We start from the raw sequence: 60,261 nt of genomic DNA on the forward strand, positions 1-60,261 counted from the left end.
CGACCACAAATGCAGGGCTATTTGCATAATATAATAAGTCAACACAATTTGCTCAACACTGAAGAAGTTTCCTAACTCACCAACAGAAAACTGAAAAGAATCTGGAAGCAGTATTAGTTAAGTGACAATATTAAGAAACGAAGTCTTATAAAAATGAAAACAGAAGTGCTGATGGAGTTATTTCACTGTGAGATAAATGTTTACTGAAAATAAAACTGAAGCGCCCTACTTATCACTGTTGAAAAATAAAGCTTTATAACGGATGATCCTGTCTAGTGTTAACCCCTGAAACGGACTTATCTGTAGATCAGTGATGTCAGCGTTTGTGTTATTTGAAAAGATCCCTGTTGGATCCTTGCAGTTAGTCATCTTGAGACAGAGGTGTGTCACTGAGAAGCTATGCAGATGTCACTGCCTGTCACTCATTTTCCATGGCCTGGCTGAGAGGTGCTCGCTGTAACCGTGCTCATCCGTCAGTACATGTTGACACCATTTTAGGAAAATGCTAGAACCATGCTCTTGAAGATAACTTGAGTTTTGAAAGCTTATTCTTCCCCAGCGATTACAGAATCAGCACTCTCATAGAGTCCCCACAAACAGTCGGTGAGGCACAATCGAACAATCATGGCCGAGTTGTGGAGGAGCCTGCAGTGCTGCATCCAGTATTTGAACTTTGGTTTGAGGTACAACTGCTCCACTTCTGACCCAGCTCCCTGCTAACGCACCTGGGAAAGCAGCAGAAAATGACCCCAGTGCCTGGGCCCCTGTCACCCACGAGGGAGAACTGGATGGAGTTCCAGGCTTCTGGCTTTGTCCTGGCCCAGCACCGACAGTCATGGCCATTTGGGGACTGAAATAGCATATGGAAGATCTCTCTCTCTTCCTCTGTTATTCTTTCAAATAAATAAAATAAATCTTAAAAAAAAAAACAATTGTTACTACATTTTGAAAAACATTCCCATGCTTTTCCCCCAAAATCACAAATCCATTCCAAAGCCACATGTATGTCTCATTATTTACATTTATTATTATTAAATCTTCAGTACCTGAAAGATAGGAACACTGATGACACAGAAGGAAATGGGAACCAAGACCAAGCAATCACTGGTGCACACAAAATGATTGACCACTTCCCCGTCCCCTCCCCATTTTTCGATCTCTCCAAAGAGAACACTAGGAGCTCTGATTCTGATACGGATTTGAGTGGATAATATTTCCTTTCTGGGAAAAATTCCTAGGCAGAGGAGGCGATTGTTGGAAGCTTGATGGACAGGGCAGGTATTCTTCATAAGGAGAATTATCCCAGTTTGAAAGTAGACCGTTGACATGGCAGAGGGAGTTTTTATTGAGTGATGTGGAAAGGAAAAGGATGAACTGAAACACACACACACACACACAATGAGCTGTGTCTCTGGCAGCACACAATAAGGAATAGATGCTAATTCCTTATGGGCTGCTTGGCTGCTGTGGCAAACAATGTTATCTCCATTGGACTCCTCTACTTTGTGAACTTTCCTCTCACTTCTCCCTGGAAGTAGGGAGATAAGAAATGCAGAGGAAGAAAGTGAGAACGTTATCTCTGAGAAGCCAATGACAGCTTTATGGGTTTCCAGGTCTGGGCGCCTTTCATGAGCAGTCTTGTGACTGGTAAACACGGGTGTAGACCCACGCTCAGAAATGCCAGTGACTCCGAGCAGAAAACCTGAGAAGCCTTCTTGGGTTGGGCAGAAGGGCTGATTTTCCTGGTTATTTTCTATTTGCCGATGCCTCCAAGCTTGCTTGCATTGGCTTTGCTTGGCTCATCTCTGTTGCTGGTGCTTGTGGCTGGGGAGAGCATCAAGTCCATCAGATGATTCAGGAGTTCTACAGGAGCTTCTCTGGCCTCACTGTCCCCGCTGTCCTCTCGCACGCACAACGCCTCAGCTCCCTGCAGTCCTTCGAGAAAGCCCTCCCGTTGAGGATGGTCACACAGTCCCTGCTCCTTAGGCTGGTGACGTCCACTACAATTTCAAACCTGAGACAGAAAAGAAAAGGTTAATTTAGACGTGGTGTATCTCTAAAATGGACGTTAAGTACCCCAAAAGTATATGCAAGTCTTCCTAGGGTGATAAAATGGTATGACAGTATTTTACAAAGTCCATGGAAAAATGAAACGAAAAGCTAAGTTTACTTGTGTGCAAAAACCTCTTGAAATCCATGCACACTTTTTTTCAGAATACATGTTTTCCACGAACTTTGCAAGGACCCCTGGTGCATACCCAGAATGAGTATAAGTGGAAAGTTGGGGTCATGGAGCTCTTCATTTTCAGCCCCTCAATTACCATATCTATTCTTAGAAGCAGCAGCACAGCCAAAAATAAGAACTACTTCTACCTAACACGAAGACACACCTACTAATCCCAAGTTACTGTATCATTTTACTACCATTTAGGGAGTTATCTACTCTCTCTGTGACTCAGTTTACTTAACTGTAACATATAAATGATTGAATTGAACATGTCCAGTTTCTTGGGAGAGTAAACGCTACATAATTTATACGAAAGAAAGGCATCTATTCAAACATGACTTTAAGTATAATATATTTTGATATCAAAATTACATTTTCCAATTTTTTAAAGGTTTATTTATTTGAGAAGCAGAGTTAGAGAGACAGAGGGAGACAGAGAGAGAGGTCTTTGATCCACTGCTTCACTCCCCAAAAGGCTGGAGCTTGGTTGATCAGAAGCTAGAAGTCAGGAGCTTCTTCCAGGTATCCCACATGGGTGCAGGAGTCCAAGCACTTGGGCCATCTTCCACTGCCTTCCCAGGCTATTAGCAAGGAGCTGGGTCTGAAGAGGAGCAGCTAGGACATGAACTGGCACCCATATGGGATGCTGGTGCAGCAGGCAGAGGCTTAACCTACTACACCACAGCGCCAGCCCCTACATTTTCCTGTTTCAAAGAATACAGTGCATGCCTCTATTTAAATGCTCATATCGTAAGCAAAACTAATGTTTCACGATATTATTCTCAGAGTGCGTTTTTAAAAGATGTGCTCCCTATTTCACTGCACGGAAAGCCAGGAACCCTGAAATCTTAACGTGTGTCTGGTTATTGATAAGTTGTGTGACCCTAGGCAACCACCATTGCAACCTCTGCTCCTGGAATTCATTATATTCCCCCATAAAGTCTTCGTCTTTCTCCTCTCGTTCACAGTGAATCGTAGATTCACACTTCTGAAAACAGCCAGAGCACCGTCCCTGATACTTTACTCACGCCGCACATCTCTCTCCCTTCCCGTTTAATAAGCAGTGCAGGAGTCAAGCTTATATTGCAGTTTTGCTCCTGCAAATGGTCTCCAGGACAAAGCAGATGTTGGATAAATGCTTGCTGTGCCATATGATTGACCTGTATCACTCTATTAATTGCCTTTTCCATAAAATGTTCTGAAGGCTTACAGTTCGAAGTTGAAAGGTGCTCCATCGGTCCACAGCCACGTCTTGCCACTGCTGTTGCGAGAGAGCCCTGTCCAATAAGAGTAGAAAAACTCAGAGTGGCTCTGAGGCATGGCAAATTCCTGTGAAAGGCACACAAAAAAACCTTCAGCTTACAGGTGTTATTTTATATCAGATCTTCAAGAAGGTCAGGGAAGTGTGCATTATGAGAAACTATGCACGCATTTCAAAGCTCTTTATGTAAATTTATCTTTTAATTCTATTTTCCACAAACTATTTGAAGTACCTTTGTATCTATCTATCTATCTATCTATCTATCTACCTACCTACCTACAAAAACACACAAATACATCTAAGTCATATACGTGACAATTCCTTTCCCAGTGTCCATAGTGAAATTTTTAAAAAGTTGTTTCCTTTCTTCTATCCAGTCTCACTCTACCTTCCTAGTATCTCTAAACACAGAAGTTCTCTAAAATTCTGTTTTTAAGTTTTTCCATTCCACCATACTAGGTTCTTTAAGGACATAATCTTTGTTTTAATAATTGTTATAAACAATCCCTCAAGTACTTAATGACACATACTGATTCAATAAGGGATTGCTGGCAATATAAGTGAAACTCTGAAGCAACAGTCGGTAGGCATGTGAAAAGAACTATATTTATAAATACTGTTTTCAGGAAAATGGAGGCCCATGCAAATGAAAAACCCTAAAAATAGATCATATGAAAGTGCCTTAAATATATAAAAACGCATGACATGCATGAAAGAAAAAAATAGCTTTTCCAACAGAATTTCCTACCACTGCTCACAGTAAGTTAATTAAATTACATACTTCAGTCCTCAGTGTGTGCCAGCAGCAGGGGAAGCAAGGAAAACAGGAAAGGTTAGGAGCATTCGTGCAATTTCTTTGACATTTCTTAGAGAAATTGCCTCTCTTTCTGCCTGAACTGATCCATGGAGAAAGGGCAAAAAATATTATTTTAGTAAGTGAGAGACACTGCAGAGGGTCCTTCATACAGGTTTCAGGAAGCAGGGAGGGATTAAGATGTAACTAGATGGATAGTAAGAATTTGTGTAGTAATCTGGGCATTTAATTCAATTAAATATCCTTTATTGACAATCTACTCTACATCAGCACGCCCACTAAATTCTAGAGAAACAGTAAGTCATAGCCATACAGCTTGAAGATGTCAATCCAGAGATAGTAAAAGGACAAGGAATAATCACACCATTTCTATAGTGTACTTTATTTGCGTGGACTTATTCAACATATGTCAATTTCTGGCTTATTCTCAGATGTGCCTTTTTTAAAAAAATTAATTAATTAATTATTTTATTTTTGATAGGCAGAGTGGACAGTGAGAGAGAGAGAGAGAGAGAGAGAGAGACAGAGAGAAAGGTCTTCCTTTTTGCCGTTGGTTCACCCTCCAATGGCTGCCGCAGACGGCGCATCTCGCTGATCCGAAGCCAGGAGCCAGGCACTTCTCCTGGTCTCCCATGCGGGTGCAGGACCCAAGGACTTGGGCCATCCTCCACTGCCTTTCCCGGACCATAGCAGAGAGCTGGCCTGGAAGAGGGGCAACTGGGATAGAATCCGGTGCCCCAACCGGGACTAGAACCCGGGGTGCCGGCGCCGCAAGGCAGAGGATTAGCCTTCTCAGATGTGCCTTTAGCAGTCTACCCTAGACTGTAAATTTCTGGAAGGCAAGAGATGTATTTTTGGATTACAGTAATGATTTAATTAAACATTTTTCAATTAAATGCTTTGTCACCTGCATAAGGTAAGAACAACACTATTTTCATCACCTTGATTCGTCATTCTGAATCAATGTCATTCATTCTGGGGTGGGCATTTGGCTTGACAGCTAAAGACCCCAGTTAGATGCCTGTGTCCCACACTGGAGCACCTGGGTTAAGCCCCAGCTCCAGCTCTGGATTCCAGCTTCCTGCTAATGAAGATCCTGGGAAGCAGTAGTGATGGCTCAAGTGATTGGGTTCCTGTCACCATTGAGGGACAGCTGGATGGAATACCCGGCTCCTGGCTTTGGCCCTGGCTGTGGCCAGCATCTGGGGAGTGAATCAGCAGATGGGAGCTCACTTGTTCTTTGTCTCTCTTTTCAAATAAATACTTATAAATAAAAACATGTTGCTCATCCCTACTTACACCCAAAGAGATAAGAAACTAAGGCCGGCGCCATGGCTTAACAGGCTAATCCTCCGCCTGCGGTGCTGGCACACTGGGTTCTAGTCCCGGTCGGGGCGCCGGATTCTATCCCGGTTGCCCCTCTTCCAGGCCAGCTCTCTGCTATGGCCCGGGAAGGCAGTGGAGGATGGCCCAAGTCCTTGGGTCCTGCATCCGCATGGGAGATCAGGAGAAGCACCTGGCTCCTGGCTTCGGATCAGCGAGATGCGCCGGCCACAGCAGCCATTGGAGAGTGAACCAACGGCAAAAAGGAAGACATTTCTCTCTGTCTCTCTCTCTCACTATCCACTCTACCTGTCAAAAAAAAAAAAAAAAAAAAGAGATAAGAAACTAAGATATTCCCCATTTTTTTCCCCTGAGACAGGCAGTTTGGAGAGGTATTTCTCAGGTTTCTTCTTTTTTATTTATTTTTGACAGGCAGAGTGGACAGTGAGAGAGAGAGAGAGAGAGAGAGAGAGAGAGAGAAAGGTCTTCCTTTACTGTTGGCTCACCCTCCAGTGGCCGCTGCGGCCGGCGCACCGTGCTGATTCAAAGCCGGGAGCCAGGTGCTTCTCCTGGTCTCCCATGCGGGTGCAGGGCTCAAGCACTTGGGCCATCCTCCACTGCACTCCTAGGCCACAGCAGAGAGCTGGCCTGGAAGAGGGGCAACCGGGACAGTATCCGGCACCCCGACCGGGACTAGAACCTGGTGTGCCGGCGCTGCAAGGCGGAGGATTAGCCTATTGAGCCGTGGCGCTGGCCCTATTTCTCAGGTTTCTAAAGAGTAGGGGAGACAGAACTCTTCATGTATTTCAGGGAATCATCTAAAGCAATAGGAATAAGACTGTAGCCCTGACTGTAGTACATGAGAAATTCTGTGGATAAAAGTCCTGACTCCTTAGAATCCTCATGCTAGCTCACCTAAAGGCCGCTCTGTAAGAATTCTCTAGTTATTGCAAAGTGTCAGGATCTTACCAGCACTTCTTGTGTGTTTATCTTCAGCATGGTAGAGTTCTCAGAAAAGCAGAAATATTCGCATCCCTGCCAGCTTCTGCTCTCCTTGTAGAACTGATAGCACCTGTCTCCATGCCACTTCCATTTTTCCGGGCAAGGGCTGCACTGGTGTCCTTCGAAAAAGACCAATTTTGACAAGTCATTTTCTGCCTGGATCTGCTGTTTCCTCTCTTGAAATTATGTGATATTTGATGTCCTAAGACAGAATTAATTCTTTGTTTCCTAGATACTTAATTGCTCAACTAATAACTACAAATGGCTTCTGAATACCTACCATATGATGGGAATTGTAGCTGATACCGAGTATACAGTGAGAATTAAAATGGGCACTAACTGCTCCTATAAAGTATGGAGTCTAATAATAAATGATTGGAATGTCCTCGCCTCTTGTGTGCGCAATTCAGCACACAGAGAGAGTATCCAACCATGTAGAGCTGCTCATACATTCAGAAACTCAAAATGCATTGTGTTCAAAAAACAGTTTCTATAATTGTCTTCCTTAAAATGTTCTTATATAAGGATAAAAATAATTATTAAAAAAATATATACACTGGGGCCAGTGCTATGGCATAGTGAGTGCTAACATCCTATATGGGTGCTGGTTCGAGTCCTGACTGCTCCACTTCTGATCCAGCTCGGTGCTATGGCCTGGGAAAGCAGTAGAAGGTGACCCAAATCCTTGGGCCCCTGCACCCATGTGGGAGACCTGGAAGAAGCTCCTGGCTCCTGGCTTCAGATCCTCACAGCTCCTGCTATTGTGGCCAATTGGGGAGTGAATCAGCAGATGGAAGACTCTCTCTCTCTCTCTCTCTGCCTCTCTTTCTCTCTCTAATTTAATTCTTTCAAATAAATAAGTAAATCTTTTATACACACACACATACTCACACACACCCCAATATGATGTAAGCTCTTTTCTCACAGTAAACCAAAATAAAGCGTGGGAGAAAATTACTGAGACAACTGTGAATGTAGAATGGTGAATTTCCATGTGTCATAAATTACAGTGGACAATCAAGCCAGAGAAGGAAGGGTGCAAGTCGAGGGTGAGGTAGACTACATGGGTGGTGGCTGGACATATAGGTATAGGAATCTGGCCCTGAGAATCATGGTTTTAACACCTATCTGGATACCTGGTCTTAGGCCTCTGAGAGTTAGAGACATGTGAGTTTTTGGTGGGGTGGCAGTTTAATCACATCCATAATAGTTTCTTTATTATAAAAATAATCTTGTGTCAAAATATTTTTTAAAGATGTATCTAATTAGAGAGACAGAGAGAGAGAGAGAGAGAAATAGATCTTTCATGCTCTGGTTCACTCCTTTTATAGCCACAATGGCCAGTGCTGGGCCAGGACAAAGCCATGAGCCAAGAGCTTCATACAGGTCTCCCATGTGGGTGGCAGGGACCCAAACACTTGGACCATCTTCCGATGCTTTTCCTAGGCCATTAGTAGAGAGCTGTGTTGGAAGTGGAGCAGCAGGGACGTGAACTGGTGCCCATATGGGATGCCATTATCATAGATGGAGGGTTAACCTGCTATGAAACAATGCTGGCCCCTACTATCAAAATGTTAACATATTAAAATTGGGACTGGCATTTGGCACAGTGCTTACGATGCCACTTGGGATGCCGGCATCGCATATCTGAGTGTCTGCATTGGAGTTCTGGCTCCTCTTCCAGTTCCAGCATTCTTACTAATACTCTGGGAGATAGTGTGGATGGCTCAAGGAGCTGGATCCCTGTCATCCAGGTGGAAGACCCACAATAAGTTTCTGGCTCTTGGCTTTGACCTGGTCCAGCCGAGGCCATCACATGCCTTGGGGAATGAACGAGTGGATAAAAGATCTTTATTCGTCTGTCTCTTTCAAATAAATAAGCATAAATAAACTTAAAATGTCTTAATAGTAACTCTCCATTCTTGAAATCTGATCCCCTTTACCTTGTCTGCCTTTATCATAGGGTTGATGACTAGCTCCTAAAATACATTTAGGTTGACCAATCATGTTTGCCTTGTTGAGGCCTATAGTTTCCCAGAATTTGAGACTTTTAGTACTAAAACTAGGAAAACTGTAGGAAAACTGTGACACATTGGTCACCTTACTCTATGTTTTAAATATACTTATTGCTACCATTCAAATATAGTAAGTAAAAAGAAAACCTGATGTGTTTTGTACAGTGTCCATCAGTAAACATTCTACAATGCTATAAAAATAATAGCAATACTAGTAGCTAAATGAATGAGTAAATGCTAATTGACTAGGTAGGTGAATGGATGGACAATGGGTAAGAGCAAATAAATGAAAATTAGCAGAATAAAGCCAAGAACTAATATCTAACCAAAAGTATATAATAATTTTTATGAGAAGAAAGAACAGCATTAGTACAATTGCACATAGATTTTATATTTAAACTAAATGTGGTTTATTTGTGTAGCTTCTCTATTTTTATAAAGCTAGATGAAAATTCCAGAAACCATTGGTTTCAGAGAAAACTAGATTATCTTTTTGATGCCATGGCACCCAACAAGAAAAATATACCTATTGGGTTATCAGAAAAATATGAAAAGCAAGAAAACCATGACTATTAAGATCGTGGTCATGTGGGGAAGTCACTTAAAGAAGTGGAAGTGTGTCTACTGAGATTGTTTACTGTGTAATCATGTGGTCATCATGTCTGCTTAGGGTGGGAAGTGGTGGGTGTATGGAAGACTAGCAGACTCTGTCCTTTATTAGAAGTTCTTGAGATCTTTGCATTTACAAGAAATGAATAAAAAGTGAAGACTTGAAAACATATGTGGCTTCCTATACAAGAATGATAAGGAAAGCAAAACAGAGGGCTGATTTGTGTAAAGTAGATCATCATGAAACACACACACACAAACCAAACAGAATAGTAAAGTGCACATACACACAGGCTGAAGTTTCTGGTCTTCTTGGTCATATTTCAATCCAAGTGTGGTTTGCCTACTATTTGCATTGTCATCATCTGTGGTCCTTATTAGAATGTATATTTTTGGTACCCAGCCAAGTTATACTGAATTAAAATATAGAGTTTGGTTCAGGTTATCTGCATTTTTAATTAATCTTTGTAAGGTTCTTAAAATTTGAGAACTGTAGTTACGAGTTTGTTAGCTTATAAATGGGGATATATTTGGAAATAGTTGTGCCATGGTAAATTGAGACATAATCCTATATTGTATGTATCTGTAGTGTTATTTTGCTTATCTCAAGTTAATTGTTTTTATGGTTTCAAGTGTTTCTTTATGCATTATAACAGTCATTACTGGTCATAGTCTTGTCGCCCAAACTTTTTATTGAATTTGCCAGACAACTAGTTAAATAATGCATAGTTCCCAGTTCTATCAATGGGAAACTCAGCTCTATATTGGCAAACATACTGGGGGCAGGGTGATGAGCGCTGGCTTACCTGCAGTTTTGTTATAGAGTTCACGACATAGTTTTACAGCCACATGCAGCAGGGTTTCTGCAAGCTTCCTGTTTTGGGCTTGGAGAGATTGCACCTCTTTTGAGAAGTTCCCCAGTCTTTCCTCCTTGTGAGAGATGCTGTCTTGTTGACTGTTAGAGAGCTGGTAGTACTGAAAAACTAACCCAAGTGACAAGTCAGACAGGAAAGCTTATTTCTTCATTTCTATTTCTAGTTTTCATATGTTGGGGAAGACAAAACAATCTATTGCTTATGATACCAGGTTCTGAGATCTCCTATTGCCTCTATTCAAATACAAACCCTAGAATATATGTAATAATTACATATTTGCTTGGGCAAATTTAATTTCTCTAAATATATTTGAAAATGGAGAGTCATAATAGCAGTTCCGAAGCTCAGAAATAAATTCTCCAAGTATAGTTGTTGCTCAGCAGATATTTTTGTGTAGACTTAAACCATTAGCTGCACTTAAAACCAAAATCCATTTCTGTTGATCACGATATTAAATATTGACAATGTACCATATATTGATATTCATTCACTTTTTAAAATTTTTTATTTATTTAACAGGAAGAGTTACAGACAGAGAGAGAGAGCGAGACAGAGAGAAAGGTCTTCCTTCTACTGGTTCACTCCCCAAATGGCTGCTATGGGCAGCGCTGCGCCGATCCGAAGCCAGGAGCCAGGTGCTTCTTCCTGGTCTCCCACACGGGTACAGGAGCCCAAGCACTTGGGCCATCCTCCACTGCCTTCTCGGGCCACAGCAGAGAGGTGGACTGGAAGAGGGGCAACCGGGACTAGAACCCGGCGCCCATATAGGATGTCAGCGCCGCAGGCAGAGGATTATCCAAGTGAGCCATGGCGCTGGCTCCTATTCATTCACTTATTAACATAGTCATATTATCATGTCTATATTTTATGGATCTGCAATCACAATCAGAGAGAACAAGCAACTCCCTTAATGTCATTTGACCAGAAAATTTCAACACAGGTTTGAACTTCAGGTTTTCAATCTAAATAAAGAAATTCCTCATGATTCATGACAGTTGCTTCATATCCTATGAAGATGATAATTGCAAAACAATAGTTATGCCAAACTGATAGACAAATTTTGGAGTCAGAGAAAAACAAAAAAATATTTTGAATTTTTAAATTAAGATCGCAAACAAAAATGTTTTGGTATTTTGTTTAAAAATCCAATTTTTGACATTAACACAGGCCTTTCTCTGTGACCTTTTACCTGGAATCACCTGCTTCAACTGTTCTGGAAGCATGGCTGTAGGGTCTTATTCACTTTCGTTTTGAAGCTTTTGAACGTATTCTTACTTGGTTGAAATTCAAAGACATATGCATTCTTTCTTTCTTGATTTTCACAAAGATTTGTAAAATAACTTTATAACTTCCTGGCCTTTTTGAAAAACATTGTGCTTAAGGACTGTATTCACTTCCCTGTACTGAGGGTATGGGATATAAAACTCTTCTTGCTCTGAACTAGCCCATTGAGTCATGCAGATTGAGAGCCAAATCTACTGCCCTTGTACTCTTGGAATGAGAGAGGGCTGAAACATTCAGTGATTAAAAAGTGAGGATTTTAAATATTAACATATAAACAGACAAAATCCTTCTTTTTTCAGACACAGTAGTCAAGTTTACTTGGCAAACAATTGATGTATTTTTATAGTTCTTCCACTACTCATCATCTAAAAAGTTGCTAGACACACAGGCTTCAGAATTAACACACAAAAAAACAACCTAGAACAAATGTTTCTGGTCCTAGACACATGTTGGGACCAGGAGCCTCTCCTGGGGCAGAGCAAAGACTTACACACAAGGCCCAGGGCTGCCAGGCCAATCACTAGCACCAAACACAAAGTCAGCAGGGTCAGGGCCACTGGACGCCAGGCTGAGGAGGGAGTCTTGGGCTCTGCAGGGAACAAAAGAGAAAGCAGAGTTTGGCTGTTTCTTCCTCTTGGATCCAAGTCAGCGACAAACAAACAAGAGAGGGAGTTGGTTCTGGACAGGAACAAATTCTGCAGGAGTATGGTCCTCGGGGCCAGATAATGTGCCCTCTGTCCTCAGAAACATGACCATCCGGCTCAATGCCAAGCCTCACTTATCAAAGCTAGATTCTCTCACAAGTCCCACCCATTTCTATCCCCAACACCCGAGTCTTACTTTGCACTGAATCATGTTATGTATTATCTTCATAGGGTTGTTTGTATAACCCTCTGTTTGTCAAAATTCCAATCATGAGACTGATCAAAGTGCACGAAACAAAAGCTGAGAATCCCTGACCCTTCTCAAGGAACAACCAAGGACAACCAAGGATCCACCTCCCCTTGCTTAACTGCAAGCTCCCTTCAGTAACCTTACATACTAACAGCCCGTAGTAGTCATTTGCCTTCCTGGTGCATGGTTAATCTGCAATCCCAAAATAGCTGTCTTTGCTAAAAATCTGCTGAGCTGGGCAGGTATCTGGCCTAGTGATTAAGATATCCATTGGGACACCCACATCCTATATGAGGGTGCCTAGGTTTGATTCCCACTCTGGATCCTGACTCCAGTTTTCTGCTGACACACACCTGGGAAGCAGTGGTGATGGTTCAAGTAGTTGCATCCTTGTCATTGCTCCTGGATTCTGCCCTGTGGCCATTGTGGGCATCTGGGGACTGAATCAGTGGACGGAGATCTTTCTTTCTGTTTCTGTCTCTCTTTCTGCTTCTCTAATAATAATAATAATAATAAAAAATCTGCTGAGCTCTTTCTAACTCCCTGATAAAACTAGAAAGAATGAGCTGCAGCCTAAATTGTAACTGGAACCTTTGTAAAGCAAGGCAGATAACGGAGAGTTACCCTGTGGTTTATTACGGTGCTGAATGCCACACCTCTGATGACCTTTAGGCAGCCACCTTAGAATATGCAATGCATGTAACAGCATGAGCTGTTACCATGCATGATCAAAGGACTTTCCACACCCTTTCCTCTGCATCTATCACGTTCCATTTACTTAGTCTCAGCCATACCCATTCATCTGAACTGTATAAATTCCCAAACCCCTTTGTGAATGGAGAGGTGGATTTGGATTTTGTTGCCACCCTACCTCCATTCTCCTTAAACGCTTGTAGTCAAGCTTCTTTTTCTCAGACGACTCAGCATCTGGGGATTGAGGAGGGTTTTTTTTTTTTTTTGGTTTTATTTATTTGAAAGGCAGAGCAACAGAGACAGAGACAGGGGTAGAAAAAGAAAGAGATCTTTCATATACTGATTCACTTCTCAAACACCCACACAGCCCAGGGCTGGGCCAGATCAGAGAAGGAGCTCAGAACTTAATCCAGGTCTCCTGCATGGGTGGCAGGAAGCTAACTACTGAAGTCATCATCTGCTGCCTCTCAGGGTGCGTGAGAGGAAGCTGGCATTTGGAGGGGAGCTGAGCCCCAACCCCAGGCACTCCAATATGGAATGTGGGTGTTCCGAGCAGCATCTTAACCATCGCACCAATGCCCAACCCAAATTCTCTCATTTATAAGGATGTCATTTTTTCACTCATCTCTCTCCAAAAATAGATTATTAAAAAAAGTCATTGATTTTGCCGTATGAACTTAAATTATCTCAATTTTTACACCATTTAAATAGTAATAGCAAAAATAATTAGGGGCCAGTACTGTGGTGCAGCAGGTTAAGTTGCTGCTTGCGATACCCACATCCCAAATGGGAGCACAGATTCAAGTCCCAGCTGCTCCTCTTCAGGTCCAGCTTCCTGCAAATGCACCTGGGGAAGGTAGTGGAAGATGGCTCAAGTTCTTGGGTCCCTGTCACCCAGGTGGAAGACCCAAATGGAGTTATTTCCTGGTCCTGGCTTCAGCTCGCCCCAGCCCTGGCTGTGGCAGCCAGCAGACTGAAGGTATTTCTCTGTCTCTGACACTCTGCCTTTCAAATCCATAAATCTTAAAAGATAAAAATAATTGAAAACAGTGAGCAACATCCTTTCCTTGTTGCCGTTCTCCCAGGTTTGACTTGCACTTACAGAGGCTGAAGCCTCTGTAAGACACAAGTAGACCCACTGAGGTCACTCTTCAGAATCTGAATGACCGGAGTTATCTCACAGGGAAGACACCCCCTAGCCCCCCACCCCCATCAGGTGCAGGAAGTATCTAGCGTTGTGATGAAAACCAAAGAAAGAAAGAGGGGGCGCTCTTAAACTCTGCTCTCTTGTTGACCTGTGAGTGAGTTTGATTTCAATGAGGAGTCAAGTTCTAAAACAGAATAATTAAAGAAACAAACTTGTTTCTGTCTAACAGGGTCCTCTAAATAATGGAATATAAGCACTGATATGTGTGCTGAACCTTACTTCAAACTGTAAAGATAGTATGAACAGAGAAAACGTGGGTGCAAGCTTTGGTCTGGTGGTTGAGATGCCGATTAGGATGCTGGGCTCCCGACTCCCCCTTCCTGCTGCAAGCACCCCTCAGAGGCAGTGGTGATGGCTCACACAGCTGGGTTCCTGCCAGCGATGCAGGAGGCCTGCATCGAGTTCTCAGCCTCTTTGGCCCAGCCCAGTCCCATTGAACTAGTAGATGGGAGCTCCCTCACTCTTTCTCCCTCTCTCTGGTGGTTTCTGCCTCTCAAATAAAATAATTTTTAAAAAAGCATATTTATTATCCTCTGGAATTTAAAAAAGTTTAAATATCAAAATAGACATTTATTTTAAAATGAAAACCTGGAACTGGTGCTATGGCGCAGTGGGTTGAGCTGTTGCTTGCAAAGCTGGCATTCCATAGAGGAATGCCACTTGAGCCCTGGCTGCTCTGGTTGAATCCAGCTTCACGCTAATACGCTTGGGAAGGCAGTGGGAGATGGCTCAAGTACTTGGCACCTGTCACCCTTGTGCGAGGCCTCGATGAAGCTCCTGGCTTCTGCCTGGTGCAGTGCTGGCTGCGCAGCCTGGGGAGTGTACCGGTGGATGGAAGTCCTCTCTCTCTATCTTGCCTTCTCTCTTTGTAACTGACTTTCAATAAATAAATACAAAAAAATTAAAAAAAAAAAAACCACTTCCAACGGCTTGTTGCACTTCGAATAAAATCCTCTAATAGTCTTTCCTCCTACAACCTCTACTTAGCTCTTTCATCCCGTGTGAACTATTTCCCTCCTCGTTTACTTGCTCTGGTCACAGGAGCCTTCTGTTTACCCCTGATCCTAGTGAGTTTGTCCCTTGTTCACCGTATCTCTCTAGCTGCATGAATGAGGCCTCAGGTCCATTTTTTTCCCAGTTTTTGTTTTAAACAATTATTTATATTTTGAAAGAGAGAGAGAGAAAGACAGAGATCATCCATTTGCTGGTTCACTTCCCAGATGGCTGCAATGGACAGGGATGGGTCAGGCCAAAGCCAGGACCTAGGAGCTTCATCCAGGTCTCCTGCATAGGTGTCAGGGGCCCAGGCACTTGGGCCATCCTCTGCTGCTTTTACCTAGTCCATCATCAGGGAGCTGGATTGAAAGTGAAGAAGCTGGGACATGAACCCATACCTATACGGGATGCTGGCATTGCTGGCGGCGGCTTTACCCCCACGTCACCAAGCTGGCCCCTCAGATCTGTTACTGGCACACTCCCTGCTGTTACTCAGCTTTCAGTTTAAACGGTACCCCCTCTTCTACAATTTTTCTTTAATATAGGATTATTAGGCAACATTATTATGACCTTTAAAAAAAAAAGATTTATTTATTTGAGAGGTAGAATTCCAGACAGAGAGAGGGAGAGACAGACAGAAATGTCATCCATCTGCTGGTTCACTCCCCAAATGGTAGTAATGGCTAGAGCTGAGCTGATTAGATGCCAGGAGCTTTTTCTGGGTCCCCAACATGGATGCAGGGGCCTAGGCACTTGGGCCATCTTCTACTGCTTTCCCAGGCCATAGCAGAGAGCTGGATCAGAAGAGGAGCAGCCGAGATTTGAACTGGTGCTCATATGGGATGCTGGTGCTGCAGGCGGAGGCACCACAGCACTGGCCCCATTTTCCTGACTTTTATTTGCTTATTTCTGCCTGTCTCCTCCCCCTCAAACGTGCCTTCTGTTAACACAGTGAGCTCCTCTGCTTTGTTCACTTGGTTATTACAGTACTGAAAACAGTGCCTAGTACAGAAGGGCTGAATTAATATTGCTATGTGTATATAAAATCAGGAAAAATGAACACTACCAAAACTAGATAATTACAGGGGTCTAGAGAGCTATAAATAGGCTGACTCTCTCTCTCTCTCTTTTTTTTTTTGACAGGCAGAGTGGACAGTGAGAGAGAGAGAGACAGAGAAAGGTCTTCCTTTACCATTGGTTCACCCCACAATGGCCGCTGCGGCCAGCGCACCGGGCAGATCGGAAGCCAGGAGCCAGGTGCTTCTCCTGGTCTCCCATGCGGGTGCAGGGCCCAAGCACTTGGGCCATCCTCCACTGCACTCCCGGGCCACAGCAGAGAGCTGGACTAGAAGAGGAGCAACTGGGACAGATTCTGGCGCCCCAACCGGGACTAGAACCTGAGGTGTCGGCGCCGCAGGCAGAGGATTAGCCTATTGAGCCACGGCTCTGGCCTATAGGCTGACTCTTACAGAATCTATTAACTTTTCAGAAATATTTCTCTTGGCAAAGCCAGGCCTCAGCGGAATACATCTCCCAGCAATACTGGTTTCTACATCCTCAGTGTGTGAGATTCTGTATCATGAACAAATACGGGGCGGATTCCCTTCTTTCTGTTTCCTTCAATTAGCTGGCCTATGTGGTTTGGTCTATATTTTCACAGAAAAGGAAGATTTTCTCATGCCCTTAACAATAAGAATATTTCGGATCAGTAGAACATAAAAGAACAAGATCAGAGGTAAGATACAGGTTAGGGTAACCAACCTCTCCAAAGTCCCGAGTATTTGTAAAGTTCTGTGGAGTCCAAGAAAAGTCAGTGTGTAAATGTTCCTAGGGGCAGGCATATGGCCTGGTGGTTAAATTACCAGGTAGGATGCCTGTGACTCCAGCTAACACAGACCCTGAGAATCAGCAGTGATGGCTCAACTACTTGGGTCCCTGCCACCCAAGTAAGATCCACGGGTTGATTGCCTGGCTCCTGTCTTTGGTACGGTCTAACCCCGGCTATCGTAGGCACTTGGGGAATGAACAAGCAGATGAGAGTGCTCCCGCACTAATCAAATAAATAAATGATTTAAACATTTTTCTCTTGTTTTCAGAGGTATAGTATATATTTGGACCCTTCCATGGTAGTTTAAGATATTAAACATAATATACATCTTACTTATTTCTTTTGGTTTGCGTTTGTCTTACCCCTGTAGAAAGTAAACTCTTTTGTGGAAAATGTTACCATTTGTTTAGCTATACTTTGTAACCCAGCACCTAGACTAGCAGCTGGAATCAGCTTAATGAGCATTAAACGGATGAATGTATGCGTGTATTTTACATAACTGTCCCTGTTAGATGCCTATTCACACTACAAACATCTCAAAGGCATAAATGCTTTTAAGTATTCTATTTCTTTGTGTAATTCATCGTTTCCTAGCCATAATCAGAAATAAGAAGGTAAAAGAGAAAGCTGTTGAAATGAAATGAATCCTTTTTCCCTTTAAAAATCTGCTTTCTTGTACATAACCCTGGGAACAAGTAAGATGTTGGTATTCTGCCCAAAAGACCAAAAAAAAAGAGTGAACTAAAATCCTTACTCTGACCTGAGGGCCTTTAGAGTACATTAGAACATTATTTAGAAATAATAATATTCGCACACACAAAATCTCAAACATGCAATCCTGCTTGAAATGGACTCTAAGGTAGGAAAAAGAAGAAGTATAGTGTGCCTTCTGCTAAAAAATCAGCTTTGAAAATTCCATTCTAAGGAGTGTTCTCTCCCTGATCAAATTTCCACAATTAGAATCTTTGCCTCTCTCACTGCTCCCCTTCTCTCCAACCCCTCCCTATTTTAGAAAAAGACCCAGAGAAACACTACCCATTAGTTTCTACAGGAGGTATGGCTATTTCCTAGGAAACCCAGCTTCCATTAAGAGATGACCATGACCTTGGAAGTTCCATTGTTTGTTTTTCTTTGATTCTCCTTTTCCCTCTAGGTGTTTTCTTCTGCTGATCTAAAGCTCTGGAGTTTTATTCCAAGTGTTCTGAATCACATGGAAGTCTCTAGGGACTATCTCCACCCTGAAATAAGTCAGATTGCCACAAAATTAAAATGCTAGGGAGATGCCTGAGTTTGGCTTTGCTTTGCTGTGGTTTTATTATTTGGAAAAGAACTCCTATGCTGTCTCCTGGGGCATATTTAGAAAAAGGCATGGACAGACCCAGCAATGATGTAAACATCCCTAGGAAGATAAAGATATATATAGAAAACAAACCCTCCTTTCCCGGATCCTCTTACTATAACCACACTACAAAAGGCCACAGTGCCAAGGTCAAGTTGTAAATACAATTCCTTTGTAGTTACTTGAAACTTTGGGGATGAAAAGAGTTGTCTTACTTGATGCCTCATCAGGACTCACAGAAGGAAAACCTTACGCTGTTCCAGGCTCAGGGGTCAACAGAAATTCAACAGAAATGACCACATGTAGCCTATCAGAGTACCTTTGAAATACAGATGATCTGAAAAGCTGAAAAAGACACAGCTTAAATAATTTGCACAGAACCACACTGCAAACTAATGGCAAAGCTGGGATAAAACTGACATGCTCAACGCTAGACTTTGTACATTTCCCTATGAACCAGGAGTCGCAGAGAAATGGGAGCCAAACTGGTGGTGATATTTGCACTGTATTCATAAAAGAGGTTTCTTTTGGTCATAAACCTATTTCAAAGATGTTCTAGCTTCTCTCTCTCTCCAGGCAAATGTGTGCTATCCTTCCTATTGTTTCAAAAGTGTGTCTAAGAACATCCTGGCTCTCTGCAGAATGTCACGGTTTCCAATTCATAATAAGTAGAAACTCAATTATATTTTCCCTCTAGAATAAAATTTAGGTGAGTCAATTTTATATACCAATCAGCAGATTTAATCTGCTGAAATGTAACTCAAAAACAAAATGACCATTAATTAGAACTGTAACATGCCTTGAGTTAATGAGATGAATATCTCCCATGAATTGCCTCATCTATCCTTGTAAATACCCTGTAAGGCAGACATTACTATCCCATTTTATAGGTGGGGAACTAAGGCCCAGAAAGGTTAGATGCCTTATTCAGGAATGCATAGCTACTGCTAATGATAGTTCCTAAGTGTGCTATAAGTACTGTTGTATTTCTGGAAGTGGCCAAATTTTTTTCAAGGGGCAACTATATTTTTCCTTTCCTTGGATAAGAAAATTGAATTACCAAGGTGTTACTTAACTTGCCTAGGGTTGCACAGTTAGTAATGGAGACCAAAATACACATTAAGGGGGCAGCATTGTGCACAGTGTGTTAAACTGCAAGATCCTTGCAAGGCTGGGATCCCACATCAGAGGGCCAGCTGGAGTGCTGGCTGCTCCATTTCTAATCTAGATTCCTGCTAATGTGCCTGGGAAGGCAGAAGAAGATGGCCCCAAGTACTTGGGCAACTGCCACCCAGGTGGGAGACCAGAATGGAGTTCCAGCACGCTGGCTTCAGTTTGGCCCAGACCTGGCTTTTGTGCCCATTTGAGGAATGAATCATCAGATGGAAGATAGAGAGAGTGAGCGAGTGAGCGAGTGCACTAACTCTGCCTTGCAAATAAATAAATCTTAAAAATTGTTGAGTCAATGAAATATGATTTTGCTATGATTCTGAAATGAGGGATACATGCAGTAGTTGAGGAAATAAAACTCAAAAGCTGAGGTGGGGGAATATAGAATTAAATGTTTTGTTATTGGGGCTGGTGCTGTGGTCCAGAGAGTTAATGCCCTGCCCTGAAGTTCCCGTATCCCATGTGGGAGCCAGTTCTAGTCCTGGCTGCTCCACTTCTGATCCAGTTCTCTGGATCAGATCCAGATGGCCTGGGGAAGCAGTAGAAGATGGCCCAAGTCCTTGGGCCCCTGCACCCATGTGGGAGACCTGGAAGAGGCTCCTGGCTCTGGATCAGTGCAGCTCTGGCTGTTGCGGCCATCTGGGGAGTGAATCAGTGGATGGAAGACCTCTCTCTCTGTCTCCATCTCTCTCTGTAACTCTGTTTTTCAAATAAATAAAATAAATCCATAAAACAATGTTTTGTTATTTTTTCTTTGATTCCTAGTTTTAGTACAAAATTTTTCATGTTTTAAAGTAGTTTTTCATATTCTTTTAAGCTAACATTTAGTCACCAGCAGAGATCTTGGCCCGTTAGTGATTTCAGTCTCTCTCCTTACCATATTGTTTGTGCAAAGTTCTCTCCCTACATTTCTTTTCAATCTACAAGTGAGTTAGAAGCTCCCATACCTTAGAAAAGAATTTAAAAGCCTTCACTTGACCCTGTAATCCCTCAGCTATAACAATTTATATCTTCAAAAAGGACAAAAAGAGAAAGTGACTTACATTGTTTAAGACTCATCAGTTCTTTTTAAAGCCACTGCTTTCAAAAGCAACCGATAATCTATTTTTATGCTTCTTGGTGAAACAATTAGACTTAAAACGCTGTAGGATTTGTTGGTGGTTATTTTTCACATGCACAGTCATTACTGCTGAATTTCCCATTACCCTCGAGTGCACTGCCTCTTGATTTCCTAGATATCTCTCCTGCAGGCTCCTGCTTTTCTCCCACTCTGCTGGTCCTTTCTGGGAGCGCTGATGGGAATGGCTTGCTCTTTCTGCCCCTCAGCTGTCCAGATTTCCCAAGATTCTCCCTTTGTCATTCTGTTCTTCTGTTCTTTAGCCATTTCCTTTCACATCCTCTCTTAATGATTTCATATACTTTAGTTTCTATTTCACTTACCTAATTACTTACTTTATTTAATTACTACGTGAATATTTCTCACATATATGTGTAGCTCTGCATTTTTTTTTACAATTTAAAAAATATTTAATTTATTTGAAAGGCAAATTACACAGCGAGATGAAGATACAGAGAGATCATCCATCTGCTGGTTCACTCCCCAAATGGCTATAATGGACGAGGCTAGGCCAGGCTGAAGCCAGGAGCTTCTGGGTCTCTCATGTGGGTGCAGGGGCCCAAACACTTAGGTCATCCTCCACTGCTTTCCTGGGCACATTAGCAGAGAGCCTGATTGGAAATGGAACAGCTGGGACTTGAACCAGTGCCCATATGGAATGTTGGCACTGCAGGTGGCTTAATGCATTATTATCTTTATTTTTTATTTATTTATTTTTGACAGGCAGAGTGGACAGTGAGAGAGAGAGAGACAGAGAAAGGTCTTCCTTTTGCAGTTCGTTCACCCTCCAATGGCCGCCGCGGCTGGCGCATCACGCTGATCCGAAGCCAGGAGCCAGGTGCTTCTCCTGGTCTCCCATGCGGGTGCAGAGCCCAAGGACTTGGGCCATCCTCCACTGCCCTCCGAGGTCACAGCAGAGAGCTGGCCTGGAAGAGGGGCAACCGGGACAGAATCCTGCACCCCGACCAGGACTAGAACCCAGTGTGCCAGCACCGCAGGTGGAGGATTAGCCTATTGAGCCACGGCGTCGGCCCTTACTGCATTATTGCACAATGCCAGCCCCAGCTCTACATTCTTACTCCCAACACATATCTGGCATATCCAGGTGTGTTTGGATAACTCTAAATGCATGGTCCCCCTCCTACAGAACCCTCAAACTCAGATTGAGTTCCTCACCTTTCCTCTTCCTCAGAAAGTTTGCTTCAGTTAATGGCAGCACCATCCACATGATCTGAGATAGAACCTAGCCCATCTACAGTCCATCTCCTTTTCCTCATCTTTTTATATGCAGCCAATCCCTAAATCTTCAAACTCTCCTTGACAACTTTCCTACCTGATCCTTTGTCTTCATTCTCCCTATACTATTTCAGTTCAGATTCTTCTAATACTGTGCCTGCACTAGAGAATAAACCAGCCATCGGTGTCCTGTGCCTTCATTCCGCTCCCTTGTATGCAGCTTGGTTGGTCCTCCCAAAACACAGCATTGATTCTGCTTCTCCCTGCTTATGTTCCTCTTGGACCTCATTTTAACTATTGAGTCAAAACACTGCAGTGTGGCATAAAAAGGCTCTCTACCACTTGCCACATTGACCCTCACCAAGCCTTTCCCCTCCAGCTCCATGCCACCACTAATGTTGCTTACAGTTCTCTAAAAAGTGACTTAAAACCTCCACAACTTTCCTCTCACCCACCTCTCTGCCTGTAGTATCCCCAGCCCCTCAAACAACCCCACTCCTGATTCCATACCCTGTGGACCATTTTAAAGTCAACTCTAGGTCTCAAACGTTCTTTCCCCCTCTACCCCATGAGATAGAAATGGCCAAGCTCCCGTTGGTACCTTTCATACATGTCTACCATAGCACCTTGGTATAACTTGGATGCGAACTGTGTTAGGTTTTGCTTTCTTATTCACAGGGATCACATCATATTTGACATCTGCACTTTGTGATGTGCCTGGTCAATAACACGACCCCAAACATAACTTTGTGAAAATATGTGGGAAGATGTCATTCTTTCATTTTTCCTACTTTCTCAATTGTTTGGCATTGTAACACAAATATGATTATTATATTGATAATAAAAATGTAGAAAACTATATATGATTGTATTAGGTATTTAACAAATAAATAGCTGCCCACTCATGACTGTGATGTGGGGTGAATTGGCAGGCAGCTAGATAGGTCTGCAGGAGCTGGAAGTCTCTGCAAACCTCAGGGGGAATGCTGTGGAAACACAGAATTTAAACTCCGTGTGGAATTTACGGAGGTACCATAAAATTTCCAGGTGGCGCCATGCTGTAGAGGCACCACCCCCTGCCTCACAAAACGGGCCAACAAACTGGGAGGCAAGCACACACTTTCACCAGGGACCACAGCTGGAGGCGCTGTACAGATGCGCTCTCTCCTCTCTCCCCTTCCCCACCCCTGCTTCTCCTTTCCAGCAATGCTCATAACAGGTATTGCTCCATGTGGGGCAACCACGCTCACATGCGCACGTGTGTTTCCTTTCTCATCTTTTGATCAAAATCTGTTTTCACTTTGTACCCTGTATACGTGTCTGCACCTAGTAATTTTATGATGTGTCAGATGAGAACCTGGAGTAAGATTCCTGTCTCCCGTCCATCCCCTTGCCCACAGCAGGTGTGCCATGGCATTATGTTGAATCTAAATTCTCTATATTGTCAAAAAAGTCTCAGCAAAGGTAGAGCAGGTATGCTTTCCTAAGAGATAATCAGATGACTAGAGTGACTTCCTCCAGAGATATGCATCGTCGTGCAAGATGAAAACAAAATATCACACACGCAGGGTGAGATGACTCTTTCCAGATGCCTGCCTCTAAGACACTGTTTGCAATCTCTACTCCTGTTGTTTCAATTTCCATTCTCATAAGAGGCTTCCAGATGTTGCTGCTAGCTAGTCTTTTATCTCACTCCACCTCTCTGTCCACTCTCCAGCCTTGGCAGAAGGGATCTGAACTCGCTGTTCCAGACAGTGTTGCTAATTCTTTGAAAGTTCCTGCATCCAGTCTAAGGCGAAAAAAATGAAGTTATGCTCAAGCCACTGAAACCCACAGTTTCCCAGTACTGACTCCGTAAGAGTTTCTGGAGGAAAACGTGTTTCATCCTATTACACACATCCTGTTCTGTCGAGACTGCTATCTCTACCTTTGTCTCCCAGCTTCACCTCCAGCAGCCTGGAAATCCCCGCCGTCCCCCAACTGTGGAGTTACTGACTGGCTGGTTCAGTTAAAAACAAAATGCCCTAATCAGTGAGTCTCAGGTGGAGCATCATTCAACGCTTGTAATGGAAAGGTCTACTAGGGGAGAGAAAGAAAACCTGAAAGTTACTTGATAAAAGAGCAAGGGGAGAAAACAGTGACAAAGAGTGTGCCCCAATCTACGGAGTGCAGACAGACCGCACACAGCCAGGAAGCAAGGGGCTGTTAAGACCCAGGCACTGAATCCACATGTTTCCGATGCAGACACAAAAATGTCAAACAGAACTCTTTAGGAATTCCCCAGGAACGGGATATTGAAAGGAAACTCATGTTTTTGGAGTGTCTGCTATAGGCCAAGTACCTCGCATTGTTTATCCCCTTGACGAGGCATTAGCTACCTTCTGAGAGAGGCTTCACTTCTCCCTTAACATTAGTTTAACTTAATAAGAGTTAATATGCATAAAGTGCTTAAAACAATGCTGGGCACATAAGAAGCCTTATGTTCATGGTTACTATCATGGATGTCTTATAAATGAAGAACTGACCTCCAAAACTTGAGTAACTTGTTCAGACTCACACAGGTAGAAAGTCTGGTGTCAGAGCTAGAATCTGGTCCTGTGCGTATGACATGGGAGGTCTTTTCACCAGAGCCAAGTTATAGTTTTCTTTTTAAAATAAATTATTTACTTATTTGAAAGGCAGAGAGACAGAGCAAGCTCCCACCCGCTGGTTTAGTTCCTAAATTGCTTGCAACGGCTTGGACTGGGCCATGCTGCAGCTGGGAATTGGGAACTCAGTCCAGGTGTCCCACACGAGTAGCAGGCATTCAATTACTTTAACTGACACCTGCTGCTTTTTAGGGTACACATTAGCAAAGATGGGAATCTGAAGGAGAGCTAGGACTTGAACCCAGGTATTCCAATGTGGGATGTGGGGTCCTAAGTGGCATTTTAACTGCCACTCAAAATGTGCACTCCACATGTCTGCTTTAGGCTGAGTAGCCCAGGAAATAAGGTCTTTCTCTATGTGTATGAATTCTAGAACTGAAAAACCCTAATTACTTTGTCAGATGATGAGTAATTATAAGTGAAATGATAAGAAGGGGCTAAATATAAAATTAAATATTTTGATTCAATCTGCAATGCTCTTCTGAGACCAAGAAAGCAAAAGTGAATAAGAATTGGAGGTAAAAAACTGAATCAGAGACAGCAGACGGTCACATCACAGAACCTCAGAGCTAGAGATGTTAAAAAAGCGTCAATCCCCTTTCATTTCATAGATGACTAAACCAAGCACCTGATTTGGTAAGACCAGCTTCGAGAAGAAGCTTACTTATAGCAAAATGCCAGCGCTGATTTGTCCACTTGGAAATCTCCTTCTAAAGTCATGAGTTCCAAACTAGCAAAAAGGTAGTTTTTCCACCCTGTATTTCCAAATCAAATCACAGATGGAAAATTAACATCTGATTTGGTCTTTACGGAAAGCTGAGAATGGGAAGGGGAGTGCTTGACCTGTACACACATTTCGCCTTGGCATTCGACAAGCCAACACACCCTCCACTGCAAGCCACTCCGCTAGCCATGGAACTTCAGGAAAACAAACAGCTGTGTGTCTGGAGTTTAAATTTCCCAGCGTTCCTGCTGGTATGCTTTGCAGGGAAGCGCTGGGAAGTGCACAGCTACACAGCCCTGCAAGTCAAGGAAACATTTGCTCACTCTCGTGTATATTCCTAGGAGAGGGAGCTCATCTCGCCTGTTGGTCCAGGGCTCTGTTCTACTGGCAATCTGGGAGACACAGTACCTGCCTGCCTGGGCTCTGGCCGTCGGGGTGTAGCAGGGGCTTGAGAATGCAGGCTCATGGTGGCGTCCCAGTCATCATCCAGCATGTCCCTGGTGCTGCTGTACTTGGCCTGCATCCTGATTCCTGCGGCGTGCTCCGCTTGCCCCAAGCTGCCGCCGGGCCGCTGTGAGAGCGTTCAGGAAGCGAGGCGGGAAAGGCATTCCTGAGGTTTTCTGCCGGCAAGCAGCAGAGACAGCCTCTCAGACTCCAGTTCCTGCCGGGAGAGGCCCGGCCCCTCCCCTGAGAACGCGAACACCCAATGCCAAATTGGCCAGGCTGAAGGCAGATAGCGTGTTTTCTGTTTGCGCGTTACTGGGAGGGCTGCTCCTCTCAGCTCGCTTTTGCTTTTCTGTTTGTGCATCTGGTGAAGCTACGGTGCAAGGGAAGCAAGAACTTAGGACAGCACCGGGGATCGCTCAGACCCCGCAGAACGGTACTGAGCGGAGCGACGCATCTCCCAGTTTCTTAGGCATCACACACGCACTGCATCGCTTAGGTTAGGTTTCACCCGTCTGTGCCTCTATGGGAAGAGACTGGACCCAAGGGCTTCGCCTGGACTTTCTCCAAGGTCACAGTGTAAAGCAGTGTAACCCTGGAATGTCAGCACACGGGGTGCTCTCGTGAGTCGTCTTTTCTGTCCGCAGAAGCAGAGATTGAAGCCCAACGACGGGAAGCGATGGGTCTGAAGTCACACAGCTGCTTATCAACAGAATTAGCTGTGAAAGTACTCACCTGCTATCGATCAACAGCCGTTCCTCTGGGGCAGGCATTTGGTGCAGTGGTTGAGTCTGCTTGGGTCTCTGGCCTCCCCTGTCGGGGTCCCTGGTGTGAGTCCTGGCTCCTCCACTTCCCACCTCTCTTGCTAGTGTGCACTCTGGGAGGCAGCAGATGAGGGCTCAAGTGCTTGGGTCCCTGCCACCCCCTAGGAGGCCCAGGTGGAGTTCTGGGCTCCTGGCTGGAGTCTGTACCAGCCTCAGCTGTTGACCGTATGGAGGAAACTAACTCAGTGGATGGAAGATTGCACTCTGTCTCTCTGCCTCTGTTTCTCTGCCTTTCAAATAAAAGAAAAAGAAATTTAAAAATCTTTCCTTTAGAACCTGGACTCGACTTAACACTTTATAGCACATTTGGCGCATTGTCATCACGAGGAATTAAGTATTTTAGTGGAAATCAGGACTTTGAGAACTAGTACTAACTACTACCATGTGGCTTTGGGAAGCCAGTTAATGATTTGTGCCTAAATTGGGTACCCTGAGAGGGAAGTGAGAGAAACAAACTTTAGAACAAGAGTGTTTTAATTTGTTTTTAAAATTTTAGATTGTCTTGTAATTATACTTCACCTTGTGGGCACCTCTCCACAAGCATTCTGGACCTCCAACACACTCATCAGATGCTAAAATGACGTTGCCCCCAGTCTTGAACTATGAACCTCCAAAACTAAGCTAAAATCAACTTTCCTCCCTAAGAAGCTTCTGTCTCAGGTATTTGTTGTAGTGTTGAAAATCTGACTAATAAATTCATGGAGATTTTTTTTATTTGCATTTCCCTTAGGGCTAATGATGTTGAGTTTTTTTTTTTTTTAATGTGTCTATTAGCCATTTGTATGTCATCTTTTGAAAAATATCTATTTAGTTCTTTTTCCCATTTTATAAATATTATCTATTTATATATTTTTTGCTCTTGTTGCTTTCAAGGTCTTATCTAAAACAATCTCTGGCCAGACCAAGTCATGAATGTTTGTCTCATGTTGTTTTCTACTACTTGTATAGTTTTGCATCTTACATTTAAGTCTTTCATCCAGTTTGAGTTGATTTTTATCTGTGGTGAGAGTTAAGGTTCTAATTTCAATCTTGTACATTTAGATTGCATCACTTATTAAGGAGACTTTCCTTAGTGTGTGTTCTTGACATCTTTGTCTAAAATCAGTAGACTGTAATTATATGGTCTTATTTCTGGTTTTTCTATCCTATTCTATTCATCCATGTATCTGTTTTTATGCCAGTACCATGCTCTATAGCTTTGTAATGTATTTTGAAGTCAGGTACTATGATTCCTCCAATGTTGTTCTTTTTGCTCAAGACTGCTTTGGCTAGTCAAAGTCTTTTGTGGGGCCGGCGCCATGGCTCACTTGGTTAATCCTCCACCTGTGGCACTGGCATCCCATATGGATGCTGGTTCTAGTCCCTGCTGCCCCTCTTCCAGTCCAGCCCTCTGCGGTGGCCTGGGAAGGCAGTGGAGGATGGCCCCAGTGCTTGGGCTCCTGTATCCACGTGGGAAACCAGGAAGAAGCACCTGGATCCTGGCATTGGATTGGTGCAGCACCGGCCGTAGCAGCCATTTGGGGAGTGAACCATCAGAAGGAAGACCTTTCTCTCTGTCTCTCTCCCTCACTGTCTATCTGTCAAATAAAAAAAATATATATATAAAAAAGTCTTTTGTGGTTCCATGTGAATTTTAAAATTATTTTTCTTTTCTACTTCTGTGAAGAATTTCATTGGTACTTTGATAGAGATTGCACTGAATCTAGAAACATTTTTGGATAGTAGAGACTGTTGGATGCCATGAAGTCTTTCAATCCACGAACACCACCTATCTCTCCATTTGTTTCCACTCCAGTTTTTCTCACAATGCTTTCTCGTTTTCGTTGTAGAGAATTTCATCTCCTTTGTTAAGGTTATTACTAGGTATTTTTATTCCAAAGTACTAGAAATGAGATTGTTGTCTTGATTTCTTTTTCAGATGGTTTGATAGATTTTTGTTTGTTGATTTTGTATCTGGCGACTTTATTGAATTCATTTACTAGTTTTCAGACTTTCTTGGTGAAATCTTTAGGATTTTTTTTAAAAGGGTTTATTTATTTATTTTGAAAGGCAATGTTCCAGGGCTAGGGGGAAGACAGAAAGAGAGAGAGATGTTCTATCTGCTGATTCACTTTCCAAATGGCCACAGTGGCTGGGGCTGGGCCAGACTGAAGCCAGGAGCCAGGAACTGCATCTAGGTCTCCCACATGGGTGGCAGGTGCCCAAGCACTTGGGCCATCCTCCACTGCACTCCCTGGCCACAGCAGAGAGCTGGACTAGAAGAGGAGCAACCAGGACAGAATCCAGCGCCCTGACCGGGACTAGAACCCGGCGTGCTGGCGCCACAGGCGGAGGATTAGCCTATTGAGCTGCGGCGCCAGCCAGATTTTTAATATATTGTTTAAGATCATGTTATCTGCACACAGGAATAATTTGACTTCCTCTTTTCCAACTTGGATGCCTTTTATTTCTTTCTCTTGCCTAATTTCTTTGACTAGGACTCCTAGTATCATATTGAACAAAAGTGTTGAAAATGTGCATCCTTCTCTTGTTCTAGATCTTCAGGGAAAAGCTTTCAAATTTTCTCCATTCTTTATGATATTGGTTATGGATTTGCTGTCTATGACCTTGATTGTGTTGTTCCCTTTATACCTAACTTGTTGAGAGTTTTTACTGTGAAGGAATGTTGAATTCTCTCAAATACTTTCAAGGCATCTATTGAAATGATATTTTGTGTCTTTCTGTTAATGTGTAGCACTTATTAATTTGCATGTTTTTAACCATCACTGCATCCCTGGGATGAATCCCATTTGAATGGTGGGTGAAGTTTGTAACGTGCCATTGAATTCAGTTTACTAGTATTTTGTTGAATAGTTTTACATCCATGCACAACAGGAATATTGCTCTGCAGTTATCTTTCTTTGTTGTGTCTTTGTCTGATTTTGGTATTAGGGTGGTGCTGCCCTTGTTCACTGAGTTTGGAAGAATTCTGTCTTTAACTTTTTGGAACAATGTGAGAAAAAAGTTTTGGTTTTAGTTCCTCTTTTAATGTTTGGTAGAATTGGTGTTGGAGCCATCAGACTCTAGACTATTCTTCACTGGGAGGTGGTTTTATTTATTTATTTATTTAAAATCATTGATTGAGTCTTGGTCCTTGTTAAGATTTTCTATTATTTTTAAAGATGATCTACTTTATTAAAAGGGCACAGTTATAGAGAGAGAGAGAGAGGGAAAGACACACAGAGAAATATCTGTCCACTGGTTCACTCCCCAAATGGCCACAATGGTTAGGGCTGGGGCTGGCTGAATTCAGGAGCCAGAAGCTTCATCTGGGTCTCTCATGTGCATGGCAGGAACCCAGTGCCTTAGATGCTAGATACTGCCAGGTCCTAGTCTCCCACAGTCTCTCAGCTTAAATTTCCCTTGTCCTGTTTTCATGATTGCAAATCAAGCTCTTGATAAAATGAGCTCACTGAATTGAGGGAGTGTGCAGCCTGCCCTAGAGGGATTCCTGATCACCACACTCAGGAGGTCATTTTTCTGTCCTGTAGATAACATCTTGATGTTCAGTCTTGTCTGAGAGGGATCTTTTCCAGGAACTCCAGGCCTGAAGCAAAAAGTGACTGGAGCCCCCTTTGCCATCATTCACATTCACTAAAGGATATGATATTGCCAACCAATAGAAGAAGGGTCACAAGCACTACAGCCCAATCAGGAACTCAGACAAGAGCTGAGCATGCACATCTCAGCCCTGGGAATTAAGGGATAGCTGCCCAGCTCCTTGCTCCGCGCTTTGCAATACATGTCTACTTTCTTCTACCACCCCATTTTAGTAATTGGTTTACTGACCCAGTTTAGGGGGTTCTACAATAATTCCTATAACCAGTTTTGGGGGTGTTTGATAATATCCTTACTTGTGAAGTGAATCTATTTTAGGAAGCATATAGCTGAGTTTTGTTTTTTATGCAGTTAACCATTCTGTCTTTTAGAAAATTTAATCTATTTACAGAGTAACAACTGATAAAGAAGGACTTAGCATTTCCATTTGTTATTTGTTTTCTTGTTGGTTTTCATATGTTCTTTTCTTCCTCTCTCGCTGCTTTCTTTGAGTTTAAGGAGAGATTATATGCATACAGATTTATTTTCTTGAAAACAGAAATACTAATATCACAAAGTGAGGGTTCATGATAATGATCAGCACTTCAGATCCAGTTTCCTGCTAATACACCTGGGAGGCAATGGAGATGATCCAAGTACCTGGGTTCCTACTACCCAAGTGGGAGACCCAGCTGGAGTTCTTGGCTCTGGGCTTTGGCCTGGTCCAGACTAACATGGACTGTTGTAGGTACTTGGGGAATGAGCCAGCAGATACAAAGTCTCTCTCTCCCACTCTTCTATCATTCTACTTTTCAAATGAATAAATTAACAAATCTTTAAAAGAGGACAAAAATAAGCTTTGCAAAAATCTCTACCTTCTGCTCTTAGATTTAAAAACTCTTTGAGAACCCAAATTTATGTTTCAATTCAAAATGACTATGTGTACCCCCTTCCCAGTACCAAAATTTATCATCACTTTAGTGGAGAGGGAATGGTGATGGTCATTGTCACACAGAGGCATGTAATTTAAAAGCCAAAAATTCTTTGATAAGAACTGCTTTTATTGAGCTGATATCCACAAAACATAAAGTTAACCATTTTGATGTGAATAATTCCATGAACTTGGCAAAATTTCTGTTCACATAGTAATCAACACGTGAAGGCTAATCCCCTAATAGTGTGGGGATTTCCATTGGAAATAAAAATAGCAGAAGTGGGAAAGCCTGAAAGAGAATTAGACAAATCACCACCTGAGGAAATGTAGTTCCATTGCAATAATTCGTGTTTTACAACAATGACTGAGGAATTGGTGAAAATTACAAAACAGCATATCATAAAAAATCAATAATAAAACATGTTTTACATCTCCAAATATTAATTCTTCTGCCAAATCATTTTAGCATTTTATTTACTTTTGGGTAGTATGCTAAAAATGATAGTCTTCCTATAGGAGCAGTTTCCCTACAGTTTCACAGCATAGAATTCTACTAGTAAATAGGTCTGGCACATCCTCTGGGTTATTTAATTGAGAAAAAGTTGGAGTTTCTCCATGTTGATGATGCTGGTGATGAAAGTAATGAAAAGCTCGAATTGAAGTGAAGTTGTATTTTTTTTCCCTTTTTAGATGCCTTCATTTACTGCTCAGAAGTATATTCTGCCTTCTCTCTTTGTCTATCTGGTATACTGCTAGAAATGAAGTCATGAAAACACAGTGTGCATCTGATGATGCCTTCTGAGGACAAAACACAAGTCAGGTAGAGCCAGAGATTGACTCCTTTGCAGTACCAAGGACTTGTGTTTTATCCAGGGAATATCAAGTGAATGATAGAAAGAAAATTCAGGCTTACCTGCCCTGGCTCCATGTCTAGGACACTAGTGACTGGAACATACTACTGGTCTACCTATAGAGTGGACAGGAGCAGAAATCACATCCTCTCCACCCTATTTCTCAGCTAATGAAAATATGCTGAGCTCTCAGCCTTTTCAGCATTTGTTTTGACTTCTGATATCACTCTGTTCTGTTCTGTTTTCTGCTCTCCTTACTATCTCATCTACTTCTCTCCCCCACCCTTTCGACCTTACAGTGACAGTTGCTTCTCACAAATACTGTATGAAGGCACATTGCAGAGTTGGTCGTACACGACTGACATGTGAATCCATACACAATTGTGAGATGAGTTTTCCCGGGTAGCTGTGCTTCTTATTTGAAACCTGTTAAAATAAAATATTGTAAGTTAATTAGAACAGACATAAGGAATCCTGCCTACCAGGTACTGAAATAAATCAGCAAGGATTCAAGGCTGCATCTGGTAGTTTCTGGAGTGCGGGTTTGAGTCCTGGATGCTCTGCTTTTGACCCAGCTCACTGCTTAATGCACCTAAGAAGGTAGTAGAAGATGGCTCATCCACTTGGGTCCCCACCACCCATGAGGGAGATCAGGATGGAACTCGGCTCCTGGTTTCAGCCTGTTGTGGCCATTTGGAGAATGAACCAGCAGCTGGAAGACTGGAAGATCAACTGTATCTGTCTCTGTCTCTCTCTCTGTCTCTGTCACTCTCTGTCTCTCCCCATCTGTATTTCTCTACCTTTCAAATTGATAAATAAAATAAATAAGAAACAATAAAAACCATAAATATGTGGGTGAATCTAAATGAACATTGATGTGTACACACACATACATACACACACATACATGCACACACACAAACAGAGCTAGTGTTTTAAAGGGCTGTATTTTTACTTAGTTGTAAGGTATACCATCTCCTTGATCAAATAGTATGCAATAAAATTCATTCAAACTGGGAGAATTTAATAGCAAACACTGCAAAAGCTAAAAAATAAAGAGCTCTTTTAGTGTAGGAGTAAATGAAAAATAAAATCATAAAACAGAAAAGAACATAGAAGTAGGCATGTCTCAATCTTGCTATCAGGAGGAAATAGGAGGAAAAAAATATTCTTAGCTAGGTTGAACCACAAGCTGAAACCAGCATAGTTACAGAAGATGAGACCTTTGCCCAAATGCCAAAGATGTGTGATTGTTAATCTATCAGGAGAGCAATGTGGAGGGTGGCCCTGGGCATTTAGTGGAATCCTTAAGCTATATGGTGTGTAGACTCTCCAGTTCCACCCAGAGATGCAAATCACCTACCTGAGAAAACTTGTTGGACCATAGGAAACCCACCCTAACTGAGAAAATAGTGCAATTACAAGTATGCTTCTTGGATTCTAGTCCTATTTCAACAGACCTGCTGTTCTCTTGCAAGCACATGACAATAGTCACCTTCACTAAGAGAGGGCTGCTGCTACAGTACATCCTCAGGTAGTTAGCCCTAGCTGTGTTTCTTGTCTGCTGCTTCCTTGCAGTGTGCTCCATAGATCTAGCTCTGCACACACACACATACACACACACACACCCCACCACACCCCACCACACACCACACATGCACTCACTCACACTCACACACCACAAAAATTCCATCACACAGTATTTCTCTGATCATCACGAAGCAGGTAAACCTGAAACCTAAAACAAAGAGAAAGCTAAAAAATGCGCACATGTTTGTAAATTCAGAAACGCACTCCCAAACAACTCATGGGTCAAAGAACAACACACAGTAGAAGTTAGAAAGTATTCTGAGCGAATGACTGTGGAAATCTATTAGAATGATAGCCTTCACTGCACATACTTGAGAACAAGAAGAGCTGAAGTTCATGAGTTAAGCATCCAATATGGGAAGTTAGAGGTCAAATAGCAAATTCAACACAAAGAACTTAAAAGAAGTAACAGGAACATACAAGGAAGATATAATTTGATATTCTGATTTAAAAAGAAAATATATGGCAATTACGGTGAGGAAGGCTTCAATACACACTGAGGAAGATCTATAAGTTGAAAATAATTAAATGAGCTATGTGGTTGTTTTTTAACTTAATGATAATAGTATACATCACATACTTACTATACACAAGACACTGCACTAAATGATTTTATTTTACCCCCTTTGTCTCACAGTCCTATGAGTTCTATGCTCATTGAAGGATAAGGAGTCACACAGCCAGTGAGAGGGCTTGTCACTAACTCAGCTGAGGCCTGACTTGGAAGCCCATGTTCTCAGTCACAGTGGTGTGCCTAGTGACAGTGACTGCTCCTTGGCTGGACAACATCAAACAAATGCCATGTGTCCTGCCACAAAGAAATTAATGAGACCACTCTGCGAATAGCACTGGCTGGCCTCTCAGCTCCTCCTGACCCTGAGTCCTCCTCCAACCTTTTCTTTTCCTCCCCAGCTCACTCTTCCTCACTGTGTATTTTTCTTTTTCTCTTTCTCACACACAGCTACCAAACCAGGTTCTTAAATGCTTGACGTTCTTTGGTCTCTTTGAGGAAAAGGATGAAGCTTCCGAGATACTTACAAGTTAGAAGAGAATGTTGATCCATCCTCCCAGAGCCACGGGCTCCCACTCTGGGAACGAGACAGCCCTATCCAAAATGAATGAGCGGGTTGGAAAGACATTTCTCTTTCTATAAATTCCTGTAGTGAAACAGAATTGATTACAAACACACATCATGGGGATAGATAGATAGGTAGCTAGGTGATAGACTTATTATAGATGTTAAGAAAAACATAAGGGACTGACGCTGTGGTGGAGTGGGTAAAGCTGCTGCCTGTGATGCCAGAATCCCACATGGGCTCTGGTTTGTATCTGGCTGCTCCACTTCCAATCCAGCTCCCTGCTAATGTGCTTGGGAAAAGCTGCAGAAGATGGCCCAAGAGCTTGGACCCCTGCCACCCATGTGGGAGACCTGGAGGAAGCTCCTGGCTCCTGGCTTCGGTCTGGCCCAGCCCTGGCCATTGTGGCCATTTTGGGAATGAAGCAGTGAATGGGGGATCTCACTCTATCTCTATATATTTATCTGCTTAACTCTTGACTTTAAAATGAATAAAATAAATTTGTAAATAAAAAGAGAGAAGTGAGCAAGGAAGGAAAAGAGATTAAATCACTTTGGTGATAGAGATGTGCATAAACTGACAACCATGCAGAGAGGGGCTCATTCTTGAGTGTTTCACAAGGCCTATTTTATTTCTTTAGAGTAATTAGCATTCAATTTCCAATAAAGAATAGGTTCATAACGTCAATGTATTGCCTTCATTCAACCCAAACTTGACAAAATCCATGGGTGACAAGCTCTCAGTGTGGCTTTCATGACGATAGGCTACTATCTTCTCAAGTTGAAAATCTAGATTGATACTATGTTTGTCAAGAAATATTTCTTAGCACTGGATAACAACTTCAAAATAATTTAGACTCTCTGAATGTTTTAGGAAAAAGCAATCTGAGGTTCCATGAAAGTAACTGAATTGTTGACAAGTACAGGACAATTTATTGTCAGTTGCAGAGTGCTCTAAAAGCAGACAGCCTTCTAGTACAACATTCTTCCTTTGCCATATACCCACTTTCATTAATTTTAATGTGAAATGCAACTGTTGGGCAACATAGTACAGAAACAGAAGACTGAGCATAGTGAAGGTAAGTGAAAAATTATAAATTAGATTTTGAGTGTAAATTGTTACCTGACCATATTCCTTGTCATAATTTATCTGTGTTTTGCCTTTCGTTCATCATAAACTGAGAGACTCATTCTTCTTTTTTTTTTTTTTAAAGATTTATTTATTTTATTTGAAAGTCAGGGTTACACAGAGAGAGAAGGAGAGAGAGAGAGAGAGAGAGAGAAAGAGAGAGAGAGAGGTCTCCCATCCGGTGATTCACTCCCCAATTGGCCACAATGGTTGGAGCTGTGCTGATCTGAAGCCAGGAGCCTGGAGCCTCTTCCAGATCTCCCACACAGGTGCAGGGGTCCAAGAACTTGGGCCATCTTCCACTGCTTTCCCAGACCATTGCAGAGAGCTGGATCAGAAGTGGAGCAGCCGGGACTCGAACTGGAGCCCATATGGGATGCCAGCTCTGCAGGCAGCAGCTTTACCCACTATGCCACAGCGCCAGCCCGGGGAGATTCATTTTTCTGTGAAACTGTGTATGTCTGTAGAGCTCTTCCTAAACTCCTGTATTATTTGTTTCCAATACCAGATATTTAATTTTTAACAGATATTGTTTCTTTTTTCTTAACAAATTATGAGCCCTGCAATAGTGAGGTTACTTTAGAAATCTCTTTGCCTTTCCCAGTATTTTGCAGAGTAAATGATTTATAAGTTATTATTGTTTCCATTTTTCTTTTTCTTTATACATTTAATTAACTAATTATTTGAAAGGCAGAGTGATAGAGAGCAAGAGGGAAGGAGGGAGAGAGAGGGAGAGAGAGAGAGAGAGAGAGAGAGAGAGAGAGAGAGAGAATCTTTCATCTACTGGTTCATTCCCCAGATGCCCACAACAGCCAAGGCTGGACCAGGCCAAAGCCAGGAAACAGGAACTCGGTTGGAATCTCCCATGAGGGTGGCAGGGATCCAAAGTACTTGCGTCATCATCTGCTGTCTTCCCAGACACAATAAGGGAGCTGGATGGGAAGCAGAGGCAGGACTTGGTCCCAGGCACTGCTTTGTGGGATGTTCATGTCCAAAGCAGTGGCTTGACCTTCTGTGCCACAACACCTGCTCCAGCTTCCATTTTTCTTGACAATTATTATGACAAAGGGGAGAGTTTTCTGTTTTACTCCACCAAATTTAAAAATTGACAGTGTAAATTTGCTAAAATGGGTAGTGATTTGGTTACCATAATCATGCAGACACGGGGTGTGTTTGAAATGGATTTGTTTTAAAGTGAAATGTGGTTATTTAAAAAATTAATGAAGAGGCCAGTGTTGTGGCGTAGCTGTTAAGGCCACCGCCTGTGATGCCAGTATCCCATATGGATGCCAGTTTGAGTCCCGACTGCTGCACTTCTGATCCAGCTCTCTGCTATGGCCTGGGAAAGCAGTGAAAGATGGCCTAAATCCTCAGGTCCCTGCACCCATTTGGGAGACCTGGAAGAAGCTCCTGGCTTCAGATTGGCCCAGCTCCAGCTGTTTCAGCCATTTGGGGAGTGAACCAGTGGATGGAAGATTGCTTTGTCTCTGTAACTCTGCCTTTCAAATAAACAAATAAATCTTAAAAATAATTAAAAATAAAAGCATATATTATGTACTTTACATGCTTAATGCATGCTATTATTGTGATAATAGAGAAATTAAAAATGACTTTCTCTCAGGGAAAATTGTTAACAGAGAGTTAAACCTTAGATCTACACTTACCAGTTCTTCTGAGCTGTCTATCTTCAGGAGATGAGAGGCCAGTTGAGAGCATTGTCTTTTACTTCCATTCCAGGTATCTAGTGATGTTCTAAAGAAATAACAGCTTGTCTCGTGCATGATCCAATTAGGGGGACAAGAGCTGGAAAAGATCCCTGGAAATAAGCGATAGATACTATGAATTTCATAGCACATCAGCTCACTGTCCTAGAGTAAGCATCATCTCTCTCTCTCTCTCTCTTTGTTTTTAGTTTTATTTGAAAGGCAGAGCTATACACAGAGAGATCTTTCATCTGCTGGTTCGCTCTGGAAATGGCTGTGATGGCAGCCTGGGTCTCCCACGTGGATGCAGTGGCCTAAGCACTTGGACCATCTTATGCAGCTTTCCCAGGTATATTAACAGGGAGTTGTATTGAAAGTGGAGCAGCTGGGAATGGAACCAGTGCCCATATGGGATACTGGCATTGCAGGTGACAGCTTAACCCTTTACGCCACAGTGGCTGCTCCAGTACCATTCATCTTAAGGGGATTGAATAAACAATCAGTTACCACTGATGTATTTCAAGTCCAACTATAGGGATATGATTTTACAGAAGAGAATGCATTCAAATTCCACCATTCATTTAAAACTTAAAAATTAATAAAACAAAGGTTTAGACAGCAACCTATCCTTTCCTTTTTGATTTGTGTTCCATTCCTTCAAATTCAACCAAGGACCCTCTATAACTCCCTAAAATAAACCCACTCAAAGTCAATCATTGGGGCACACCCTAATTTCATATTACTTAACATATTTTATGGTATGAGATCCATTTCAAAAATGTGACTTTCCAAATTAGAAAACCTGAATGGTAATTATTCACATTATAGAATATATTGATTATATTTATTAAATTCTTGATAAAATAGTGAGGCATTGCGGGTCCAAAGATGAAAAAATGAAATGGAAATATTAAATCATAGTCAATTATGATGAAATTAAGGTAAAGATAAGCTGTATATGAAATTTAAGAGGGGTGAGCATTTTAGCACAGCAGTTAGGATGTGGCTTGGGCATCCCGTATTGGAGGGACTGGGTTCAAGTCCTGGTTCTACTTTGAATTGCAGCTTTCTGCTAATGTATACCCTGGGAAATAGCAGTGATGGTTTAAGGAGTTAGATTCCTGCCATTCACATTGGAAACTAGGATTGAGGTCCTGGCTCCTTGTTTTGGCTTTGCTCAGCCCTAGCTGTTGGGGACATTTGGAGAGTGAACCAGCAGATGAAAGATATCTCTCTCTGCCTTTCAAATAAAATGAAAGCAGTAAGTTAAATTAATTTAAATATCAGCTCACAATTGATAGCTCTGATAGCTCTAAGAGTCAAAGAGATCACACAAACAAGACAAGTAACTGCTAATACTAACTGATAGAATCAAAAAGGGAGAGAAAGATCCAACATGGGAACCGGGATACACAGCAGACTCATAGAATGGCAGATGTCCTAAACAACACTCTGGCCTCAGAATCACCCCTCAAGGCATTCGGATCTGGCTGAAGAGCCCATGAGAGTATAGCAGGCATGGAAAGCCAAGATATCATGGAAAAAAAAAAAAAAAGACCTAAATGAAAGATCTCTGTGAGTGAGATCCCAGTGGAAAGAACGGGGCCATCAAAGAAGGAGGTACCCTTCTCCGAAGGGAGGAGAGAACCTCCACTTTGACTATGACCCTATCGGAATAAGATCAAAGTCAGCGAACCCTAAAGGCTTCCATAGCCCTGGAAACTCATGACTAGAGCCTAGGGAGATTACTGACGCCATGAACAGGAGTGTCAAATTGTTAAATCAGCAACAGGAGTCACTGTGTACTTACACCCCATGTGGGATCTGTCCCTAATGTGTCGTCTAAAGCGAAGTGATGCTATAACTAGTACTGAAACAGTATTTTTATACTATGTGTTTCTGTGTGGGCACAAACTGATGAGGTCTTTACTAATTATATACCGAATTGATCTTCTGTACATAAAGAGAATTGGAAATGAAAAAAAAAAAAACAACCTGGTGTTAAAATGGAAATGGCATAGAAAATTAATTAATTTGAAAAAAAAATTATGTAGGATCTCTGTCTTTAATGTGCTGTACATTGCTATTTAATGCTATAATTAGTAATCCAATGGTAGTTTATTCACTTTACGTTGCTATGTGGGCAAAATGATGAAATCTTTACCTAATATATACTAAACTGATCTTCTGTATATAAAGAGAATTGAAAATGAATCTTTACATGAATGGAAGGGGAGAGGGAACGGGAAAGGGGAGGGTTGCGGGCGGGAGGGAAGTTATGGGAGGGGGGAAGCCATTGTAACCCATAAGCTATACTTTGGAAATTTATATTCATTAAATAAAAGTTAAAAAAAAATTAATTTAAATATAAAAAATAAAAACATCATCAGCATCACCATCAGCATGCCCCGTCAGCATTCCATATGGGCACCATTTCTAGTCCCATCTGCTTCACTTTCAATCCAGCTTCCTGCTAATGTACCTGGGAAAGCAGAGGAAGATGGTCCAAGTGTTTGGGCCTCTGCATCCATGCAGGAGGCTCGGAGGAAGCACCTGGTTCTTGGCTTCAGCCTGGCCCAGCCCTGGTCATTGTAGCCATTTGGGGAGTGAGCCAGTGGATAGAAGACTGATTTCTCTCTGCCTGTCCCACTCCCTCTCTGTGGCTCTGACTTTCAAATAAATAAGTAAATCTTGAATAATAAAAAACAAGTAATTAAATTGTATGATCAAAGAAAAATTTAACCAGAGTTTTTAGGAATGTATGTATTAGTTCTATTTCCTCTTTATGTTTTTAATTTAGCTTTTTAAATCTTGGCAATATTTACTCCTCTTTCCTTTTCCTACACTATTCTTCCTTTCTAATGTTTTATTTCCTAGTATAATTATATCACTTAAAAATATCAGTTTGTTAAAGGGAGAGAACATTTTTATTTCCTTTATATCAAGTTATATAATCTCCTGTAGTTCTGTTCATACAGTCAATAAATCAGTTACCAATTTTGGGGGGAAAATCCAGCTTAAAACTGTCCAGTTATATGCACGGGTGTTTACAATACCACTTTTTTCGTATTTGACAGGGACACATTGTTCTAAAATATACTGATAAATGTGTTTCTTGAACACACAGGCATTGGATATAAGTGTATTCTCTTAATCACCTTACCCCGGGACTTAGAACCAAGAATTAACCATCTTGAACCAAAGAATCCCTTAATTCTTTAATTCTGCCCTTGCCTGTGGTTTTGAGGGCCTTGGTAGGAGCCACACTCTCTTCTAAAGATGATTTTGTGGGTTGATTGTGGTTTTCTCTATTTCTTGATGGAAAGTTGTCATTCTTCAATGGTTGGCTCCCTGAATTGGATCTCTGAAAAGCTTCATATACCAACAACAATAATAGTGACAAAAAAGTCATCCTGCTATGTTTGAAAACTAAAATTCCCCAACTCACGTGTTATTGAAACATAAAGAGATACAATCTTGATAAATGATAAATAGATGAAATCATTTGGTAGAGAGGTAAGGATGGTAGATGATAATAAATAATAGATTGACATATGAAATAGGTAGAAAGAAAGAAATAACTTCCAAAAAAGAATTGTGGTGAAAAAGAAAAATTAATCAGGTAGAGAAGAAAGAGAAAGAAAGGAGCAGTAGGAGACAAATGACAGAGTCAGTTGGCACCATGAGAGATTTGAAATAATAGTTCTTTCAGTTTTTTTCCTATTTAAAAATGGGAGCAGCCCCTTGAGCACCTGTGTAGTACCTACGATACCTGAAGTACAAGGAACTATTTGACTAATTAAGTAAACTCCTGAAGACTCTCCAAGCACAATTATTATTATTGAGATATATAAAAATATAGGGAAATGCATTTATCCATCACAAAATACATACTTAGTACTTGGTAAGTGGCAAAAACACTTCCTGGCATATTAGAGGGGTTTATATTAAAGGTCAGATATAAAACAATTTCCACAAATGTTGAGATTCATAAAAGTAGTACATGGTCCCTTTAGCGAATTCATTTCATTTGGGAGATAGTATCATGTTGTACTTCCTTCTCCAGTCTCCAGGGTTTCCTTCCATCAGTTTAGCCTTCAAATATCACAGCTTTGAAACCAGCTATTCAACAGTAACAGAGCAGAGTAATTAAGAGTATAAGGTTTTTTTTTTTTTTTAGATGGATCATCTGAGTGTCACATCATGATCCCATCACTAACTAACTTAAGACCCTGGAAAAGGAGAGAAAACTCCCAGTCTTTCACTTACCTTATATGTAAAATGAGACTTAAAAGCACTAACTGAATAGGGTTAATATACATATTAAATTAGATTATGCACGTTAAGTCCTAAAAAGATTGCCTGGTACATGTAAAATGCATATGAAATGTTTGTTGTTAATCTCTCCAACCAATACTCACCAAGGGCACTCAGGACCACAGCTACCACCAGTATTACCAAGCACAGGATTCCCAAAGTCACAGCCACGAGACGCCAAGGAGGAGATGCAGCACCGGTTCCTGAGGAGCCACCCGGAGCAGAAATTGAATGGAGACCAGGATGAGGGATCGTGGAGAACTTTAATTCCACTGTCATTATAATCTGGCAAATTCTAAAGTGAATCATTCATCAGTGGTGCCTAGATAACCTCGCCATGCAGAATCAATCTGAGTTTTCCCCTACCCTTAGGATACCTCTTCTTTGGTTGCTGTAGCTGAAGCTTCAGCATAGGCAGAACAGCTGTACACTCCTGGTCTCAGAACCACATGAACATCCCTGAGTCCTGACACTCCTACGATCTCTGATACCCCCTTTCATTTTTGGAGGAGACATCTTGAAGTAGAAGATACAGCATTGGTTACCAAGGATAACCTCCCCTCGTGACTTATTCGGTGCATGACTTTGGTCAAGTTACTTCCTCTGTTTTTGTTTTTCATTTTTCTTTGTGACACTGGGGTTCTAATACCTCCAAGGATTATTGTGGGGGTTAAGTGAACTAACATGCAAAAGCATCCCACTTAGAGATGACCAGCACATTATAGGTCACTCACTGCCCACTGATATGCATAAACACACACATACCTGGATACTACCTCCCTCAACTAATTTTTCTATCTGGAAACCCCAGCAGGTTGCCCAAGAAGAAAATTGCTTAATTGGTGGTAAGAGGAAAACAATTATGCAATGTGAACAAGAAAGCAGAAGTCTCATTCTGATGTCAAGACATGTGAATAAGTTTCCCTTGAAGACAACAGGGAACTGATTTTGTATTAACATTTCCACAGCAAGAATATATCTCTGCCTTCCACTGAGAATAAACAGGAAGATCATTTCACGGAATTGTCAAGGAGAATTATAGAGGAGACAAAATCACTCATTGATAAAGAGATCCCTAGTTCCTTTCTTCATATTTCATTCCATTTACATTTTAAGTCTCATATCCAGTTAATGAAGACTTTTTGTCTAATATGTTTCCTTCACCAGAATGCCCCATGAGTGGAGTGGATGTTTGGCATAGTGAGTAAGCTACAGCTTGGGAAAACCTTATCCCACATTAGAGTGTCTGAGTTCAAGACCTGGCTCTGCCTTCAGTTCCAGCTTCCTACAAATACGCACCCTAGGAAGCAGTGGGTGACGGCTCAAGTGCTTGGGTTCTTGCCACTCGTGTGGGAGGCTTAGTTTGAGTTCTGATCGCCTGGCTTTGGTCTGACCCAGCTTTGGCTATTGTAGGCATTTTGGGAATAAACCTGCAGAAGGGAGATCCGTTTCTGTCTCTGTCTCTCTCTGGCTTTCAAATAAATTTAAAAAATTTTAAAAAGCAGGAAAAAGAAATAAACTCTGATTTCCATTTGGCCTCTACAAGAAGATTATCATTTTATTGTTTTTGCCATCTGTGTCCCATCTTTTCATTCTCTTTCTAAAAAAGTTTTTTTTTTTTAATTTATTTATTTTATTTATTGTAGAGGCAGAGAAACAGAGATATCATCCCATCTGCTGGTTCATTCCCCAAATGCACTTAACGGCCAGAGCTGGGCCAGGCTGGAGCTGGGATCTGGAAATTCAATCTGGGTCTCCGTCGTGGGCGATGGGGACCCCGCTCCTTGAGCCTTACTCGCTGCCTCCTAGTGTGCACACCAGCAGGAAGCTGGTATCAGGAGCAGAGCTGAGGTCCAAATGCCAGCGTCTTAGACTCTAGGAATGTGGGCACCCTGATATCTTAAACAATAGGCCAAATGCCTACTCCCATCATTCTTCTCTTTCTTGTCTTTCCTGATGTTGATACACACCAGTTAAGTTTCCTTGACCTCCAGTCTATGATCTATTCCTTTCTATCAAACAAGCAACAAGTCACCCTTATTGAAACCCCTACGTGGGGCCAGCACTGTGCCGTAGCTGGTAAAACCGCCGCTTGCAATGGCCGGCATCCCATATGGCACCAGTTCGAGTCCCGGCTGCTCCGCTTCTGATCCTTCTGATCCAGCTCTCTGTTATTGCCTGGGAAAACCACAGAAGGTGGCCCAAAGCCTTGGGCCCCTGCACCCACGTGGGAGTCCTGGAAGAAACTTCTGGCTCCTGGCTCCTGCCTTCAGATGGGTGCAGCTCCAGCCATTGCAACCATTTAAGGAGTGAACCAGCAGATGAAAGACTTCTCTCTCTCTCCCTGCTTCTGTCTCTCTGTAACTCTGCCTTTCAAGTAAATAAATCAATCTTAAAAAACAGATGCAAAAACAAACAAAAACAAAAAAAGAAATCCCTTCATACTTATTGCTAACTCTTCAGAGAGGAAGTGGCAATTTCTATAGAACAGAGAACTGTATTTTCTACCATCATACATAATTAATTTAAGTACTAACAATTAGTTACTTAATAGCTTAGGCTTAACAATTAGTTACTCAATAGTAAAGGCTTAGTACAAATTCATGTTATCTTCTGTAATTTCTAAAAATCTTTAAGTAAATCAATGAAAGTCTAACAAGTTGTATCTACAATTTTTTCCACGTAAGTATTTTAATTGAGAATGAGAGTGCTGAAGTCAGAAAGAAAAAATAATACCTTTCTCTGATAACACACGTGTTCTGGTGGTGACTCGAGATTTGAAGACTAATTGAGTATATCCATCTTCATCTACATTTTCTAAATCGGAACGAAACTCCATCGTTCTATAGAGTCCCAGGATAGACACAGCATTTGAGAGCTCCTTTCCTTCTCCTAAGTTGACTGCCCGTGGACAAAAGAGGATCTAAAAGTTGAATCATGTGGGATAGGCATGTTGACTGAGCTTTAAGAAGCCGAGCTTAAGCAGCCCAACGACGACAGATACCCAAAAGCAGGAAATGAAAACTGTGCTGTGGTAATTTCCCATTCTTACCTTTAGATCCTGTTTCTGAGGCTGTAGACTCTTAAAACCAAAAGGCTGAAGAGTACACAGATTTAAGTTTCAGATCATATACAGGAAAAAGGCATGGATTAATGTCTTATGGTGCCTTTGTTACTTGCACAACTAAATTTGACATCATTAATTTATGTAGCCTATTAAAGCATTTTGGTGCCTTGAGTTTATCCCCACTTTGCTCTAACTATTTTTCCATGCATTTATTCATGTATTTGTTCATTCAGTAAATATTTATTGAATGCTCAACTTTCCACTGAAAGGAGCTAAGGTTATAAAGAAATTGATAGCTGGGAAAAAGCTCACCAGAAACCTATGGCTTGCTACTTGAAGGATTCCGCAAGGAAGTGTATAGTTGAAGCAGTATTCAGAGGGCAAAGTTCTCCTCTGAATTTGTCAGGGATTAATAAAACAAAGTAGCGATTATTTGTTAACCAAGTGCTGTGAGTTAGCTGCTACTCTATACTAGTTTTCTCACTCAACCTCAGTTCTCCAACAAGTCTATGTGGTAGGTATTATTTCTATTTTTAGATAAAGACAATAAGACATTTAAAACTTATTCCTAGGGCCAGCATGTGGCACAGAGTGGTTAAGCCACTGCTCGAGACACAGATATCCATAGTAGAGCAACTGGTTGAAGTCCCAGCTGCTGTGCTTCCAATCCAGCTCCCTGTTAATGTGCCTGGGAAAGCATCCAAGTGTGTTGAGGCCCCTGCCACCCACGGGGGAGATCTAACTGGAGTTCCTGGCTCCTGGCTTTGGCCTGGTCCAACTCTGGCTGTTGCAGCTATTCTGGGGGAGTGAACCAGAGGATGGAAGATCTCTGTTTCTCTCTGTCACCATTCCCTTCTGTCATTCTGCCTTTCAAGTAAGTATAAATAAACAAATCTTAAAGAAAACTTAGTCCTCTCTTCAGTTTTGAGAAGCTAGTTAAAACATTGGAGCAAGGAATGGGGCCCCTGGCTGCTGCTCTCAAGCGTGTCCTATGAGGCCAGTCCTCTGAGGAGAGGAAGGCTTTGTTATTCCTCTAAAAGAGGCAGGAGAATAGGATGCGAATTTGTCTCCCTGACTGGGGATTGGGAGAAAGTTTCAGGGGTCAGGTAGAAGAAAGCAGGTACATGGACATGCGGGCCAGACAAGCTTTGATTGGAGACACTGTGATTCAGGCTAGCATGATCAGATGAACTTTTAATTCTGGATTTCCATGTTGAAGGAAGTCTCATGTCTGAAAAGGCTCTGTGTACTCATGTCTGATCTCCTTGGTTCTGCCAGTTAGATTTTCTTTCTTTTGGCCATGCCTAGGTTATGGGATGTGTAGCTCTCTGCTCTTGATTCCCTGTGTGTGTGCACAGCCATATCTTACAAAGCAGGAACTTAGCCCATTGTTAAGGCATAAGGTAGGAAAACTTTCTGAATAAGAATTGGGGAAGTTGGGGCCAGCATTGTGGCATAGCTTCTAAGCTTCTGTCTGTGATGCCAGCTGCTCCACTTCCAAACCAGCTCCCTGCTAACGGCCTGGGAAAAGCAGTGGAGGGTGGCCCAAGAGCTTGGGCCCCTGCCACCCACGTAAGAGACCTGGATTAAGCTTCTAGCTCCTGGCTTTTGCTTGGCTCAGCCCTGGCTGTTGCATTCACTTGGGGAGTGAACCAGCAGATGGAAGACCTTGCTCTCTTTGTTACTCCGACTTTCAACTAACTAAATTTTTTTTAAAAGGAGGAACTGAAAAAGTATGATCAGACAAACTGTTAAAGCAAAAGAAAAGAAAACTTTCAGGATAAGAATGGGGAAGTATAACAAGAGAATTTTGAGGCTTGGGACTTCAAGGGAAACGGTAAAAAATAAAACCAAAGTCTACACACACTGCAAAACTCATGGTCTTTTCTATTCTGCTACACCTCCTTCTTCATCCTTCTGTACACTAAAATAGCAAGGGACAGCTGTGGAAGGTCCAGGCGTTGAAATCATATGGTAAACATTTCATTTCCCCCTCTCTTCCAGCATCAATACTAAAGCTCACGTCAATGATATGTGGACATCACCCATCACTTCTGGAAACTGGAGAGGCTTTGAAGTGAGCCGAGTGTTGGAGACATCTGACTGTTGTCAAAGAGCAGCAAAACTAGTGCAGGGAAGCTTTAAATGTATTCTTTTAAAATTTTTGGTAATTTTATTTTCTGAAATAAATTGATAATAGGCAAATGACAGGAAAAATAACAAAGTTTATTATGTGTCTAAGGCACAGAAGTGATATGGGCTAGGCAGGGAGCTAGTGAGTGACAAAGAGCTGAGAGACTGCTAGCACCGTTTGCCACAGCTGTGCACCTCCTAAAACCCCACACCCTTCCATGCTGACCCCACATGGCTGCAGGCTCGGTGCCCATTTCACATCATGCACGTGAGCCTGACTTCCTCTCATGTACCAGACGCCATGATCACCATATGCAAGCTGCACCCCATGAGGAGATGCCATGACACCTTCTTGGAATGATTTCAATCTTTTAAATTTCCTGAGACTTGAATGTGGACTAATAGATGATCAATCCTGGATGATGTTCCATGTGCTGAAGAGAAGAATGTGTATTCTGTGGCTGTTTGGTAAAATGTTCTGTAACTGTCTGTTAGGTCCTTTTGTTTAATAGTATGGTCAACTTCAATGTATCTTTGCTGATTTTCTGTCTGGATGATCTGTTTGTTGATGACAGTGGGGTGTTGAAGTCCCCCACTATTATTATATTGGATTCTATCTCTCCCTTTAGATCTAATAGTATTTGCTGTATATATCTGGGTGGTTTTGTGTTGGGTGCATATATATTTATGATATATCTCTTTGTTGAATCATTCCTTTTATAAATTTATAATGTCCTTTGTCTCTTGTTATGTTTTTTATTTTTATTTATTTATTTATTTATTTTGACAGGCAGAGTGGACAGTGAGAGAGAGACAGAGAGAAAGGTCTTCCTTTGCCGTTGGTTCACCCTCCAATGGCCGCCGTGGTAGGTGCGCTGCGGCCGGCGCACCGCGCTGTTCCGATGGCAGGAGCCAGGTGCTTCTCCTGGTCTCCCATGGGGTGCAGAGCCCAAGCACTTGGGCCATCCTCCACTGCACTCCCTGGCCACAGCAGAGAGCTGGCCTGGAAGAGGGGCAACCGGGACAGGATCAGTGCCCCGACCGGGACTAGAACCCGGTGTGCCGGCGCCGCAAGGCGGAGGATTAGCCTAGTGAGCCGCGGCGCCGGCTATGTTTTTTATTTAAAGTCTATTATATCTGATACGAGTACAGCTACTCCTACTCATTTTTGGTTTTTACTTGTCAGATATATATTTTTCCAGTCCTTCAATTTTTCTCAGCTTAAAATACTCAGACACCACATTTTGTAAACATCACCCTGACACCAATCACGCGTTACCACGACTGTCCTTTCTTTATCAAACTTAAGCATAAAAATACAGAGGCCCCTGCTTTTTTTTTTTATTCTCTTGCTAAGACCCCTGTTTCATGCAAAACTTATATTAAATAAATTCATGTGCTTTTCTCTTGTTAATCTGTTTTTGTTATAGGTATTTTAGCCATGAGCCTAGCAATGGGTGAGTAAATCTTACCTCTCCTACAAAGGGGTACCATGAATGAGAGAAGGAATAAATTGACTCAGAGATGGAGCTAAGAGCAACAAGGCCTCATGCTGCATTTATTAGAATGAGGACTCGGAAATTAGAAGTTCTGCCAATGACTTGAAGATGTTTCTTCTTTATGAGATTTAGTTCTTTATGTAAAGGACATAGTTTTTAAAATGCTATTTGAAAAGCAAAGTGACAGAGAGAAAGATATACATGTGTGTGTGTGTGTGTGTGTATATATATATATATATATATATATATATATATATAGACATTCCAAGGGCAGAGAAGGAATTTAACATCACAGGGTTTCTAGAGTTAAAACTCTAGGAGGGCACTCAGGAGTCCTAGATATATACACACTGATCCCCTCCCCAAATGGCTGCAACAGCTGGGACTGGGCCAGGCTGAAGCCAGGAACCAGGAACCCCATCTGGGACTCCCATGTGGGTGTAAGGAACTCAAGTACTTGAGCCATCATCCACCACTTTCCAGGCACATTAGCAAGCAGCTGGGTCAGAAATGCAGTAGCTGGGCCTTGAATTGGCACTCTAATGTGGTATGCGGTTATCCTAAGTGGTGGCTTAACCTGCTGTGCCACAACACCCACCCCCGAAAAGGACATGGTAATGGGGCAAGAACAGCTCTTACACTGACACTTGGAATGCCTGCATCCCATTTTGGGGTGCCTGGGTTTGAGTCCAGGCTCCACTTCCTGCTAATGCAGACGCTGGGATGATGGCTCAAGTGGTTGGGTTCCTGACAGCCGTGTGGGAGATCTGAATTGAGTTCCAGATTCCTGGTTTTGGCCTAGCCCAGAACCAATGGATGGAAGATACCTTTCTGTCTCTGTCTTTGCTTCTCTGCCTTTCAAAAAGAATAAAAAATAATAAACATTTAAAAAAAATGATATATTGGCAAATAGTGTGTGTAGGAGGAGCCACAAATCAGATTTTACAAAGTGCTATGATAGTTAGGAGCTGACCCAGGTTTGGAGGACATGGAAGTTGTCGTAATTTGGGGAAATAGAGTGAAGTGAAGCTTATGTAAGTTAGAGGTCTTCTTCATGAATATAATACAGATTTACAACTTCATAATTGTTAGGTTGCTACACAGGGTCTTAAGCCTAAACTTCATTAGTGTCACAGTAAATCCATGTCTAGTGACAGCACAGAGAAACAGTTATCTCTAAACCAGGGAGTCAAGAAAACACTGATGTGGCTGGTGATGTGGCACAGTGGGTTAAACCGGGGCCTGCAATGCCAGCATCCCATTTGGGTGGTGGTGGTTGTCCTGGCTGCCCCACTTGCGATGTAGCTTCCTGCTAATGTGCCTGGGGAAGCAGCAGAAGATGGCCCAAGTGCTTGGGTCCCCTCCACCCATGTGGGAGACCCAGAGGAAGCTTTAGGCTCCTGGCTTTGGCCTGGCTCACCTCCAGCCATTGTGGCCATTTTGGGAGTTAGCCAGCTGATGGAGGATCTTTCACTCTCTCTGTCTCTCTTTCTCTCTGTAACCCTGTCTTTCAAATAAATAAATCTTTACAAACAAAAAGAAGTCACAGGCTGGTAAATTCAGCACTGTGTACGTGGAATTTGCAGTGTCTGAATGCTTGAAGATCTGGAAAGTTCCTGTTTGTTGCGAACAAACATGTTGAGTCAGTTTTACAAACAGCCTCTGGGGTCCCATTATCTCTAGAATCTGGTCTTCCACTATTGATTAAAGAATGGGCTCTGGTGTTACAGTCTGTGTTTTGGAACAGTAAAAATAAAGACTAATTGTTGACTTTAGGGGCCGAGAGATTTGGATGATTTTACCACTTGCCAGCCTTTTTCCTCCAAAAAATATTTAAATCTGCACTTCACTTTGAAAAAAAAATAGGGAAAAATGTATAGAAAAATATTTCACAGTGTAACCAAAGAATAACTTATGTAAGGAACCTCAAAGAAAAGAGTTTATTTTGGTGCAAAAAGTCTTTGAAATATGTGCTTAATTTTTTGAAATATGCATTTTCCATGAATATTTTGAATATCCCTCTTCTGTGTTTGTGCACATTAGACACTAATGTGAGTGCTTCTAGATATTAAAAAAAGGCACTCTAAAAAAGAAACCACTATCATTCCTCAGTTTGTCAATTTCACTTGGACAAAAATTGAGCAAAGGTAAAGAAAAATATTTGGAAGCTATTTCCCTGGCATATACTGTTCTTTTTTTTTTTTTAAAGAAAGAAAGTAATCCAAGATATGGAAAAAACTTCAAATCATTGGTAGAACTTTTAGAATTTGAATCCATATTCTACCCAATAAATGCAGAGTGTAGTCTGGTTGCTTCTAACCCTGTGCAGATCTGAGTGACTGAGGGTACAGAAATTTCCATGTTTGCTTCCTCACTAGTACAATGAGGATAGATTTTAAGTCTCTGTTGGGATCCTTGTTGGTTGAATAAGAGAGGTACAAGGAAACTGGCAGAAGAAAATGATTCCCTGTAGTGTGTGATTAGAGCTAAGCTGGTATAAATAAATATGACAGCAAAATCAGGCAGGCATGAATGAGATAATGCCGCCATCTGGGCTTTGGTTTAGGAATTTCAAGGCAAGTCACATTTTATTCACTGGGGAGTAAAGGCTGGACCTGACTCAACAATGTCACATTCACTAAGCTTAAAGGCATAATCAGCCCTTACAGCATTTGGATCTGGCTAAAAAGCCCATGAGATTTTCCCAGGCATGGAAAGCCAAGATGCTGTGGCAAAAAACGACCTAACTGAAAGATCTCTGTGAGTGAGATCCCAGTGGACAGAACAGGCCATCAAAGAAGGAGGTAACTTCCTCTGAAGGGAGGAGAGAACTTGCACTTTGATCATGGCCTTGTCTAAATAAGGTCGGAGTTTGTGAACTGAAGAGGCTTCCATAGGGGCCGGTGCTGTGGCTCGATAGGTTAAAGCCCTGACCTGAAGTGCCGGCATCCCATATGGGTGCTGGTTCTAGTCCTGGCTTCTTCTCTTCCTGTCCAGCTCTCTACTATGGCCTGGGAAAGCAGTAGAAGATGTCCTTGGCCCCTGCACCCACGTGGGAGACCTGGAGGAAGCTCCTGGCTCCTGGCTTTGGATCGGCGCAGCTCCAGCCATTGCGGCCATCTGGGGAGTGAACCATTGGATGAAAGACCTCTCTCTCTGTCTCTACCTCTCTCTCTAACTCTGTCTTTCAAATAAATAAAATACATAAATAAAAAAGAGGCTTCCATAGCCTAGGCAGCTCATGACCAGAGCCTCAAGTGATTACTGACATCATAAATAAGAGTGTCAATTGTTAAATCAACAACAGGAGTCACTGTGCACTTACTCTCCATGTAGGATCTCTGTCCTTAATGTGTTGTACTATGAGAATTAATGGTAAAACTAGTCTTCAAACAGTACTTTATACTTTGTGTGTCTGTGTGGGTGCAATCTGTTGAAATCTTTACTTAGTATATATTAAGTTGATCTTCTATATATAAAGGTAATTAATAATGAATCTTAATGAAGAATGGGATGGCAGAGGGAGTAGGAGATGGGATGGTTTGTAGGTGGGAGGGAGGTTATGGGGGTAAAAACCGCTATAATCCAAAAATTGTACTTTGGAAATTTATATTTATTAAATAAAAGTTTTCTTAAAAAGATTTATTTATTTTCAAGGCAGAGTTACAGAGAGAAAAGGAGAGAGAGAGAGAGAGAGAGAGAATCTTCCTCCTGCTGGTTCACTCCCCAGATGGTCCTATCTGCTAGGGCTGGGCCAGGTAGAAGCCAGGAACCAGGAGCTTCTTCTGAATCTCCCACGTGGGTGCAAGGGCTATCTTCTGCTGCTTTCCTAAGTGCATTATCAGGGAGCTGGCTCAGAAGTGGAGCAGCTGGGACTCAGCTGGTGCCCATACGGGATGCCAGTGTAGCAGATGGCGGCTTTACCTGCTACACCACAATGCTGGCCCCATGGCGTCTCTACTTCTTCACCTCTAGGGGATTAGGATGGTTAACAATTACGTGTCTGAAATGGATTCGTTCATAATTAGCATGTATTTTTATTTAATTTTTAATTTCTGCCATCAAAATGTAAATTCCCAGGAGGAAGTAACTTCTCTTGTTAAATATTAATTCCTAGTGCATAGAATAACTTCTTTTTAAGATTTGTTTACTTTACTTGAAAGTCTGAGTTACAGAGAAGCAGAGGCAAAGGCAGAGAGAGAGAGAGAGAAAGAAAGAGTAAGAGGGAGAGGGAGAGGGAGAGGGAGAGAAAGAGAAAGTCTTCCACCTGCTGGTTCACTCCCCAAATGGCCACAATGGCTGGAGCTGTGCCGATCTGAAGCCAGGAGCTTCTTTCGGGTCTCCCACGTGGATGCAGGGGCCCAAGGACACGGGCCATCTTCTACTGCTTTCCCAGGCCATAGCAGAGCGCTGGCTCGGAAGTGGAGTAGCCAGAGACTCGAAACAGCGCCCATATAGGATGCCAACACTGCAGGCAGAGGCTTTACCAGCTCCACCCCAGTCCTGGCCCGATAGAATAGTAGTTCACTGCATTAAATGAGTGAATACAAATCCTATGTATATACTTATCTCACATTTAATTATTTTCTTCCTTCCTCCAGACTGAAAGCACCATGAGAACCGGCTCTGTGTAGAATCACCACTGTTTACTTTATTAGCAGTAAAGAAAGAAAGAAGACATTGTGTAAGGAGTTGCTCAGCAAATGAACAAATAGATGAGTGAAGAAAAAATGAGGAAAAATGCGTAATACATGTCTTCATCAAAGTAATCAATGTTGGAAACTATTACTTTGGTGTCTAAATAACTGAAGCATACAATCAGTCTTTAAATGTTATATAGTAGAGATCCTACATCATTTCCAAAATCTAAAATGCTTAAATATCATAGGTATAAGATTTAGGAAAAAGTGCTCATTATAATTTTTTTACTTTTCTTTTTAAATAATATTCATTTATTTATTTGAACGGCAAAGTGCCAGAGGAAGGGATAGAAAGAGAGAGGAGAGAGAAAGATCTTCCATCCACTGATTGACTTCCCAAATGCCCACGATACCTGGGGCTGGGCCAAGCCAAAGCCAGGCACTGGGAACTCCATCTGGGTCTCCCACATGGGCAGCAGAGACCCCGGAGCCATCATCCACTGGCTCCCAGGTGCTTATCCCAGAAAGCTTATCAAGGACAGATGATGTGATGTCTATAGACAGACTAAGGAAGATTCTTGCTGTCAGTATTCCAGGAAGTTTTACTGAACTTCAATTATGTGTTACCATTGAGCTGTTTATTCTGGAAGGGCTGAATTATAAATTATCTGTCAGTTGTGCACGTACTGGAGGCAGGGAACAGAGAAGAGCCGAGGCATGTGACTGTTCCCTGCCTCATAGCACGCGCCACTGAGCTTAAATACGCTGTAAACCAAAGGCCAACTTAATAATTATCAGAGCCCTCAGGCCTCCTGAAACTGCAGCCCCACGCTGGGGAGATAAAGCTTCTACTCAGAATTCTAAGCTTCCCGGCGGCACTGATGCTTAGAACCCTTCACTCTCCCTTTTTAAAATTTGCAAAAACAACAAAGATAGCAAAATAAAAGTGCATCTGAGGACACCAGTGAGCCATCTGAGTGCTGGTTCATGCTCCCTCTCACGGTTAAGGCTTTGTCCACGGCGGGATGAGGATGGTCATGGAGGTGTGGGGAAGTAAACGCAGGGGCTGAGACCATATTTAAAATCTCCTCTTGTTATTTGCTGCATTTGAAAATCCCAAAGGACTGACATCAGCTGTGGCCACGGGCTCCTGCCGAGGCAAGGCTTAGAGGACGGAGTGGGAGGGCTCTTTGGTTCTCTGCCTGCAAGGCCTCCTGGCAGCTTCAGTCTCACATAGGCCTCGTCGAGCCCTGAGGGCACCCCAAAGGCGGAAGGCACCTGTGGCTGGCAGCCGGAGTGAGCCAGAGACGGAGGAAGAGGAGGCAGAGGCCCCTACATCTGGGCCCACCCTGGGGGTCTTGTTCACTTCCCTCCCTTGCACTTAAGGGTCTGGCCTTGCTGGGCCCCCTCCCCAGAAGCTGACCGGCCTTCTCCTCCCACTCATCCCTACCTGACTGTTGCTGCCGACCTCCATGGGAGCCTCTCAGCTGCAGCCTCCTCTCCCCCTGCCCGTTGGCCTGAGAGGCCTCCCCCCGACCCCTAGGAGGAAGGCAGCAATTGGGGAGGGGCTGGGATTGGGGCTGCCCTTTCCAAAGAGGAAGACAGAGGCTCCTGAGGACTTTGATCCCGAGGAAGATGAACTGGCAAAGAAGAAAGCTGTTCTTCAGGGACCCAGGGAAAGCACTGGCTTACCTGCCTTGCTTTCCCCAGTCTAAAAACCTGACCGTGCAGGAGGCTGGCAGGATGCACCTGCGCGCAGCCTTCTGGAAACCCTGTGCTGGCAGCTGCTGCTGCTGGTTCTTCTTGTTTTGAGATTAATGTATTTTATTGATTTGAAAGGCAGAGAGTGTCTCTCTCTCTCTCTCCCTCTCTCTCTCTCTTACACACACACACACACACAGACTTCTATCCGCTGGTTCACCCAGATGGTCCATCTTTTGGCTCACTCCTCCAGATGGCCACAATAGCTTGGGCTGGGCTGGGTGGAAGCCAGGAGCCAGGAACTCCATCCAGGTCTCCCACGTGGGTGACAGGAACCCAAGTAATTGAGCCATCATCTGCTGCTTCCCAGGGTGCTCATTATCAGGAAGATGGATTGGAAGCACAACAAGGAATCAAACAAGACCCTGCAATGTGGGATGTGGTATCCTCCGCACCCACTTACGTACTACACCAAATGCCCACCCCCGTTTTGTTTTTAAATTCTAACTCTAAGCCGTGGGAAGAAGGGAAGTGTGACCAGTTCCGGGCCCTCACACCCAGGCCAGATCGGGCTCCAGGGCTCTGGCACTGGCTGCTCTCAGGATCTGCTGCCTGGCTCCCAGCTTAACCCCAGGGGCCCCTGCTACCTAAGCCCGGGATCTCTTTCCCTGAGGAGCCAGCCTTTGCCTCTGTGAGAATGAACGTATTTGACAGAGTCCTTAACAAAAGTTAGAAAATCCAGCTCTTTTCTGTCTTGGAGCTAGAAAGACTCAAGCGAGGACTCAGGAGAGGCTCTGGTGGGGTTCTTGGGTGGGTGTTTTCCCCCTGCCGGGTGGGGTGAAATATTGAAACCCCACCCCTTACATTTTCTTTTTAAAGCCGGGATGTGTGTTAAAATGAAACAGACTGACAAACGAACAACAACAAAACGGAACCACAGATGTAAGAATGTACACGTGTTCTGCTCAAGTGGCCAAATCAGAACAGCCCAAGGCTGGGGTACGAATATTCTAAGGGAATAACTTATTGACATAAGGAGTCAGTGAATTTATTCTAAAAAGGATGGAAGAGCAAATACTTTCAATTTTGCTAAGACAATGTTTGCTACATTTATTTTTTAAATGAGCCCTACAAAATGTACAAACTGGTCTTGGGCCACAGGGAATACATAAATAGGCTGCAGGCAAAGCTGTTATTAAAAAGTATCAAACAGCCAGTGTCGTGGTGCAGCAAAGTAAGCCACCACCTGCAGCACTGGGATTCCACAGAGGCGCAGCTTTGAGTCCAGGCTGCTCCACTACTGACCCAGCTCCCCGCTAACGGCCTGGGAAAGCAGCAGAAGAGGGCCCTAGTGCTTGGGCCACTGCCACCCGCGTGGGAGACCTGGATGGAGTTCCTGGCTACTAGATTCCTGCTGGCCCAGCCCTAGCTGTTGGGACCATTTGGAGAGTGAACCAGTGGATGGAAGATCTTTCTTGTTCTCTCTGTCTCTCTGTGTGTGTGTGTGCGCGCGCGTGCGTGTGTCTCTCTCTTTCTCTGTCACTCTTTCAAAAAATAAGTAAATCTTAAAAAAATGAATAATGTAAAGAACTGGAACATTTATATATTTGGGATCAGGAAGCAGGAAACAGACTACTGGAAAGAGTCATCCCTAGGATAAGTCAGCTCGGGTAAACTGCCTCTAAACCAAAGGTTTGGGACAACAGTGCAGTGTTTGTAAAGGCTGGAGGCAGAAATAGCGATGGTGAGTGGATGACTCCCTTGCACGGTCAGCTCAGCTGAGGCAGATCCATGCCAGACGCAGGGTCTGGAGATTCATCTTCCAGAGATGCTTTGATGCTATCAGTTGCTTCAGCGGTATGAGAAGCTGCAGCACCTGCTTACGAAATACTTACCTCGCTCAGACTTTTGCTTAAAGGCAAGATGGACTAACAAGGACAGATTTACCTCCCAACCTCAGTCCAGCAACCAAACAGAAGCAGACACACTGTGCAAAGCAACAGTTTCCAAAACACAGGGTAGTAAGCCACAAAAGGAAACGGACTCCAGAGGGGCTGCCGGGCTTTGACCACCTCGGGCTGCTCCCAGGCCACAGACAGGCAAAGGAACCAAGAGAGATTCTGGCCAGCTCCCTGAGTGGAGAAACTGCAGCTGAGAGCCTGGGTGGACCACGGTGGTGAGAGAGCTCACTGTAGAGTGAAGAGTGGGAAGAACTGTGAGAAGGAAACTCAGGGGTCTGCAGTGGGACCCCACCACCCCAAGTAATCAGCAAAGCACAGAGCAATGCACAAGGGTAAGAAAACTGCCAGACAGGCCACGGGAAGAGAGGACCCGAAGGAACAATGCCAGTGCTCAGAGCCAACAGTGCCCTCCTCAAGCATGGGAGGGGGAGGAGAGGAAAGGGGAGGGAAGGATGGGGAGGGGAACTGGGGGTCTGAAGGGGTGGAGAAGGAAAAGAAGAATAGTAGGAGGAGGGAGAGAGAGAAAGACACCTTAAGATGCTGTGGGATACTATTAGCAGCTTAATACACATGTATTGGGGCTGGTGCTTGGTGTAGTGGATTGAGCCGCCGCCTGTAGTGCCTGCATCACATATGGGTATCGGTTTAAGTCCTGGCTGCTCCAGAGCTCCCTGATAATGCACCTGGGGAAGTAGTGGAAGATGGCCCAAGTCCTTGGGCCCCTGCACCCATGTGGGAAGACCTGGAGGAAGCTCCTGGCTCCTGGTTTTGGATCGGCGCAGCTATGGCCGTTGTGGCCAATTAGGGAGTGAACCATTGGATGGAAGACCTCTCTCTCTCTCTCTCTCTCTCTCTCTCTCTCTCTCTCTCTGCTTCTCCTCTCTCTGTGTGTAACTCTGACTGAAATTGGATGCCTGTGGTTAAGTCCCAGCTTTGCTCTGTATTCCAGCTTCTTGCTAATGTGCACACTGGGAGTCAGCAGGTGATGGTTCAAGTACTTGGGTCCCTGTGACTCATGTGGAAAATGTAGATTAAATTCCTGGCAGTTACATGCATTTGTGAGGTGGACCTGCAGGTGGAAGATTGCTCTCTCTGCCTTTCAAATAAATAAAATGTTTAGAAAAAATTAATAAGCTATTGTATTTCTATACACTAGCAATGGGGGCCAGCGCTGTGGCGTAGTTGGTAAGGCCACTGCCTGCAGTGCTGGCATTCCATATGGATGCTGGTTTGAGTCCTGACTGTTCCACTTTCAATCCAGCTCTCTGCTATGACCTGGGAAAGCAGTAGAAGATGGCCCATGTCCTTGGGCCCCTGTACCCACATTGGCAACCCAGAAGAAGCTCCTGGCTCCTGGCTTTGGATCGGTGCAGCTCCAGCCATTGCAGCCAATTGGGGAGTGAACCAGCGGATGGAAGACCTCTCTCTCTCTGCTTCTCCATCTCTCTCTGTGTAACTCTGCCTTTCAAATAAATAAATAAATAAATCTTTTAAAAAAATAGCAATGAACATTTTGAAATTAAAATTACAGATGATAACAATATATAGTAACAAAAATATGAAATATATAACAAAATATGTAAAACATATTTATGGAGAAAACTAGAAAACATTGCTTATAGAAATTAAAGAGTACCTAAGTAAACAAACTGATATGCCTTATTCAGGAGTCAGACAAATCAGCATTTTTAAGGTTTGAATTCTCCAAATTAATGTATAGATTCAATGCAGCCACAATAAAAGTTCCAAAAAGCTTTGAACTTTTTTTTGACTAACATGTAATATTTGTGTATTTTTATGGGGTGGAGTGCAACATTTCAACACTTACACGCAAGCTAAACTGACCAAGCCAGGCAGCCAGGCTCTCGTTTCCTTACCCCATCTTTATGTTTGCTGCCTGCTAGCTCCTCTCTTCCAATCCTTTAGATGGTACGCGATACATTGCTGTGAACTTGTGTCATCCCATTGTGCTGTGGAACACTGGAACTTGTTGATTCCTTTTAAATTATTTTTTATTTGATGGACAGGTGAGGAGGAGGTGGGGAGAGAGAGAGAGTGTGCAATTGCTCCCATCCATTGGCTCACTCCCTGCTGTGCCAGGGCTGGGGCTGGGAGCTGGGAACACAATCCAGGTCTTCCACAGAGTATCAGGAATTTAATTACTGGAGCCTCACTGCTGCTTCCCCTGGTTATGCAGTAGCAGGAATCTGGAGTCAACAGCACAGCTCAGCACTGAACCCACTACTCTGACGTAGGATGTGGGAGAATTCATCACTAAACACTCACCCCTACAACTAGTCACTTTCATCTGATTGTGTTTTTGTACCCATTATCCAGCTTCCATTGATTACCCTTTCCTCACTTTTCCAAGGCTCTAGTAATCACTGTTCTAAGTTCAAATACACTACTCGTTTTAATTTCCACATATGGGAGGAAATATTTTGTAGAAACTGACAGATTGGGTTTGTGTTGTGGCATAGTGGGTAAAGCTGCCACCTGTGATGCTGGCATTCCAAATGGGTGCTGGTTTGCGCCCCAGCCACTCCACTTCCAATCCAGCTCTCTGCTGATGGCCTGGGAAGAGCAGTGGAAGATGGTGCAAGTGTTTGGGCCTCTACCACACATGTGGGAGACCCGGATCAAGTTCTTGGCTCCTGGCCATTGGGACCACTGGGGATTGAGCCAGCGGATATAAGACTTACTTCTCTCTCCCTTGCTCTGTCTCTCTCTATTACTCTTTCAAATGAATAAATAATTTTTTTAAAAAAACCATATAGATTACAATAGATGTTTGAAATAATTTACCATTAGACATAGTAAATCTAAATACAATGACATCACTGCATATGTATCAGAATGGCTAAAATTGTAAGACTCACCATATGAAATTCTGGCATGGATGAGATAGGGTTGGAACATTTCTACAGTGCTTGTGGACATGTTAAGTGATACAATTTTGGGAAATAGTGTGTCACATTCTTTTTTTAAATTTTAAAAAAGTATTCATATAAAGGTAAGAGATGTCATGTATTTCACTTGTACAGCTTTGAGAACATAATGATACTTCCCACCCTCCTTCCTTTCTTATTTTCCTTTTAATTTTTCTGATGACATACTTTCTTTTTTTTAACTTTTTTTTTTTTGACAGGCAGAGTGGACAGTGAGAGAGTGAGACAGAGAGAAAGGTCTTCCTTTGCCGTTGGTTCACCCTCCAATGGCCGCTGCGGCTGGTGCACTGTGGCTGGCGCACCGCGCTGATCCGAAGCCAGTAGCCAGGTGCTTCTCCTGGTCTCCCATGGGGTGCAGGGCCCAAGCACTTGGGCCATCCTCCACTGCCCTCCCGGGCCACAGCAGAGAGCTGTCCTGGAAGAGGGGCAACCTGGACAGAATCCAGCGCCTCGACTGGGACTAGAACCCGGTGTGCCGGTGCCACAGGCGGAGGATTAGCCTATTGAGCCACCGCGCCGGCCATGATGGCATACTTTCAACTCACTTTATGATCACAAGCCTAACCCTCCACTAAATGAAGAATTCAATTAGCAGTAAGAAGAATAG

The 60,261-nt window shown here is 42.9% G+C and overlaps 2 protein-coding genes across 7 annotated transcripts; both read right to left on the reverse strand.

Moving 5' to 3' along the window:
- Window positions 1–1,014: 1,014 nt before the first annotated feature.
- On the reverse strand, window positions 1,015–25,871 carry CLEC1A (C-type lectin domain family 1 member A). Its single transcript, XM_062195473.1, has 6 exons — window positions 25,671–25,871; window positions 11,901–11,999; window positions 10,058–10,234; window positions 6,595–6,746; window positions 3,438–3,556; window positions 1,015–2,014 (listed from the first exon to the last, which is right to left on the reverse strand). The coding sequence occupies exons 1-6, from the start codon at window positions 25,783–25,785 to the stop codon at window positions 1,864–1,866; spliced, it is 813 nt and encodes a 270-aa protein (XP_062051457.1). The 5' UTR covers window positions 25,786–25,871; the 3' UTR covers window positions 1,015–1,863.
- A 6,254-nt stretch (window positions 25,872–32,125) lies between these two features.
- Window positions 32,126–44,544, reverse strand: CLEC7A (C-type lectin domain containing 7A). 6 transcript variants are annotated; one of them, XM_062195474.1, is made up of 6 exons: window positions 44,442–44,544; window positions 41,810–41,908; window positions 40,623–40,760; window positions 37,350–37,501; window positions 34,520–34,638; window positions 32,126–32,317 (listed from the first exon to the last, which is right to left on the reverse strand). In XM_062195474.1, the coding sequence occupies exons 1-6, from the start codon at window positions 44,542–44,544 to the stop codon at window positions 32,185–32,187; spliced, it is 744 nt and encodes a 247-aa protein (XP_062051458.1). In that variant the 3' UTR covers window positions 32,126–32,184. The 6 variants fall into 6 exon arrangements, with proteins under 6 accessions (XP_062051458.1, XP_062051461.1, XP_062051462.1 ...); XM_062195477.1 differs by lacking the exon at window positions 40,623–40,760; XM_062195478.1 differs by lacking the exon at window positions 34,520–34,638.
- Window positions 44,545–60,261: the final 15,717 nt, after the last annotated feature.

This window comes from Lepus europaeus, chromosome 6, assembly GCF_033115175.1.
Source record: "Lepus europaeus isolate LE1 chromosome 6, mLepTim1.pri, whole genome shotgun sequence".
Lineage (NCBI taxonomy): Eukaryota > Metazoa > Chordata > Mammalia > Lagomorpha > Leporidae > Lepus > Lepus europaeus.

Bases quoted from the DNA above. Each gene is read 5' to 3' on its own strand.
- CLEC1A (XM_062195473.1), bottom strand. From the start codon at position 25,785: ATGCAGGCCAAGTACAGCAGCACCAGGGACATGCTGGATGATGACTGG. The intron at 10,235-11,900 runs GTAAGTCTTTGC...CACTTGGGTTAG, and splicing joins GGCAGCCCTGGGCCTTGTGT to TTTTTCAGTACTACCAGCTC. The intron at 2,015-3,437 runs GTAAGCCTTCAG...TTTCTGTCTCAG, and splicing joins GCACCTTTCAACTTCGAACT to GTTTGAAATTGTAGTGGACG.
- CLEC7A (XM_062195474.1), bottom strand. From the start codon at position 44,544: ATGGAGTTTCGTTCCGATTTAGAAAATGTAGATGAAGATGGATATACT. The intron at 40,761-41,809 runs GTGAGTATTGGT...TGGTATATGAAG, and splicing joins TGTGGTCCTGAGTGCCCTTG to CTTTTCAGAGATCCAATTCA. The intron at 32,318-34,519 runs GTAAGTATCTCG...TTATTTTAACAG, and splicing joins TCAACATTCTCTTCTAACTT to GTTTCAAATAAGAAGCACAG.